Source organism: Macrobrachium rosenbergii, chromosome 15 (genome assembly GCF_040412425.1).
Source record: "Macrobrachium rosenbergii isolate ZJJX-2024 chromosome 15, ASM4041242v1, whole genome shotgun sequence".
Classification (NCBI taxonomy): Eukaryota; Metazoa; Arthropoda; class Malacostraca; order Decapoda; family Palaemonidae; genus Macrobrachium; species Macrobrachium rosenbergii.
In genome coordinates this window covers 967,471-1,032,854 of record NC_089755.1, presented here as the reverse complement: position 1 = coordinate 1,032,854, position 65,384 = coordinate 967,471, and the positions used below count along the sequence as shown (strand labels likewise).

General features: G+C 40.2%; 1 protein-coding gene across 1 annotated transcript; it reads left to right on the top strand.

The window, feature by feature from the left end:
• The first annotated feature begins 4,825 nt into the window (after window positions 1-4,825).
• On the top strand, window positions 4,826-28,820 carry LOC136846833 (uncharacterized). The gene is made up of 3 exons (XM_067118101.1): window positions 4,826-4,837; window positions 4,996-5,450; window positions 28,520-28,820. The coding sequence occupies exons 1-3, from the start codon at window positions 4,826-4,828 to the stop codon at window positions 28,818-28,820; spliced, it is 768 nt and encodes a 255-aa protein (XP_066974202.1).
• The last annotated feature ends 36,564 nt before the right edge of the window (window positions 28,821-65,384 follow it).

Here is a 65,384-nt window from a genome sequence, read left to right as displayed (position 1 = left end):
TCTCTCTCTCTCTCTCTCTCTCAAAGGGATATGAAAATGAAATGTTGCCTTCCTCTAACAATTTTTGATGTAATTAGAATATTTTCGCTGCGCTTTCAGAATCTCTCTCTCTCTCTCTCTCTCTCTCTCTCTCTCTCTCTCTCTCTCTCTCTCTCTCTCTTTTAAAATGAGGAAATGAAATGTGTAACCTTGGGAAATTGCAGGTATACCATTCTTCATCTTTGGATAATTAAAAGTAATTAGAATATTTATGCACTTTAGAATCTCTCTCTCTCTCTCTCTCTCTCTCTCTCTCTCTCTCTCTCTCTCTCTCTCTCTCTCAGCTTCAGAAATGCTTCTCAGGAAATGAAATTCGTAGCCTTTGGAAATGAGCCTCGTCACATTCGCCTGGGAAAAGTGCTAACAGTACCTCTCTCTCTCTCTCTCTCTCTCTCTCTCAGTGAGATGAAGCTCCTGGTTCCAGGCATGGCCATACTCTTTGGGTAATTAGAATATTTATATACCCTCTAGTACCTTAAACCTCTCTCTCTCTCTCTCTCTCTCTCTCTCTTCATATCCATGCATCTTCTCCCCTTCAGTATTATTTTCCACCTTTTCCATAAAAACAAGAGCTCTTTTTTTGACGCTTTCGTTCCACAATGGGGAACCCTTTAAACTCCTTCAGAATTCCCAAGAAATTAATCCACGACCACAAAAAATAATCCCTTCTCTTCTGCTGCTGCTTCTTCTTCTTCTTCTTCTTCTTCTTCTTCTTCTTCTTTCTTCTTTCTTCATTCGCAGATCCCCACACTGAATCCTTTGTAGTTGGCATTTAAAAGAAGCAAAACGATCGCCTTTTTGCAGAGAAGGAGAAGGGGGAGAGAGAGAGAGAGAGAGAGAGAGAGAGAGAGAGAGAGAGAGAGAGAGAGAGCTGAGAGAGAGCTATGACGAATGATTAGTTGCAAAGGATTCAGGATGAACGATTGTCTTTTCATTTGTATCAGATATTCCTTTTATGTTTTAATGGCGTCTACCTCTTTCTTTCTTTTTCTTTTTCTTTCTTCTTTCTTGCATTTGATGTCATTTAGCTTTGTCTCTGATTCTCACGTTAAAGACGGAGTGAATTTTGGCATTTTATCTTTTTCCACTTTGCTTTACATTTGTTAACTTACCACCTCAAGTGCACTGTAGGCATTACTGAAGGTGGCTTGCAGCGTCTTTAGGCCCTGTTACACCTACTCTATTTAGCCTTCTTTCCTTTATCTCCATTTTCTGTTCCTTTCTTGCTGTTCAACCTTCTAACTATTACTAGTTATTGCAACTGTGTGGTTTTCCCCAGGTCCAACTTACGTCCAGTTTGTCTCCTTATTTCTGATCCCTTTATCTTGCTGTCCAAACTGCTCGAACTACTCTCTTTTCATCAGTGTGCTTGGCACTGCATGGCTGGAAGTGCCAGTGCTGGGCTTCATGTCCTCATTTTCAAAACTATAAATATTTTATCTGTGGTCATTAATTGAAATTGTTAATTCTTCAAATGAACATCTTAATATTCTTGGAAGCTTGAATTTCTAAGTCAGTGTCTCTGTAGGGCTTGTTCGAGGTAAATATGGTTCTTCATCTTCTGATATAATACACACACATAATAATAATAATAATAATAATAATAATAATAATAATAATAATAATAATAATAATAATAATCCACTTTTTCCTGAAGTCCCAGTTTAAACAGAAGTAAGTAATTTAAATTTCCAGGTAAGAACTGATTTGTTAGTGATTAAGATATTAATGAAAATTATTTGAAGAATAGTTAAAATATTAAATAATAAAAAGTAATAATGTATTATAAATGCTAATTAATAAAAATGTCAATGGTAAAATATTAAATATAAAATATCAACTAACGAACCACATCTAATTACTTTTCATTCATCGTCATCCGTTGTTTCATTTGTTTGTTTGTCTGTCTGCTCTTGAGTCAACAACATCAAAGGGCGTCTTTAATCACGCAGCCAAAGAATCTCGCGAGCAGCCCCAAAGGGAAACGGGAGGCTTCTTTCGCTTTCCCCTAAGGGAATAAAGTTCGTCTCTCCAGCCTCCTTTCCATGTAAATGAAACCTCTCCTCCCATCACCTCCCCTCTCCTCACCTGAAGGAGATTCACCTCAGTGGGCTCTTCATGCAATACTTGCGGGCTGAGAGAAAACACCTTACCTGATCCACCAGGTGACTGAAGTGTTTAATCACAGAGCTGGTCTAGATTCGCCTCCTGTTACTTTTGGTTTATCAGTCTTCTTCTTCTTCTTCTTCTTCTTTTTCTTCTTGTGAACGGTAGTTAAAAGATGACAAAATTAACCTTGATTTAACTATTTCATTTAACAGTACATTATTATTATTATTATTATTATTATTATTATTATTATTATTATTCATAAAAATCTAAATCTCAATGAGTCAATAATTTGGTTTAACAGTCCACATTGTTTAGATGTCAATAGATTATTAGAAATATTATATATTATTATTATTATATATTATTATATATATATATATATATTATTATTATTATTACTACCTGAGAGTTTTCGAGGACCTGTTGATTCTATTTCTCAGAAGGAGAATCGAGGAGGTTCTTGTCGAAAATGTTCTTCTCTTTGTATGGACATATTTCTAAAATATTTAGCCCTGGTGGATTATTGTACTTCTGCTGGGTGACATTAAACTTTGGTTACAATTCAAACTTTTCTTTTCTCTGTCTTTTGGGAAGAAGCCCTGAAAACATTGAGCTAATGTTCATTGCAGTCTTCTGTAAGAAGTGCACAATGAACCACCTTCCTCATAGTTGAGCATGATGACACTATTTTACATAGCCAAGATTGCTTTGGTTTCTGTGTTTTACATGTATATACACATATATATATATATATACATATATATATATATATATATATATATATAATATATATATATATATATATATATATATATATATATACTGTATATTATATATATATATATATATATATATATATATATATATATATATATATATATATATATATATAAATCATTTTGATATTCTAGTAGGTGGTTCTCCAGTACAGAATATGCAAAGCAGTGTATATGTATACTGAATTTGCTTGCAGTGAAAAGGAACTGAAGGTATTGTATCATATCAGAGACACCCACCATGGTCCATTTTTCGCTTTTTGGTCGCAAAAACTACAACAATTTCTCATTGCAATTTTTTTTGCGCTTTTGTTGGGTTTTTCTTTAATTGTGAAGAACTGCCTTTTTATAAGGCAGTTTCTTCGCAGTGAAAAAAAAACGCAACTCTGAAAAGCAGCAAAATAACAGATGATATTTTTTTTCAGCTTTGAATATCGTTGTTAGGAAAGATAGATTGATTTAGGTTTTTAGAGTTTGAGAGAGAGAGAGAGAGAGAGAGAGAGAGAGAGAGAGAGAGAGAGAGAGAGAGAGAGAGAGAGAGAGAGAGTTGCAATACGATCCCTGAAGTGTTTTCAACTTTGAATCTAAAATATGACATCACGCATATTAGTGCATATTACCAGCAAATGCTACACTCTTTTGGAAACACCATGGCTTAGGATTCATCATACTTGTCACTATCAGTGACCAAGACCTGTTTAAAACAGTGAAAATGCGTTGAGGTTTCTCCGGCGCAATCGAGTTTATTGTGCAGAGTAGAAAGCTGTATGAAACTTTTAGCTGTGGCTTATGAAACTTTCAGCCGCTGACTGGTTGTGGCCCTTTGTGTTGCTGGTACCTACAACGCTGCCAGACGTACGATTATGGGTGAATTTAACCTTAAACAAAATAAAAACTACTGTATGTGTGATGACTGGAGGGTGGATGATCAACATACCAATTTGCAGCCCTCTAGCCTCCTCAGTAGTTTTTTAGGTCTGAGGGCGGGCAGAAAAAATGCCGACGGACAGACAAACTATCTCAATAGTTTTCTTTTACAGAAAACTAAAAAGACATATAAAATCACTCATAAACCACCATGCAGATATACGCTGTATACACACATACAAAATATACGTGCTCGTATACAGTACAAGCGTCCCTCTATGATATATCAAAATCCCACAAGGTCATAACTAGTTGATGACGCAATATATCAGGTGAAACGTCCCTTTATTTCTAAAATAATGGCCTCTCCGACCATCGATGTCTTACTCGTCGATTCTCATAAAATTCACCATAAATCTTCCTCTTGGGGAAGAAATTCTCTTCCAGCTAAGTCATTTGTTCAAATCCTCCATCACTGGAAACCATTTACTCAACACTCAAACAAGCACGGGGAGTGATAGCATCAATACCTTTCCAGTTTCCAGACTCAAGCGGATGAAATTTCCAGCGAAAAGAATAACAATACAAGAGTAACAATGTCAGCTGATAGAATTACACGAGTAACGCCAACGGTTTCCAGTCCAGTAAATGTGCTGAAAGCGACTCTGGATGAAAAAGCGTTTATTCTAACACAGTTCTACAAAGGTGGGTTCCATACGGAATGGGAATGCACATGAAGGCAAAGGGCCTTCAGGAATGAACTGGGGCAGTTCAGAGCTTTAGACGGATTGCTAGGAAGAGAGAGAGAGAGAGAATTATATGATATATAAACAATGACAGCAATATTCAAAGAAGTAACCAAATATTATTCCTTGTTATTGGTAATTAAATGACTTTTCATCACATGAACAATGTTGAAAATGAGGTGGCAAATATTTTAGCCTTAACTAACTTGCTTCAAAGATAATCTTACACAGAACAACGTTTATTATCATACTTGCAATCACCCTCCAGTAATCCTTTATATCAGTATGAGGTCTAAGGTTAGGATGCAGTTTAATCTAATTTAGTAATATTTTTACATATATATACTCAGCAATGCCATTCTTTCCAGGGAGTGAAACTAAACACTCATTATTTTTTCCCCTCTGAGAACAGAGATGTCATTCTCAGTTCATTATCAATTCATTACATTCAAAAGGGGTGGAAGTGTCAGTTCATAGCCATTCCTACAATGCCCTTTCCAGCCCTTTACCCTTCAACCCACCCCACCTCCCACCCACTCCCCACTCCCACACACCACCCAACCCACACCCCACACACCCCAACACATGACTCTACCCCACACCCAACCTATACTCCCAAACCCCCACACCCCACACCTCCACACACAACTCTACCCCACACACCATCCCACCCCACACTCCCACACCCCCACACAACACTCCACCCTGCACTCCCACACCCTGACACCCCCACACAAACCCCACCCCACACTACCACACCCATACCCCTACGCAACACCCCACCCCACACTCCCACATCCCACACCCCACCCCACCTCACCCCACACCACCCCACCCCACACCCACCCCACTCCACATCCCATCCCCACCCTAACCCACACCTTACTGCACACCCACCACAGACTGCACAGTGAGTTAGCATCAAGTTTCTATGAAGTTTTTTCCCAAATTATTTATAGCTTATGGCTTCCCGTCCATAGACACTGAAGAAACACGAAAGAATTTCTGACATTCCTTCCTCGTTCATGAAGAAGAAGAAGAAGAAGAAGAAGAAGAAGAAGAAGAAGAAGAAGAAGAAGAAGAAGAAGAAGAAGAAAAGGATAAATGATTGGAAATAAAAAATGACTGAAATGACAGAGAAAATGATTGGAAATAAATCACGACTGAAATGACAGAGGAATTACGTTTCTCTCTCTCACTCTCGATCTCTCTCTCTCTCTCTCTCTCTCTCTCTCTCTCTCTCTGATATAATCGAGATGATGTGTCCCTACAAGCTATAAAAAACGTAAAACTAGGTACTCTGGATATGAAAAGAACCCACAAAATGTGGACTGGCCAATATAACATTTCTCCTCTCTCTCTCTCTCTCTCTCTCTCTCTCTCTCTCTCTCTCTCTCTCTCTCTCTCTCTCTCTCTCTCTCTTTATGCTTACATTAAATACCACAAACAATTAGAATTATTGACATTTTGTCAGCATTTCAAAAAGTGGCAGATGTCACAAAACATGCAAGAAACACTTCATCTTTTCATCAATAGACAGAAAGAACTATTTAATGACACTTGCGAATCATTTCATTTGATGACATTTTCTAATGTTCTGTGTTGTAGTAAGACCTTTTATTGCAACATCAGTTAGATGAGCTGAAGGCTCTATTAATAGTTCGTGAAGAAGAAAACAAAGATTGCAATAAGCAGGCAACAGAAGCGACCATCTAAAAATACTGAGTTTATTCAACATGAGACTTTTTCTAGTTTTCGCGTATTCTGCAAAAATATTCCTCTTAATATTTCAATAAATGCATAATTTACTGTTGTGGAAGACAGAGCTGTATTTCATTCCATTATAAGTATTGGAAAAAATTAGAATTCTAAGCCCATGTCGAATGACATTATTATTATTATTATTATTATTATTATTATTATTATTATTATTATTATTATTATTATTATTATTATTATTATTATTATTATTATTATTATTATTAGTTTTGATCAAACTGATAAATACATGTCAATTGACAGGACAAGTGCTCATTTGGCTAAATTCTATATTCAGTTCAATTCAATCCATTTCTCTGACCCACCATGATTTTATTTCAGGAACTCACTAGACGTGTTTTTTCACCTCTCTAGAAACGTACACCATCAAAAACGAGGGCCTCGATGAGGTAATCCTCATCCTGCCTCACTGAAAGAACCTCCACCTCTAACAAGTAACTGTCAGTGTAGATGTCTGAACAGACTTGAACAAAAGAGGATTTCTCGAGGCGGGAGATGACACTTAGGTGACTCCATCAAACTCGATGCAACTTTGAGATGCTTTTTCTTCTCTGCTACACATTTTTTTTATGCATTTTTGTTTTTATTAGTTTTCTGAAAAGAAAACTATTGTGCCGGCTTTGTGCGTCCGTCCGCACTTTTTCTGTCCGCACTTTCTGTCCGCCCTCAGATCTTAAAAACTACTGAGACTAGAGGGCTGAAAATTGATATGTTGATCATCCACCCTCCAATCATCAAACATACTACATTGCAGCCCTCTAGCCTCAGTAGTTTTTATTTGATTTAAGGTTAAAGCTAGCCATAATCGTGCTTCTGGCAACGATATAGGACAGGCCGTCATCGTGCCGTGGTTAAAGTTTCATGGGCAGCAGTTCATACAGCATTATACCGAGACCACCGAAAGATAGATGTTATTTTCAGAGAATAACTGACCTCGATTGGCCGAAGAAAATTTCCTGGCGCATTTATTACTTGTACATTTTGATTTAAAGCGCTGAGATTTCCATAATGCTCAATAAATAAACCCCTTGCATTCTTTTTCCTTGTCCAGCCATTCACCGTATACTCAAGAGTAAATCGCCTTCCATCCTCAAAGAATAACCGTCTTTTCCTCGTAAAACCACGAAAAATCGTTCCTGGTTAAAACTGATACTGAACTCGAATCTCTGCTCTATATCAGCCGACGATCGAGCGTAAAATGGGCGTATTTACGGCACTTGGGCGTAGAAGGAAGGAAGGAAGGAAGGAATAAAAGCGTGAAAGTGGAGAGATGATGGAACGAGAAATATGTTTAGCCAAGGGGCAGATATTTTATATGCAGAGGGTTTTGAGATGGTTGATAAGACTGCCTCTTTTTCTCTATTCTTCTTCTCTCTCTCTCTCTCTCTCTCTCTCTCTCTCTCTCTCTCTCTCTCTCTCTCTTTTTAATCATACTGATAAAGTATGTATGCCTGATTATTAAATATATGAAATCAAACATTTTCTTCTTAAACAAAGAAGAACCGCTTATCTTTAAAACAACACAAAGGGTCGACTCCATCTACAAGGAAATATATGAAAAACCTTTTAAGAGGATAAATATTTTTCCCTCTCTGCAGAGGAGGAGGAGAAGAACCTAATAAGGTTTGAAGATCCCTCGGGGCAACAGCTTCTGTCTGTCTGAGTGCTGATATTGCATTACAAATCCTCTCGAGGGAGGAAACGGGAGAGGAATTGCAGGGTGCAACAGGAGATGAGAAGTTCTTTATTGCTGTTCAGAAATTTTTTTTTTTGTCGTTGATTAAATTTGGGGAAGACTAGACAAGACAGCAGTGAGTCTCTCTCTCTCTCTCTCTCTCTCTCTCTCTCTCTCTCTCTCTCTCTCTCTCTCTCTCTCTCTCTCTGACACACCCCTTTGCTCACTCACATTCGCTGATAAAATTCATCTCTTAGTTCCGGTGGAAATTCAGTGGGAAATGCAGAGCCAATTTTCATATATATATATATATATATATATATATATATATATATATATATATATATATATATATATATATGGTGATATATATGATATATATCAAGACATACATTCATACATATGTAGGAGATGAATTTTCCTCGTCAGTGAATGTGAGGTTTGAGCAAAGGAGTTGTAAAGTCCAAGAGAAAACAATGTGTAAAAGAGAGAGAGAAATGTTCCTTCCTCTGATTTCAGAACCCAATTCCTTCCATGGCTTTGAATATCCAGTCCCTGTGAGAGGTTCTAAAAAATATGATAAATGGTCTTAACATCTTTTGAAGATTGTTTGACCATAATATATTTCCACGAAAAAATTGTAATTGAAAACATAACATTGTTGACAAAGTAGGAAGATGGATAAAGTCTGAGAATCACTGAAGCTACGGTAATATCAGAATCTCCTCAGTAGTAAGAAGTTTCGATGACACAAGAATAAGTAGAGAAATTGCAGGAGAACTAAATAAAATATATAAATGGGCAGAGATAAATAGGATGGTATTTAACCTTTCTGACTATGGTGATAAAGTAGGAATGCCTAGGTTTGAGTCTTATCTATTAGACAGCAAAAATGGAATGTTGTTCCGGCACTTCAAAACAAGAAAAAGCTGAACCATGATTATGCTTTATAAAACGTTCTGTAAAGGCAGATTGTTTTGGTCATTTACATTTTAAGGACCTGACTACTGGGAAAGGTCCTGATAATACAAACAATGTTTTGAGATTCCTTCATGACTAAAGGTATCAGATGATTAATAGTGCAGAATTTTAAGGAAAGCTTAATCACATTGAATCGAAATGCAGCGTCTATTCAATGACAGTATCTGAGAACATAGACTAATGATTTAAGAATAAGCAGGTTTTGCATCCCAGTTCATCCAAGACTTCTGATTGCTTTTAATATCCGATTAACCTGTACTGCTAAGCCACTATTATTAATTATTATTTACTAATATCTTCCAAGATTCTGTCTTTATATATATATATATATATATATATATATATATATATATATATATATATATATATATATATATATATATATATATATATATATATATATAATATATATATATATATATATATATTTGTGTGTGTGTTTGTGTGTGTATGTGTGTGTGTGTGTGTATTTCCCTTTACCTTCTCTTACTTCTTCCTAATGAGCACCATATTCTTTGGGAGCTTGAATTTCGAGTCAGTGGCCCCTTTGATGGGCTTGTTCCATAGGAATAGGGTTTGTTCTCTGAATAATAATAATAATAATAATAATAATAATAATAATAATAATAATAATAATAATAATAATAATAATAATAATAATAATAATAACAACACTTTCAAACACTTAGTGGCTTCGACAACATTGCACCAATTTTTTACCATCGTTTTCCAAATCCTGAAATAATGTTTTTATTAATAAGTATCAGATATCCACCAGGGAATGTTCAGTGGTTTAACTTATTACATATTACATCTTTATCATGAAAACAAATCCACTTCGTTTGAATTTCACTAAAAGCAAAACCCTTATCAGTGACTTATAAGTGGTTAAGAACATGTTAAAAGTATTTCGAAAATATTAACATTTAACTAAGAATTTATCCAATGTTTGTGCATATATTTTAGGTCATTTATGAACAAAATCTAATAGTTCAGTTTGAGCATGCTCATTTAGGTTGTGGGGATATACTGACATTTAACTAAAAATTTAGACAATGTTTATATCTGCACATATATTTATCTCATTTATACGCAAGTTCCAATGGCCAGTGATCTTTTTTTTTATATTAAAATGAAAATACTTCATGTTAAAAATGCTTACCTGAAAATTTGTACGATGTTTATTTGTGAATATATTTCTAGGGCATTTATACAACAAGTCTAAAGGTCAATGAGTTTTCAGTTTTCTTTTTTTTAGTATTCAAATGAAAAGTAGAGGAAAAGATACATTTATACCAATACAGAACATTTAAGCTGATTCTTCACTGCTGACGTCTGCACAAACTTTCTTTTTGAACGTGCAAGAATCATCAAAGATTCCGTTGCCGATTTAGACAGGCAAGAAAACAGTTCCTTTTAGTGCCCACCTACTAGAGATAACACCCTCCCCCGCCCCAAAAAAAAAAATGAGGGTTAACCTTCCATTCCTGCCCAAAAATACGACGGTCCTCATAGCCGTATATATTTTCCGGTAACGAAGAGACCTGTCGTAACAGCCAATCATTCTCTAATGCCTGAGGTTTACGGAGAATTGACGGCCTTGCAAAAACACGCGATCGATCCTTCGTGGCGATAAGTGGTAGAGGTGACGCCAGGTAGCACAGGTGACGGAAGGCGAGAGAGAGAGAGAGAGAGAGAGAGAGAGAGAGAGAGAGTGTAATTTGCATTAGCGTGGAAATTTTCTGTTCTTGTTTGCGTGAGCTGTTCTCATTTCGTTCCTGGGCTGTAAAGAAGAAGAATAAGAAGAAGAAGAAGAAGTGGGAGTCTTTGTTTTGTTTGTTTTCTGTAGAAAGTCTCTTGTTTTCTCCCTATTTTCTCTTTATTTATTTATTTATTTATTCATTTATTTTTGTATTTATTTATTCATTTATTTTGTGTTTATTTATTTTTCTAAATCTTGAGTTAAAAAAACAAAAATAGATCTTTTCTGACATGAAGGTCTTCAAACAAGAGACAAAATATATTTATTTTTTCATAAACAGAGTTGAAAAATCCCACAAAAGCGAAAACCTTGATTTTGGAAAACTCAACAAAGGGATGACAAAATATTTTACTCTAACATAAACATGGCTATTCCAAGCCTCATCCCCACGAAACTAGACTCTCTCTCTCTCTCTCTCTCTCTCTCTCTCTCTCTCTCTCTCTCATAATAACTGATGACAAAAAGTTAATAAAAACCATATGTATTTTCCGATAAGTGCCAATTTTCACGCGTATTTTGAGACCGGGCAATGAATAATTCTCTCTCTCTCTCTCTCTCTCTCTCTCTCTCTCTCTCTCTCTCTCTCTCTCTCTCTCTCTCTCTCTCTCTCTATAAGCTAATTTTGAAAGGTCAACGCTGGAAAATGGCTGCTGTTGAATGGATTCAGTGAACATTGTAGTGATATGCTGGGCTATTTCTAGATTCGAAATTGCAATGACCGGAGTTCAAGGTGCTGCAATTTAAAGAAAACAGCTTATAATAAATTTTCTGTTATTATTATTTTAAGTTTAGCTGCTGTAACGGGACTCGATTGCAAAATGTCAGCTGCAATGTCGCGTCTATGTTTCCGAAGACTTAGGTTAGTCAGTTGCAATGCATTGCTAGCAATTCACCTTGTATCTTCTTCATAATATTAATTTATCTACAGGTATATTTTCACCTAAACCCGAATTAATCTGTAATCATTAAATAACTTCAAAATATTTCGTTGAAATTCAAGAGCAGAATGACTTTTTTGAATGTTCGAGAATATTGAATTAATTACCCTCCCCTCTGGTGAAGGTCGAACAGCAATGAAGATGGTCAATTATATCAGATTTTCATTAATGGAAAACTAACGATTTCTTGATGAGATTTGAGCATTGGGGCTGGTCTCTGTTTCAGAAGACTTATTGCCAGTAAACTCTGCTTAAGTTTTAATTCTCAGTTCTCGTTTAGTGAAAGACAAAGATGTCAAGTCGATGTATACATAAGCATATACATGTTTAAACATATTTCTTTTCGACAGTAAAACTCTCTCTCTCTCTCTCTCTCTCTCTCTCTCTCTCTCTCTCTCTCTCTCTCTCTCTCTCTCTCTCTCAGTGCGTATAAAGTGTGGTCCTACAACGATCTCCCAAAAACTAAAGGTGGTGTACCTTTTCGCGGTGGGAAAACAGGAGTAATAATTTATGCTGGTGTATACATAACATCATATACCCGTTGTTATTTTGTTTTCAGGTTTAGGCTCAAAAGAAAATATAACCATTCACTTAAAGAAGGAAGTTCAGTGGGATTTATATTTCCAAATAACTCTTTTAGTATATGTATATATATATATATATATATATATATATATATATTATATATATATATATATATATATATATGATGATTATTATCACTTTTTGTACGGCCATTGTATAAACATAGGAGTTGAACCTTAGTTACATCAACTGGTTATAAAATGAATATTATTTTTTGTCAGTACCTTCAATGATTTGACAGGCTGGATGTCAGACTCATTTACATGGTAGATGTGTCCTAATTTATCATGAAAAAATACTGAACTCAGACATAATTAGGCTGGATTCGTCTGTCTAGAGAAGCGTTGAAAATAAAACTGTTGCCTAAAGTCTCCCTCATGCATTCATGGCGCCCGCGAGAGACGGACGCATTTCCAAGACAAATAAAACCACTTCGGGAGATGAGACGTTTGACGCGACGCAGATGCTCATGAGAGAATTACAAAGCAGATTCTCCAAGTTCTGGAACTCTGCCATCTTGCTATTTTACCGCAGTCATATCCTGTTTGATCGCTGTTATGTCCTTTCTCCCACTGTTTTATACCGTTTTACTGCTGTCATTTCCTGTTTCCCATTGTCTTATCCTGCCTTACCGCTGTCACATCCTGTTTTATTGCTATCATATCCTGTTTTACCGTTGTCAAATCCTGTTTTCCACTGTCTTATCCTGTCTTACCGTTGTCACATCCTGTTTATCGCCACCATATCCTGTTTTAACGCTGTCATATCCTGCTTTACTGTTGTCATATCCTGTTTACGCAGAGCTCGTGTATGAATCGAAACGCATAATCTAATAAGCGTCCCCCTTCCACTGGTAAACAGGGGCGACAGAACAAACAAAATTATGGGTTGGATTAAGGAATATTTAAGGTACAGAGGAGATCCCATAACAATATATTATTCATTTCGCGTTTGAAACTCAAAATGTTATTTGATTCCTGTCACCACGACTTCATTTTCGAATGACTCGGGACCTTTAGACTTTTGTTTTTATATATTTCTATCTTGTCCCTTTTGCGAATCGGTAAAAGTAACATACAATAGTTTTTTATAAATGAAAATATACCCTTAGAAAAGTTTTAGTCTGTTTTTTAAATATGAGAAAATTTTGTGTATTTTTTAGTCATCTTTCTTCAGATTGGTATAATAGTTATTCATGTTAAATTTATTTTCTATAATAACTTTTTATGTCGTATCATATTTGCTTTCCATAGTAACCTTTCTAACTTTTAGCGTCATCGCCACCGTAAAGAGAGAGAGAGAGAGAGAGAGAGAGAGAGAGAGAGAGAGAGAGAGAGAGAGAGAGAGAGAGGCATATTTCCTTGTGCAGTCAATATTCAAATGGCTTTTTCTCTCCCTTCCCCCATAAATTTAGCTTTTTACATCTCTTGGAGAACTGTTCCTCGTTCATTACTTGCAAAAGATAAAAGAGAGAGAGAGAGAGAGAGAGAGAGAGAGAGAGAGAGAGAGAGAGAGAGAGAGAGAGAGAGAGAGAGATCGCTTATATGCTTCAGCCTTTGATGATCTTTCAAGGGTCTTTTTCTTCTTCTTGTGAAAATAACGAAGGAAAAATTATGTCACCTCACACCAGATGGCTTCACTGTAGTTGCTCGTAGGCCTAAGACTCCATATACCATATTTGGAAAATAGTAAACATACCATATTTGGAAAATAGTAAACATACATACATACATACATGCATACATACATACATATGCAACCCTAGTCACTTCTCATGTCTTAGCTTATTATATTTTCGTATCCTTTACAGATTTCGTTTTCTGCTGGACTATGTATTAATCATTTATAGATTCTTTTTTGTTTATTTTTGCATTATCCAAGATTCGTCTGCTTTACAATGCCCAAGCACAGGTACACAGGAATAAAACACCTCACCTGTGTATTTAAAACTGAAAACGTCAGGCAAACCCACTGGGGTTTAATTGTGGCGTTATATCTAGCCTATAATAAACCAGGTTATTTTTTATTTTAGATATCTTTACTATACGATACCTGATAAGTAATCACAAGAGTCTGTAGATTCCTAATTTGTTTATTTCTTTCTTTTTCAACAAAGCAGGTGAGACTAACAATTTCCCTTTTAAAATATTGCAGCAATACTTTTCGAAATGCGAAGACAAAATTGACAGTATTCTTTTTAAAAGAATATTGCAACAATACTTTTCGAAATGGAAAGACAAAGTTGGCAATAGTCTTCTGAAGAAGTAGTAATATTTCCCGAAAGGCAAGGACAAAGTTGACAGTTTTATTTTTAGAATATAGCAACAATACTTTCCGAAATGCAGAGCTGCAGGAAGCTGATTTTTTCTCTCATATATAAAAAGCACCGTTTAAAAAGAACGAGATTGAACGCAACTTCTGAGCAGTTGCCTCCGAGTTTCCGCGAAAGTGAGAAAAAGAAGATTGGAGCGACAGGGAAAATCTGCAAGCTCAGCAACTTACAAAACTCTATGCTTTTATGCAGAGAGAGAGAGAGAGAGAGAGAGAGAGAGAGAGAGAGAGAGAGAGAGAGAGAGAGAGAGAGATATAACTTTGTTACATCATCAGCAACTTTAGCGCGAATTCGCAAGAAAAACTTCGGTAACTTGACCAAAGTTGATGAATAATTAGGAAACAAAAACTCCCAGGCTCTCAGTCAGAACAAAGGGCGATCGATCCTGAAACATTCTTGACTGAAATTCGCACTGACTGACTCATTCACTCACTGACTCATTCACTCACTGACTCAGTCACTCACTGATTCACTCACTCATTCACTTGTCTGGCTCACTCACAGACTCACTCGCTTCCTCACTCACTCATTCGTTCATTCACTCACTGACTCATTCACTCGATGACTCACTCACTGACTCATTCACTCACTCGCTTGACTGACTGACTGACTCACCCACTCACTTGACTGACTGACTGACTGACTCATTCACTCACTGACAGACTCACTTCCTCACTCACTCAGAGACTTACTGACTCACTCATATGCTCACTCACTCAAAAAAATTGCTGAGACACCTTCGTTAATTGGCAGCTATGTGATTTATAGTAAACATTGTTAGTGCTATTTCTTCTAAGGCTGCTTAATGCTGATGTTAGGTGAGGTTAAAGTGATAACGAAAAGGCTAAAATCGTAACTGTGAAAGGAAGAAGAAGAAGAAGAAGAAGAATGTACGAATGCAAGAACCATCCAATAAAGATAAACACAACTACTTCGAATTCTTTTGTCGAGAGCCTGCGATAATGTGTTTTCCTCCCTGACTTAAAATAAATACAAAACAAAAACTAACATTGGATAAAACTGTTCGTACTGTTGACAAATCCATTACACGACATGTCATGTCAACAACATATCATCATCAACGATTTGTGCTAACGACCTGTCTCATCTCAAACATTTGTTTAACTGAAAGTATTGACATTCACTAAATCGGCTGAATGAATCGCAAGTCATTCACGCGCATGCGTCTTATCTCATGACGTGACGTCAGCATTGATTTGTTTTGTTTTGCTGCTGTTCAATATTGAATTTGACAGCAACGAAAGGCGACGTCAGATTTCCAACAACAGAGAAATTATTTTTAAAAAGTGAGGCCCACGGAATAATATCAGCACTGAAATCACGAGTACCAACTTCGCACTGGGCAGAGAGAGAGAGAGAGAGAGAGAGAGAGAGAGAGAGAGAGAGAGAGAGAGAGAGAGAGAGGACGAAATGAGCTAAAATTAAAGGGAAAACCGATCTTTTATTAGGAGTGAAAATGAGTGAAAGTCTGTGGCACAAATTGACATGACACGACCCTTGCATTTGACTTTGGGTCATAATGGACTGAGGAGGGTCAGAGGCCTCGTACAGAGAGAACCTTTTCGTTCTGGTTTTTATTCGTGGAGGAATGTTGCTGACCTCCTCCTCCTCCTCCTCCTCCTCCCTCCTCCTCCTCCTCCTCCTCCTCCTCCTCCTCCTCCTGGAAGGGACTTCTACAGTATAAGGCTCTTGTTGCTGCTCTTTTCTCATTGCATTCTGACGTCGATAGCTTCTCTTCACCCCACCTCACTTCACCCCACCTTACCTCACCTCACTTCACCTCACCTCACCTCACCTCATCCCACCTCACTTCACCTCACACCCACCCCACCTCAGGTCCCCCCATCCCAACTCTCCCCACCCCACTTCAAGTCACCCCAACCCCACCTTACCCCACTTCTCCCCACCTCACCTCAAGTCACCCCACCCCACCTCTCCCCACCCAACCCAAGTCACCCCACCCACCTCAAGTCACCCCACCTCACCTCATCTCACCTCATCCCATCTCACTTCACCCCACCCCACCTAATCTCACATCACCCCATCCAACCCCATCTCAACTCACATTACCACACCCCAACTCACCCCACCGCACCTCACCTCTCCCCTTTTCACCACACCTCTCCCCACTCCATCTCACTTCACCTCCATCCCATCTCACCTACAACGTCTCACCTCACCCCGTCCATCCTCACCTAACCCCACCCACCTCTCCTCATCTCCATCCCACCCCCTCTCTCTCTCTCTCATCTCCCTCTCTCTCTCTCTCTCTCTCTCTCTCTCTCTCTCTCAAACACATCTCGCGCCTTCCCTTCCCAAATTGCATCTCGTAAATCCCTATCTGTCGAAGGCTAATGTTCCTTCGTGCCCTTTAGTGTTTGGTATAAAAACATTGCATAATGTATAATAAACTATTAAGGTTCATGAAAGGTCCGTGTAACTGAAGGACAGGGCAGTTATTCCCTCGTGAAAGACTGTGTATACAAACACCTTTATAATCAGAATATAAAATTTTGTTGGCAATACAAAACTGTATTTACAGTTATGTTTGAAGTCTAAACAAGCCTGTTTGTACATTTCAGATTGAACGTTGAATAATACCTTACATACTCTTTATTAACGTATGGGAAAATAAACACACACACACACACATACATAAATATTTAATTTTAGTGAAAGTCACAGACAGTTGCTTGATATCAGCTGGAAAAAGGTATATACATATATATATATATATATATATATATATATATATATATATATATATATATATATATATATATATATATATATATATATATATATATATATATACGACGAAATTAGTGTGCTAGAGCTAAGCCTTTCGACTTACTTCTATGTAAAGGACAGTAAATCGAAGGCCTAGCACCACTACCTTCTTCTCACTTTCCTTCGTGTCATGGCCTTTATTTATATTTATATATATATATATATATATATATATATATATATATATATATATATATATATATATATATATATATATATTCATCAAGTTCCATATTTTTTCTGATTCAGTTCACATATTTTTCACACACACACGCACACACACACACACACATATGTATAAACTTTTTCCAGCTGATATCAAGCAATTGTCTGTGACTTTCACTAGAATTAAATATTTATGTATGTGTGTGTGTGTGTGTTTATTTTGGTAACGGAGAATCTTTGAGGAATAAGTTGATATGACAATGTTCTTAAAACAGATGTGGAAGGAGGTCATGACCCTATCTGACCTTCTATAATAGGGCATAATAGTTATAAAGGAAGACTCATGGACAGAAACACTTTATATTTTAGTGATCGAAGTATTGTGACCTTGAGTGTCAATAGCTCCCTAAATAAATACTATTAACTATAGTCTTAAGTAATGAAATGAGATAAAGTTGCTATAATCTCAGATTGTTGGAGAAGTAGACACGCAAGTCATATTTAGAAAGTGTATTGATTATTTAACCACAAAGTTGACTTAGGCACGTGAATGGGTAACATCTGATTCACAGAACATTGGCACAGCGTGAACAACACTCGAAAGAGACATTTTTCTTTGTGGAATGGACTAGAGAGACAGACAGACAGGCAGCAGACATAATACTGTCCCAGGTGAAAAATTACTACTGTAGTTCTTTTTCAACCAACTACCTTCATTCTGACTACGTTTCTAGTTGGTGTAGTTAATGTGAGACGAAGATTTGGACCCTGAAAATTTCAATTGCTCTCATCATAAATCATCTTCTGTACCTTAATATGTAAAACTTGTCTGCTAACATATGTACACACACACACACATACACACACACACACACACACACACACACACACAATATATATATATATGTATATATATATATATATATATATATATATATATATATATATATATATATATATATATATATCCGTATATATATATATATAATAGAGATAGAGAGAGAGAGAAATAGATACATTTTCTGTTACTTTGTAATTAATAAGTGTCAAAGACAAGGTGAAAAATAATCAGTGGATATTTGATATAAACCTATGCCTTTATTAGGTACATTGCTGAAGAGAATTGATGGAGAGAGAGAGAGAGAGAGAGAGAGAGAGAGAGAGAGAGAGAGAGAGAGAGAGAGAGAGAGACGCAGCAACCTTTCTACATCATATCGGTAGTTAACAGAGCGACAGTTACTCAAAGACAGCAAAATTCTCATATTCATTATACGATAATGAAACCGCTCCCCCCTCCTTCCTCTGCTACCCACCCTCCTCCCCTCTAGCCCTCCCCCCCACTCCCTCCCCTCCCCTCCCGCTTCCCCTTCCCCTTCCCCCTCCCCTTCCTCCTCCCCTCCCTCCCCTCTCCCTGAAACAAAACCCACTTTCATCTGTTGCAGAGGTCAAAAAGTCAGAATCTCTGAATGAGAGAAAGAACAAAACTCCAAAAGAAGGTCTGGAGGAATGCTTTGGCAATCGGGAAAGAGAGAAAAAAAATATATCAATAACTGACGAACGAAAACCTTCAATTGGAATTTCCGAGAAATAAAAAGCCAAAAATGAAAAAACTATCAATTAATTCTGAAGCATGTCAGGAAGTCTTCCCTCCAACCGGTGATAATTAATTAATTAGTACTTTAGTTCAATTTCATCACTTGACCGAAAATTATAGAATCTGAAAAAGTTGACTAATTTTTATGATGGATTGAAAAGGTCGAATGATAAGTGGATTGAAAACTTCGAGAAGTTGTAAATTTAAAAATCCCTCATTTACCTATCTACCTGGAGGATATAAGGCTGAAATAAGTCTGAATAATCTCTTCCCCAACGTTCTTAAAGTTTCTAAAAATCTAAAGAGCTGATAAAATGGTCTTTGAAGACTAATTGTCTGCAAGTTCCCAAAGTTCTTCATATTTTCCTCTTTTTAAGAGAGAGATTTCTAATTATTTCTCTAGTACACAGGTAATCCCCTGCTGGAAATGGACTTCATAACTGATTAATGATAGGTTCTATAAATTAGCATTAAATTACCCAATAATATATATATATATATATATATATATATATATATATATATATATATATATATATATATATATATATATATATATATATATATATATATATATATATATATATATATATATATATATATATATATATATATATATATATATATATAAATATTTATATAAATATATACGTATGTATGTATTTACAGTATCTACTGGCCAATGTTACCAGATGTACACATGTAATCTAAAGAGCTGCAATGACCTTTTAACTAACAGATCTCTACACAATTTTCGGACCCACTTATCCCACTACAAGCCTTGAATCCAGACGGGTAATAAACGAGGGATTAATTATTTTCCTCCTTGGCGCGATTCGAACCCACCCACCTTACTGAGGTTTCTGGCGAATAGAAAATCTTGAAATTTAAGTGTCTAATTTTATATCTCGCCTCTCGAACCAACTGGAAAATTGTTGGGGAAATTGAGTAGAAAGATTAATAAAGAAAATTAGCACAGTAAGTTGGCAATATGAAATAAATACATGGAAAGAAAAAAAACTTTTTCCTCTATTAACAAACAACAACAACAACAAAAAAATTCAGGTGTTGGTCCCAGGTAAAGAGAGCGAGGAACAGATCAGATCGAGCAGATGGAGAAGGGAAGTCGTGTTCTTTAAAGGAACCACACAAGAACCCCTTCGTCCTTTAGTGAAAGGTCCTGAGGGTTCAATTGAGCTGGTGAACCGTGATTTGGTTCCCGGCTCGTAAACCGGGTTAGGAATGTCAGGACTGATTTAGATAAAATACTACAGACTGATAGCGTCGTGCTTTCTGTCTGCTGTGTAGTGTTCTGTGTGTGTGTGACTTTATATATATTAAATAAGCATACATATATATATATATATATATAGTCTATAGTATTTATATATATTCTATATCAGATATATACATATATATATATAACCCAGTTTATATAGCCGGGAACCAAACCACCATTCACCAGCTCACCAACTGGAACCCTTTTGCACGTCATAACCAAAGGAAGAAGAAAGGTTTTTTGTGGGAATGAAAAACCAGGAAAATCACTGAGGAGACATTTGAGGGAAGAGACGAGAGCAAATTCCCATGATGCCTCACAAGATCATCAACTGATGGTTAAATGGACGTTTGTTTACGTAATTATAAAACAATTCAAAGGTCAAAGTATCTTTGTGGTGATAAATCTCTTTTTATCAAGAAAGTAGTGATGATTTCACCAAACAACGCTTGAGATAAAATGTCGAACCAGTTAGACCTGACGTCATAAGCTACAACTCAGACCCAACTAAATCTAGGATAAAAAAAAAATCTTTATTCAGCTAAAGGACTCCATTTTTAAAGGAAAACTTCAATTCCCATTCGCTAATGGACCCAGCGGAAGGAGGAAAGATAAATCAGATCCATTAATTACTGACATTGCAACGCGCTTTCATATACAGTGTAAATGTCATTTGCCTTGCACCAGAACCGGGGTTTCGGAACAGTTAGCCAAGTTAATAAAATCATATTTAAGCGGCAGGTGGTTTTAAGCGACGCTCTTCTGCAGTCATGATGGCTCTCCAAGGGCTGCAGCGTGATTTTCGACATTAAGGGAAATGAACCAGAAGGAATTTGGGTCGTAAAAAGGAGAGTGAGCCCTTGCAATATCAGGGAGGGTAACTATGCGTTTTTCCGAGTGTCCTTTTGGGGCGTTTTATGGTCATTAATACTCTCTCTCTCTCTCTCTCTCTCTCTCTCTCTCTCTCTCTCTCTCTCTCTTCAGTTGATTTCGTATGCAAAGCCGAACGGTTTCGGACAAAAGCGTCGCAAATAAAAAAACAAAAATAATAAACTGTCAAATACCAACACGGCTCACAAATGCCATTTTCGTAAATCTCATTCACGGTTTGTTTTTGTTTTTTTTTTTTTACAGTGAGTTTTTTCAACGGCAAGAGCAATCTCATCCGAAAATACAGAATTTTGTTTTTAAGATAACAAGCAATAAACTATTTCCCATCAGTTTCCGGACAACGAAGGGGCAAAAACAAATTGTCTTTGAGTAAAGCTTTGTTTGTTTGCCTTTTTTTTTTTTTTTAAACCTACCGTTGGCCAGATCATAAGTTATAAAGTTCTGATTTCATTAAATTGCACATCAGTTTTGAATCATTTCTATAATACTACTAGCTGGCCAATCTGGTGCTGCCCAGGAAAACTCTGAATGACAACTGACAACTGATAAACTCTCTCCCCTTCTCTCTCTCTCTCTCTCTCTCTCTCTCTCTCTCTCTCTCTCTTATTAAGATAGTTGCTTCAATTACATTGCCCAGCATTTTTTTTTTTTACATTTCACCCCTGGTTCCTCATTGGATGGGTTTCATCGTTCTTGGCTAGCACTCTGCTGGGCCCGCATTCGATTCTCTGACCGACCAATGAAGAATTAGAGAAATTTATTTCTGGTGATAGAAATTCATTTCTCGTTATAATGTGGTTCGGATTCCACAATAAGCTGTAGGTCCCGTTGCTAGGTAACCAACTGGTTCTTAGCCATGTAAAATAAATCTAATCCTGCGGGCCAGTCCTCTCTAGGAGAGCTGTTAATCAGCTCAGTGGTCTGGTTAAACTAAGATATACTTAACATTTCACCCCTTCTCACCCCCCATTCCTATCAGGGCTGAACTTGGACTTAAAGAGTATTGGGAGTGTCACCATTCATCCCAATGACCTCGAAAACTATGGATTAGACACTAATATCTGTTGTTTCGGGTATTTTTATGTCACCCCCTTCCCACCCCCACCCCCTTGGTACCAGTGATGTCTTACCCCCACAGTATTCTTTCCCAGATAGTAAGTCATATGTATACCAAGTTTGGCTGAAATTGCTCAATGCGTTTCAGAGTTATGCTGGAACATACACACAAACACGTACACGTACATACATACATACGTACATACATACATCTGTTTATGTGTATATATATATATATATATATATATATATATATATATATATATATATATATATATATATATATGTATATATATGTATAATGATTTTTATATATATATTTTTTTATATTTGTATGAAATTTTATATTGTTCTGATTTATTGATTATATATTGCTTCCAATCGATTTTTATTGATTCTATCAAATATTTTATATATTATAATAGTAGACTATTGTGTAGTTTATTAGAAATTTCAGACCACCTTTATTATCTAGTTCCCATATCTGCCAGCAGGTGCCCTCAACGTCGCTTTCTTTTCAGAAGTACTTGCATTGGCTCTCAGGTGTGACATTTAAAATTAACGCTAAAATAAGGAATTTTTAGCTAAACTGGTAAGGGAACACTAAAATACTTCAATATTTATATTCATAAGCACATTTTACGCTGTTGGAGCTATAATATATCAAATTTTAATTAAAACCCCCTGCTGCTAAACAATCGTATATTTAATTGCAGCCAGATTAATACCAGCTACATCATTTTGGAAAATTCATATTCTAATATGAATTAATATTATAATCAAGCTAAAATTAGTTAAAATAAGTAAAAAGGAACGTAATATAAAACGAATATAATGTTTTCAAATCTTGCAGGACATTATTGGAACCACCTTGAACCTCAACAGTCCACTTCACTTCACTTCGTCTCCTGTTAAAGAAAAGACGTCGGAGTTCTTGTTGTGATTCTTGAGTTGTTTTTCAGTTGCTCGAGAAAGCGAGGTGAGGAAGTTCGTGTTATCTACAAAAAGAAGAAGGACTTTCGTGGATTTTATTTAGTGGCTGAGGTGAGAGTTTTCCCTTTCCTTGAGAGTGAAAAAGACTTTTGTTAAATTTTATTTACTAATTTGTGACCAGTTGTCATTGCCTCCTCCACGGTGAGAAATAGACGTCTCACGTTCTTCGTGATTTATGGATCCTGAAGTTTATTATTAAGTAATTAATGAGTTAAATTAAAGCGTCTTTTATAAACTTGGCCACTGGTGGTAGATATATATAGTTTAGTTTAAGCTAGGCTCGGGAAATAGGTTAATTAGGCAGATAAGGGTAGTCTGCCCAAGACGTCCAAGTGTCGTTAAGTGTTGAGTGTAATAACGTAAATATTTGTAATTTTCCGTCGGACTTTGACGAACTTAAATTTAATTCTACGTAATTTTTGCCTCTGTGCTCCCATTGTGATTGTGGGCATCATGACCTATCCTACCCTATAGGCTATACCTATATAAGCTTATGGCTATGTGACCTTGACCTTGGTGGAGGGAGATAGGAGCCACCTGACCCTAAAGGTCAATGTCTAGTTGAGTGGGGAAGAATGTTACTTTCAGCCATTATCACATTTTGGACTTGCAGATATTTTTCTAAGAGTTAGTGTGCGTTGATCGCCTGTATTCTGGGGTTTGGGCCTGGTACCCTGGGTGAGGTTGGTTAGGCCTCTCCAAAGGAAACAAGGTCAGAAACTTTTAAAACACACATTAAAACATAGGATTCCATAGGGGGATAGCATTGGCAGTGTACCTCATGCGGTGCACTGTAGGCATTGCTTAAGGGTCTTTGCAGCGTCCCTTCAGCCCCTATCTGCGACCCCTTTCATTCCTTTTACTGTACCTCCGATCATATTCTCTTTCTTCCATGTGACTTTCTTCAACCCTCTCCTGACAATTGATTCATAGTGCAACTGCAAAAGGTTTTCCTCCTTTTACACCTTGCAATAAACCTTTTTACAGTTTCCCTTTCAGTGCAGAATGACCTCATAGGTCCCAGTGCTTGGCCTTTGGCCTAAATTCTGTATTCTATTCCATTCTACTATGTTTCTGCTCTTGATCTGAAGATATTCTCTGTACCCAGTTTAACTCCAATGGTGAAGAAATCCATAACGGTGTAAATGTAAATATATATATTAGAAATCTATGTATACTAAATAAGAGCTTTCGAGAACCTGCTCAGTTCTCCCCAATCTTCTGGTGTTGGAGATTGGACAGTAGGCCTAATCAGTATAGACTAAGCATTATTACCCCACAACTGTTTGTGGTTTAAAGCCATATTTAATGAGCACTCAAATCTAAAGACAGCTTCTTGTCATCTTAGCTTGCTTTTTCAGTGGGAATTCCAATTTAAGGAAGGAGTATCCTCTAGAATTTGTCGTGGCAGAGGTACCTGTGTGCTCTGGGTGTCATTAAGCTTTGCATTCTATACAGAAATTTGGTCAAATTTTACTTCTAAGCATTGTCTCACTTTGGCTGTGAAATTATCTTTCTTCTATACATATTTAAATGTGCACTTTGAACGTTTCTGATGTTCATTTTGTTCACAAATGACCTAACCTAACCAATTTAATTTAGAGTACCAGGTCCTTACCCTAGTACATGATTTTGAGTGATTGATTAGGTCATTTCTGAACAAAACGAACGTCAGAAACATTCAAAGCACATGTTAAAATATATGAAAATATTTTCAAGTTTAAAATGTAAAAATAATTTAAAGTAAAATACCATAAAAACTTGATTTTAGCACAGTAAGCAATATTTTTGTGCTTGTCTTCAGTTAGTCTTGTTCAGTTTCCTTTGTAAGTTGAACTTGAAGCAGTGCAGTTTGGCTTGAGCATGAGGTCTTTAGTGACACCCAGCTTATTGCTTTAAAACTGAAGAGCAGGTAAGCCTTTCCTAATTGAAGCTTGTATGTCTCTGTGGTTAGGCCTGTATGTGTAGTCTGTCAGTTGTCAATTTTCCACATTTTCTTCAGAATTACAGGGTCACTGTCAACTAAACTTGGCATAACTTCTTGGGTGAAGGATCAGAGTTTTCCCAGAAGCAGTGCCACATCTAAGGGAGATCATTAAAAATACAGGAAACAAGGTTAGGTCAGTTTGAAAATCTCAGACTAAAATCATTCCTGGTTGAACACAGTAACATCAGTGATTCCTCACATCAGTGCAACTGTAATCATTGTTTTAGGTTCTTTCAGTGTTACTTGGCCCCTGGCTTAAAGCCCCTTTCTTTTTTACTTTACCTCCATTCAAGTTATTCTCTTCCATCATACTTTTCCACCCTCTTCTAACAATTGTTTCATAGTGCAACTGTTTTATTCCTGTTACACCTCTCAAACCACCTTTACTCTCAATTTTGCTTTCATCACTGAATGATCAATCCATAGGTCCCAGAGCTTGGCCTTTGGCCTAACTCTTATATTCAAAACTTCCAGAAATAAAAAAGTTAGTCAGTTTCCATAAGTAGTATAAAATAGATTCAAATGTATTTGCATATTCACTCAAATCATGCAAATCCTGGTCCATGGCAAGAGGTCATTTCAGTATGAATACAGGAGATGAGTCCTATCAAAATATATGGATCAGGAAACTGGTATGGCCTGTGGGCTTCTTGTTCTATTTTACAATTCCATTTATTGTAACACAAACTACTTGGTCATATCAAGGGTTGAGGCATTTGTTCTTGAACTAAAAATGACATGGAAGAAAAAGTCATTCTGAAAAAATTGGGACCTTTCTGGTCAACACAGGAAGAGTTGAACAGCATGGCAGTAAGATGGATGAAGTGGTAGACAACTTTGAGACTAAAAGAACTGTTAAGGGGGTAGTTAAGAAGTGGAAACAGAATACAAATACTGTCTACCATTTTGCCAACTTGTTTTAAAATTTGTTCCTACTCCTTTACAGAGTTTTCCACCACAGTATATATATAGGCCTATATTCAAATAGCTTTATTGTAACTCAGTTTCAGTTGATACATTTTTGTTGTATCATTTTATTGATGCAGTTGTATGTAGGATGAGTAACCTTGAATGCAATGAATCAGGTGCAAGCTTTAGTATGAGTACAACTATCAACCCCTTTTTACATTCAGAACTATGCTAAATACAGTGAGCATTGTTTCAACCTAAGTTTTTACACAGATCAGGGAACAAGTCATCTGGTTTGGAAAATATTTTTTTCCTTCAGCATTACCTTGTCATTTGCCATACTCCCATTTGTCCCCTTTAACTTGAGAATGCACTGGAAATTGTCCTGACTTAATTCTGTATTCACCTTTGATCTATTGCCCAAGGATGTATTGCTGCATTTTAGTCTGAAATGTCTTGCTAAGCTATTGTACTGGTGATAATGTCTGTTCTTGCATACCATATATCTACAGTGTGATGTTGATTCAGATGTTAACTACTTAGCTTCTATATTATGAAGGTAAATTATGGTTTTGTTCATGAGACTTACCTGCCAGATATATATATAGCTGTATTCTCCGAAGGTCCGACAGAATTTCAAATTTCGCGGCACACGCAGTGGCCGGTCAGGTGGTTAGTACACATTCCCGCCGCTGGGGCGCGGGCATCAGGAACCATTCCCATTTTCTATTCAGATTTTCTCTGTCGCCGGACTGTCAACACCTGTTGTCAGTTCCTCCGCTTTTTGGATTTCAATATTTTGTCATTTGAGTATTTTGGTTGTTTTTGGTATCGACTTGGATCTGTGACTTGGCATACGCTTTTCTGGACCGTTTTTGAATTTTGCCTTTGACTTTTCTTTATATAATGTCTTCCTCTAGCTATCGTGTTTGTAGCTTGGGTGAGTTGTAAGGTGAGGCTATCGGAAGGCTTCGGTAGACCCTCACACTTTATGTATGAAATGTAGAGGTATGGAATGTTCTGTGGACAATCGTTGTAATGAATGTGAGGGATTATCTGAGGGAGAATGGAAGAAGTACGAATCCTATATGCGTAAATTGGAGCGTGATAGGTGAGGAGGTCTTCCTCCAGGAGTGTTTCTGTGGACGGTCGGTCAGGGATTTCTCCGTTAGTAACCCTGTAGATTCTTTGTAGTCCTAACCCTTTAGTGTTGCCTTCTGGCCCTGAGGTTGTTGCAGAAAGTAATGCTCTGACTCTAGTTCTTGAGTCTATTCGCTGCTCTTGAAAATAAAGTGAATGCCCTGCAAGCGCAAAGTGTTGTGTTAATGCCCCTAGTGTTGTGGAGGGGGCGTCAGATCGACCCCTATAATGCTTCTAGGCCTGGACCTCTGCCGAACTCCCAGGACCCAGGGAGAGGGCATGTCGAAAGCCGCATGAAGGGGATGGTGGGACTCCCACCGATCTGGCGTCCCTTCGGCAGGTCCTGTTGACTCCACCCAGGCTGCCAGGGATCGTGCTCAGGCACGCATCCATGAAGGAATGCTTCTCGTCCTCCGACATGTCCTCCCGTCGTTGGAGCTCCGGTTGGACTCTCGCCCCCTTATGAGAAGCCTGAGAGGAGAGGAGGCTTCACGTCCTCTTCCTCTAGACGTTTTACGCTCGTCCCTGAAAGTTTCGTGGAAGTCCTCTCAGGAAGAAGTTTGTGTTTCTCGGAGGCTGACTCGCCCCCTGTTTCGCTAAGAAGGGCTAGAGCTTTTCCATTGGGAAAGAAGAAGACTTCTCACCGCTCGCCTTCCAAATTCAGTCCGTCTTCTAAGAGAGCTGTGTCCCCTACTTGCCAGATTTTGTTGGCATGCAACAGCAACTGGATTCTCTTATGGATCGCCTGTTAAAAGGCCAGGCACCTCGTCGTAAAGATTTGCATCTGCCTGTGAAGAAGTCTAAGCCTTCCCACTCTCCCGCTTCAAGTCGTCTTCGTCTGCTGCTTCTCCTGAAGCTTCTCGTCTTGCGCCTAAGGAAGGTTTTAAAGAAATTCCTTCTCTCTTTGAAGATTTTGACGTCTCTCCCGATGCGCGCCATGTTCGAAGTTTCTAGCTCTTCGGTGCTCCTCACGCTCACGCTCCTCACGCCATGGCGCTCACCTGTGTCTCGGCGCTTCGCGCCCACCCAGGACACTTCTCGCGCTCTCCATCGTGAAGCCCCTTCCGTGCCAGTTCACGGAGCTGCGCCTGCTTCCCGCCAGGACGCCCTCGCTCTCCCTCGTGTTATCTCTTCTCATCCCAACGGATGTTGCTTCCACGCCTGCAATTTTTCTTGATGATCAACTTCCCGTTTCTTCTGTTCAGGCTCATCAAGATTTAGCCACTACTTCCAAGCATGTTAAGTCCCCTTCTGGCGTATCAAGCGATTCCGGACTCCTTCCTCCTTGCTCTCCTGACCCTCCAGTTGAGGAAGAAGAACCTCTTCCGTCAGAACCCTTTGGACGAAGAGAAACTTGTTCCTTCTGCTTCTTCCGATTATCAGACTCTGACTTGTCTGTTTAAGGATTTATTTCCTGAAACCTTTCAAGCTTCAGCTCCTCGCTCCCCCTGGTTCAATTGGCTTCGTCTCAAGGCGAGGAAATCTCCTGGCTTTCTTAAAATGAAGAAATCCTTCTCTACTAAGAGAGCTTTTTAAGAAAGTTCAAGACTGGATGTCTTCTAGAAAGAATCAAGGGAAGACTTCTTTTTGCTTTGCCTCCTTCTCGGTTGTCGGGAAAATCCGGAATTTGGTAACCACAGGGAAGATATGGGTTTGACAGTTTTCCTCTACTTCTAAAGGGGACTTTACTAGTCTTGTGGACGCCTCTAGGAGATCCCACTTGTCCTCTTCCAAGGTTTCCTGGACTCTTACTGAAATGGACCACCACCTCAAAGGACTTTTCAAGACAGTGGAAGTTTTTAACTTTTTGGACTGGTGTCTGGGCGTTCTGCACACTAAGGCTAATAGCCCTAGTTCTATTAGTCTGGGGGAGCTGTCCAGCGTTTTGCGGTGTATGGACAAGGCCGTCAGAGATGGCTCTGAAGATCTGACTTCTCAGTTTTCGTCAGCTCTTTTAAGAAGAGAGCATTGTTCTGCTCCTTTTTGGCTTCTGTTTCTCCATCTCAGAAGGGAGAACTTCAGTTCAACACCTTTCTCTAGCCATCTTTTCCCCAGACCTTGGTTAAGGATATCGCTTCCAGCCTTCAGGAGAAGGCCACTCAAGACCTCCTTTCCAGGTCCTCTAAGCGTCCCTCAGCACCTTCTTCGTCGTCTTCTTTGCCTCAGCAAGCTAAGAAGAAGCAGCCCTTTCAAATGGAGGATCTTCCACAGGAAGTTTTTCTAAACCCGCACCTCGAGGCAGAGGTTTTTCCTAGAGGCAAGGTCGTCCCCAAGAGGGGCGCAAGTGACTCAAGTCTCCTCCAGATGCCAGTAGGAGCCAGGCTTCTTCATTTTGCTCAAGCCTGGAGAGAGAGAGGGGCAGACTCTTGGTCCCTCCAAGTTTTAGTAGAGAGAGGCTACCTAATTCCTTTCCTGACTCTTCCGCCCTTGTCTTTTGTTATCTCCCAAGTACCACCCTGCCAAGCAGAAGATACTGTTCGACCTTCTCGATCAAATGCTCGAGAAGAGAGCAGTGGAGCCACAGTCTTAGACACAAAATCCCGGGATTTTACAACAGACTGTTTCTGGTTCCGAAACATCCAGAAGGTTGGAGACCTGTCTTGGACGTCAGCAGGTTGAACGTCTTTGTCCAGAAGGAAAAGTTCAAGATGGAAACGTCTCAGTCAATTTTAGGAGCTCTTCGTCCCGGGGATTGGATGGTGTCTTTAGACCTTCAAGATGCGTACTTCCACGTCCCGATTCATCCGCGCTCGATGAAGTATCTCCGCTTTGTCTTGGGGGGCAAGACTTACCAATTCAGGGCTCTCTGCTTTGGACTCTGCACAGCCCCGAGGGTGTTTACTCTTCTCATGAAGAATATAGCGATGTGGTTGCACCTCTCGGGAGTCAGGATCTCTCTACCTGGACGATTGGCTGATCCGTGCTTCTTCAGCACAGAAGGTGTCTGGAGGACCTTCATTTTACTCTGGATCTCGTGAAGTCCCTGGGACTTCTGATCAACGTAGAAAAATCGCATCTGATCCCCTCCCAGTCCATCGTTTATCTGGGGATTCAGATGAATTCAGCGGCTTTTCTAGCGTCTCCGTCGCCAGAAAAGGCAAGTTCATTGTTGCGAAAAAGTCGCGGTCTTCTTGGAGAAGGAAACATGCTCGGTGAGGGAATGGATGAGTCTGCTGGGGACCATTTCCTCGCTGGAGAAGTTTGTTTCTCTAGGAAGGCTACATCTCAGACCTCTTCAGTTCTTTCTGCTGGAGAACTGGAAGAACAAGGAAGACTTGGAAGAAGAATTAAGGATCCTTCCTTCCATAAAAGACTCCCTCAAGTGGTGGCTCGATCCTGTGAAGTTGGGAAAAGGGATCTCTCTCAAGCTTCTGAGCCCCGACCTAGTGTTGTTTTCCGACGCATCATTGGCGGGTTGGGGAGCAACACTGGGGGGAAAGGAAGTGTCAGGAACCTGGAAAGGGCAACAGATTTCCTGGCACATCAACATCAAAGAGTTGGCAGCAATCTTCCTAGCCCTCCAAGTCTTCGAGTCTCTGGTTGCCAATCATGTTGTTCAAGTGAACTCGACAACACTACGGCATTGGCGTACCTCAAAAACAGGGAGGAGGACACACTCTCGTTCCCTGTTCGGCCTTGCGAGAGAAATTCTCCTCTGGGCTCAAGCTCGCAACATTACAATCCTCACAAGATTTGTTGCAGGGGTAGAGAATGTTCGAGCGGACCTGCTCAGTCGGCGCCACCAACTTCTTCCGAACGGAATGGACTCTTCATCAGGAGGTTTGCCAAGACCTCTGGTCCCTTTGGGGTCGTCCTCTCGTGGATCTCTTCACGACCTCAAGAACGGCGAGGCTTCCCATCTACTGCTCCCTGTTCTAGACCCAGGGGCAGTGGCGATAGATGCTCTTCTCTGGGATTGGACGGGTCTGGACGTTTATGCCTTTCCTCCGTTCAAAATTCTGGGAGAAGTGCTTCGCAAGTTCTCGGCCTCTCAAGGAACAAGGATGACGCTCATCGCCCCGTTTTGGCCTTCGAACCAATGGTTCTCGGAGATTCTCTTCTGGTTAGTGGACGTTCCCAGGTCACTACCTTTGAGAGCAGATCTGCTCAAACAACCCCACTTCGCGAGATACCATCAAAACCTCCCCGCTCTGAACCTGACTGCATTCAGACTATCGAGAAATTGGTCAGAGCGAGGGGGTTTTCTGGCCGAGTGGCACGGGCCATCGCTAGAGCCAGAAGAGCTTCTTCTATCAAAGTGTATCAAGTGTATCTAGCGAAGTGGGCAACCTTCAGAGGTTGGTGCAGAAAGAAGGGAGTTTCCTCTTCCTCGACCTCTTTGAGCCAAATAGCTGATTTCCTTCTCTTTTTGAGAGAAAAACTCAAGTTGGCAGTCCCAACTATCAAAGGGTATCGGAGCATGCTTTCCTCTGTTTTCCGCCACAGAGGACTGGATTTGTCTAATAATAAGGACCTCCACGATCTCTTGAGATCTTTTGAAACGTCCAAAGTTCCCCGGCCTATTCCCCCTACTTGGAATTTGGATGTTGTCCTCAAGTTTTTAATGTCCAGTCCTTTTGAGCCAATTCATTCAGCATCTCTAAGGGATGTTACTAGAAAGACAGTCTTCCTCATTGCTCTGGCGACGGCGAAGAGAGTGAGCGAAGTTCAGGCTTTCAGCCGTCATGTGGGCTTCAAGGGACACAATGCTGTCTGCTCGTTGTCCCCTATATTCTTGGCTAAGAATGAAAGGCCTTCTAATCCTTGGCCTAGATCTTTTGAAATTAAAGGTTTGACTGACTTTGCTGGACAGAATCCTGAGAGAGTTCTTTGTCCTGTTAGAGCTCTAAAGTTTTACCTTAGAAGGACTCAGGACCTCAGAGGTCCCTCGGACAATTTATGGTGTTCTGTGAAACATCCTGTTAATCCCATGTCGAAGAACACGTTAGCATTCTTCATTAGGAATGTCATTAAGGAGGCACATTCTGTTGTGACGACTCCAACTTTAAGTTGTTGAGAGTTAACGCCATGAAGTTAGGGCAGTCGCTACCTCCATGGCTTTCCAGAGAAATATGGCGCTCAGTGATATTATCAGTGCCACTTTTTGGAGAAGTGAATCGGTGTTTGCCTCACACTACTTAAGAGATGTCAAGGTAGCATACGAAAATTGCTATTCTCTGGGACCATACGTTGCTGCTGCTACAACCTTGGGGTCAGGGGGTAGCTCTGCTCCTATCCTTTAATCCTGTTTAGGGGGGTTTTTTTAATTGTGTTTTGTTGTGTTTTTATGGTTGGTGGGTCGATTGATGGAGTCAGTCTTCCCAATCTTTTTCATAACTATCTTAAAGTGCTGGTTAGGTGGTTGGTATACTCTGTTTGTCCTGGTATTATGATCTATGGTCTAGTCACATTGTGGTCACGCCCCCATTGACAGATCATCTAGCAGTCGCCAGCTTTATAGGTCACTACCTTGTTGGGGTCTCTAGTAAAGCAGAAGCAGGCTAGGGTGACAGTAACCACTCAGTCAGCTATGCTATCAGGTAAGGAACCAAAATATTTTATCTCTAAAATTGTTTTTTCCATTATTCTTAGCTGTCTCTACCCCCAAAGGTGGTATTCAGCTATATATATATCTGGCAGGTAAGTCTCATGAACAAAATGATATTTTTATAATAAAATAAAGTTTGTTCATACTTACCTGGCAGATATATATATTCATATTGCCCTCCCTCCTCCCCTCAGGAGACAGTGGCGTTAGAAAATCTGAATAGAAAATGGGAATGGTTCCTGATGCCCCGCCTTGACGGCGGGAATGTGTACTAACCACCTGACCCAGCCACTGCGTGCCGCGAAATTTGAAATTCTGTCGGACCTTCGGAGAATACAGCTATATATATATCTGCCAGGTAAGTATGAACAAACTTTATTTTATTATAAAAATATCATATCTCCTCTTCTTCGACGTCTTATAACTCAACTTGCCGATTTTTTCATTTACTTGAGGGATTCAAGAAAATTGATGCCATCAACCATCAGAGGTTACAGAGCTATGCTGTCCTCCGTCTTCTACCATAGGGGGTTAGACCTATCAAATAACCGAGACTTAACAGACCTCCTCAAGTCCTTAGACACAGCTAAGACCCCAAAACCTGCCCTTGCCTGGAATTTAGATATAGTTTTGAGGTGGTTGATGTCTCCAAGGTACGAACCTTTAGAAGGTCTTTCTCTTAGAGACCTCACTTAGAAATCCCTTTTTCTGGTTACTTTAGCAACGGCAAAGAGGGTTAGTGAAATACAGGCCATTGACAAGGAAGTGGGTTTTTCACAAGGTAATGCTGTTTGCTCGTTCACCTTGAATTTTCTGGCCAAGAACGAGTCTCCTTCCAACCCGTGGCCTCAGTCCTTTACCATTCAGAACCTCTCCGAAGTGGCTGGCCCTCAAGAATTGGAGGCTTCTTTGTGCCCTGTTAGAGCTATCAACACTTACTTAGCCAGAACGGCCAGCATCAGAGGACGTTCCTCTAACCTGTGGTGTTCAGTGAAAGATCCAACCAAACCTTTATCCAAGAATGCCCTGGCTTTCTTGCAACTCAAGGAACTCATTTTAGAGGCGCACAGACACATCAACGGAAGAGGACGCACGCCTAGTCAAGTCTCACATTCACTGAGAAGTGCGCTCAATAGCAACTTCAGTGGCTTTCCGTCATAATAAGTCACTCGCAGATCACACAGAGCACCTTCTGGAGGTCGAAATCAGTGTTTGCGTACTACCTTAGGGAGGTCGGGCCCGTCATCAGGACCTGTTTGTGTTAGGTCCCGTATCGGTAGCTGGCTTGGTTTTAGGGGAACACACTAGGGGGTAGGTTCTTTATCCTTCCTTCCCTGTGGTTTTTGGTGAGTTAATGGGAAGCTGGGGTGCTTCTCAGTTCACCTGGAGTTTTACCCTCCATTCTAGTTGAGTTGCTGAGGGTATAGAGAAGGGGGATGTATTTAACGAGTTTTAGGTTAGGTGGTGAGGCCCGTTTTTCAGTCTGGTTGCTTTCCAATTGCTCAGGGCAAGAGCAAAGGAAAGTCACCCCTTGTCTTAGTCAGAACATGGTGTACTTCCTGACTACTTGGGTTGTTATGGAGCAGAGAGAGCTAGCAGTGCTTTACGCCCAATGCCTCTGCAGGTAATGGAGCTTCAACCAGCAGCAGTACCTCCTGCAAAAGCCCATCTACCAGGTAAGGTGACTCCTACCTTTTTGTGGGTAGGGATCCTTAAGATGCCCATGGTTAGAGTTTGTCCCTTTCTTTTTTTTTTTTTTAATGTGTAACCTTTCAATAACTGATACCTCATCCCCTGCCCTTCCACCTTAAATGTGGAATCAGCTTTTACAGTGTTTTGGTAAGTCATTATAATGAAAATGACATTTTATGATAAAATGATGTTTCATTATACTTACCAAAACACTGTAACGTAAAGGCCTCCTCCTCCCGCAGATGGGAAGACGTTATCTCAGGTTTTCACTAATTGTGTATGCCGAGAATGAAACTGACCTGGGTTCATGGGTATGCACTTTTCCACACCACCCCTCACCGACATCCGGTGGGGTTGGGTCTCCCGCCAATTATATCAGCGTTCCAAACAAAGTTTGAAAATTTATATCTCGGACGTGTCGATTTTTAAGAGATAAAAGCTTTTACATTGTTTTGGTAAGTATAATGAAACATCATTTTATCATAAAAATGTCATTTTTCTTATGTGGTCTGCACTGTAGACACAAATAGCGCTCCTTCAGCCTCTCAAAGGTATTGCTTTGAACTTTGTATTAACCTTTTTCATCTCGACAGCCTTTCAAGTTCTTTGCCTTTCACTGTTCTGTACCTTTCATTGAAGAATGTGATTCCTAGGCTTGTTGGAACTACTGTGACAGTTTGAGCCAAAATTTTGCTAAAATATATTAGTAAATTTTTTATGAATAGTGAGGTATTGTGAATGATAGTGAGGAATTGCAAATACTTTGGTTATATAGAAGTGAGTTGGAATTCATATTAGAAATTGAAAGTTTATACATTATTCTCGGAAAGTTCATGCATGTAGTTTCATGACTTTGAACTGTTTTGAAACCAAAACTAGCCTTTGTGAATGTCACTTGGCTGTGTGTCAGGGATGTGATGTAGTTCGTAATTCCCTACAGCTGTTGCACAGTACCTCATATTTGTTGAACATTTGTACACGGTTCAGATGTGATTAGCCAGAAGGGGAACTGATAATCAGTCAGTCAATTAATGCAGCATCCCAAGGATGGATAGAGTCTGGTGAATGCTTGCCACAGCTTTCCATTCTGTGCTATTTCCATACCCAGTAGCAACTCTGAGTTTTCTCTGGCATATGAGTATTTATCCCAGGATGCATTTTCATTTGTTGATAATATTTGCCTTGTTAGATTTTAGTATCGTCTGCTTTTTTTCAATATTAATTTGAGGGCTGGTAAACGATCTGTCTCTCAGCACACTAACATCCTAGGAGCCATTTTCCTCTGCGTTCCCAAGTTATTGGTTGTGCCTCGTCTTTACTGTCATATGTGTACCAATTAACATGCAGACTTTTCCATGGAGTATAGCTTTTATGGTGTAGTCTTCAGTCTTCCACCAGTTTGGACAGTCCCCGGTTTACTTTGCTGGTTCCGGAGATTCATTGTTGTCAAACCGAAAATCGTCTTGAGCTTTTGAACGACGCATACGACGCCAGAAAATTGTATAAAAATTTGAAACAAAAGTTATGAAAGCCTTACTTTTAATCCTTTGGGTATACTGCATGTTGTTTTGGGATGTTTTACCTACATTTTGATGTGGTGGGTATCCAAAACTGGTGGTTCTGGAATGTAAAAATTTGGACAATTTACTACAAAGTACAGTAAATCCTGTTGTGCAGTAAAGTATAGAGTACTGTACATATACTGCACAAAAGTAAAATACAACATGTTATACAGTAATTCAGGTGTAACAGTACACTGTACTGTACTGTAATTTATACCAAAGAGTTTATAAAAGGTAAAAAAAAGTGAATTTATTACTTTTATTTTGGAAACCCATGCTTTTAACCCTGGAAAAATGGTGTGGCCTCATGATTCAGGGGATTCTGGAATGTAAAAATTTAGTATTAGTGTACATATAATACTGTACAGTAGTCCTGCATGCAACAAAGTTTTGTAGTACTGTACTGTATAAATACAGAACAGTCAGTATTTTGTACAGTAGAATAATAAATATATAAAAATTATAAAGAGTTAGGAATTTTCATTTAAATCATTTCAGTGATTGTCAAATGTTACAACCGCAGGCTAGGTTGGGGGAGATGGAGATTGTTTCATGGCTAGCCTAGGGAGCCTGCAATGATAAGGATAAAATTGCTGCAGAGTTTGTACTGTAACTTGTTACACTGTTCTGTATCAGTTCAGGTATTTCACAAACCTATGTTCAACAGTACAAAATAAAAATATGATTTGTTCATGAAACTTACCTGTCAGATATATATATAGCTGTATTCTCCGAAGGTCCGACAGAATTTCAAATTTCGCGGCACACGCAGTGGCCGGTCAGGTGGTTAGTACCCATTCCCGCCGCTGGGAGGCGGGTATCAGGAACCATTCCCATTTTCTATTCAGATTTTCTCTGTCGCCGGTGTTGTCAACAACTGTTGTCTGCACCTCCGTCATAGGATTTGCTTTTTCTAAATTGAGTATCTGATTGTCTTTTGGTATTTTGACTTTGGATCGGTAGATCGGCATACGCTTTTTTGACTTTTCTTTGGTTTTGAATTAGACTATCATTATGTCTGGGTCTAGCTCTGCTAGTTACCGTGCGTGTGTGATGTCTGAATGTAAGGTGAGGTTGCCGAAAGCTGCGGTTGACCCTCACACTGTATGTTCTAACTGTAGGAAGCATATATGCATGTTGAATGATAGGTGTGATGAATGTGCTTCTTTGTCTGAAAATGAATGGAGAGCGTATGATAAATATGTGAGGAAGTTGGAGCGTGATCGACTGAGGAGGTCTTCCTCCAGGAGTGCTTCTCTTTGAAGTGTTGATGTCGGCCCTAACTCCCTGTACCTTTAGAACCTAACCCTGTGGTTTTGTCTCCAGCCCCTGAGATCGTGCCAGTGGAGACTAATATGCTTTCCGCTATGATGGAATCGATTCGTGCATTAGAATCTAAGGTGTCAGCTCTCCAAGAAAAGTGTTGTGAAGTGACTAGTGCCCCCAGTGCAGTGGAGGGGGCGTCAGACCGGCCCCATCATGCCTCTAGGCCTGGACCTCTGCTGGACTCCCAGGACTCAGGGAAGAGAGCATGTCGAAAGCCGAAGGAGGGTGACGGGGAACCCCCACCAGTCTGGCGTCCCTTCGGCAGGTCCTGAAGACGTTTCCCAGGCTGCCCAGGCGCGAACTCGTGTTCGGGTCCTGAAGGACTGCTTCTCGTCTTCTGACACGTCCTCCCCACGCAGGGGTTGGAACCGTCAGATAGACTCTCGCCCTCTTAAGAGAAGCTTTAGGGAGGAGGACGCTTCACGTCCTCTCTCTCCTACTCTGTGCTCCTCGCCAGAGTTTGTGGATGCGTTCCCCCTGCAAAAGAAGTACAGGACGTCATCCGAAGAAGACGTGTTTGAGCGCCCAAGAGCTCCCCTCCTCAAGAGAAGAGGATTAGGACGTCCCCTCGTCCTTCTGCCTCTAGGTTCCGTAATTCTCCAGAGAGAGGCGTCACCAACGAGGACCCTTATTGCCTCCATGCAGCAGCAACTCTCCTCATTCATTGCAGAGAGAGAGTCCAGGTCCCGTACTCGTCGGAAGGATGTTAGACTTCCAGTGAAGAGATCTAGGCGTTCTCCTTCTCCTGCTCCTCGTTCGTCACCTTCGTCTGCTTCGCCTGCTCGTCGTGGAAGGAACCCTAGACTCTCGTCCCCGGAGGGTGTTGGGGAGGATCGTCGTGACGTCACCCCAGGACGTCCTCCTCCCTTCTCGTTCTAGACGTCACGCTTCACCTTTTTGTTGATGACGCTTTGTCAGGCTCCCATGACGCTTTGATCATGCTCCAGCCAGACGCGCTCTAAGGGACGATCCAGACGTTCGTCATGCTGCCAGACGTGACGCTCGATTGGACGCTCAAGAAGCTCGTCATGCTGCCAGACGTGACGCCCCGATGGACGTTTTTGACTCCCTTCAAGACGCTCCACCTGCCGTTGCTGTCGTCTCTCGTGTGGTTCCTGGTTCTCCTGCTGCTTTGCACGCCAGTTCCTCTTCCAAGCAGAGGTCCCTGCGGCGTGTTTCCTCTCCAACTTCTCTCTGCTCTTCCCCGCCCGATGTTGGAGATAGACTCAAGGTCTCGGAGTCTGAAGATGAGATTAAGGATCAGTCCTCGTCGTCGGACTACCAGATTCTCGTCAAGCTGTTGAAGGAATTGTTTCCCGACAAGTTTCTGCCGGCAGTACCTCTCTCTCCTCCTTCTCAACTGACTTCGACTAAGTCTAGGAAAGCCCCGGGATTTCTGAAGATGACTAAATCGCTTTCCACTAAGCGGGCCTTCAAGAAAGTCCATTTGTGGATGGACTCCCGCAAAGCTCAAGGAAAGTCTTCTTTCGCCCTTCCCCTCAAGACTCTCGGGAAAATCGGCGATGTGGTATGAGACCGGAGAAGACTTAGGCTTACGTCTTCCTTCCTCATCTAAGGGAGACTTCGCCTCTCTCGTTGATTCGAGTAGGAGGTCTCATCTGTCGACGGCCAAGGTTCCCTGGACTCTTACGGAGATGGACCATCTTTTGAAGGGCCTTTTCAAGACGATAGAAGTTTTCAACTTCCTTGACTGGTGCCTTGGAGCTTTGGACCTTAAGTCTCGGAGTCAGGACTCGATCTCCTTGTCGGACCTTTTGAGCATCTTGTCTTGCATGGACAAGGCGGTCCGAGATGGTTCTGACGAATTGGCCTCGCACTTTGCGACTGGAGTGCTCAAGAAGAGGTCACTCTTCTGCGGTTTCGCTACGAAGTCCGTCTCCTTGGCACAGAAAGGAGAACTGTTGTTTGCTCCCCTTTCCAGTCATCTTTTCCCGGCTTCGATGGTAAAGGACATCGCTGCAAGCTTGCAAGAGAAGACCACACAGGACCTGTTGGCTCAGTCATCGAAGCGCCCTGCGGTTCCCGTGACCTCGACGACGTCAACCCGTCAGCATTCACCCAAGATGAAGAAGCCCTTTCGTGCCGGATCATCTTCAAAGCCTTCTTCTTCGAGGAAAGAACCTCTCGAGAGGAAAAGCCCTTGCTAGAGGTAGGGGCAAGAAGTGATGTGATTCTCCTCCAGATACCGGTGGGTGCCAGGCTTCTTGCGTTTTCCGAGGCCTGGAAAGTGAGAGGGGCAGACAGTTGGTCCCTTTCGGTTTTAGAGAAAGGATACAAGATCCCTTTCCTTTCTCCCCCTCCCTTAAGCCTTTCGCCCTTGGACCTCTCTCCGTCAAATGCGGTCCAGAAAAACAAGAGATCCTGTACGACCTGCTGCGGCAAATGCTCGTCAAGAGAGCAGTAGAACAGGTCTTAGACCTGAATTCCCCGGGCTTCTACAACAGGCTGTTCCTGGTCCCGAAACAGTCGGGAAGTTGGAGACCTGTGCTGGATGTCAGCAGCCTGAACCGCTTCATCGTGAAAGAAACTTTCAAGATGGAGACGGCTCAGTCTGTTCTAGGAGCCTTAAGACCAGGGGATTGGATGGTATCCCTCGACCTTCAGGACGCTGCGTACTTCCACGTGCCGATACATCCTCAGTCAAGGAAGTTCCTGAGGTTCGTCTTGAGGGGAAAGGTGTATCAATTCAGAGCTCTTTGCTTTGGCCTGTCCACAGCTCCCATGATTTTCACCGTCATCATGAGGAATGTAGCAAGGTGGCTGCATCTGGCAGGCGTACGTGTGTCGCTCTACTTGGACGACTGGCTGATTCGAGCGTCATCGAGGGAGAGTCTGGAGGATCTACAAGCAACTTTGAACCTGACGAAAGAACTCGGCCTGCTGGTCAACTTCGAAAAGTCACACCTGACTGTTCAACTCAGTCCATCGTGTATCTGGGGATTCAGATGGACTCAGTGGCTTTTCGGGCTTTTCCGTCCCCGAACGTCAACAGCTGTGCTACGGAAAAGTCCTAGCCTTCCTAGGGAAAGAAACATGTTCGGTGAGGGAGGATGAGTCTGCTGGGGACCATTTCCTCACTGGAAAAGTTTGTTTCCCTAGGAGACTACATCTCAGGCCTCTTCAGTTCTTCCTGCAAGACAACTGGGAAGACAAGGAAAATCTCGAGTTGTCTCTCAAACTTTCCCTCGAAGTGAAGGAGCATCTCAGGTGGTGGTTAGATCCTCGAAGCTTTCAGAAGGCGTGTCTCTCAGCCTTCCGAACCCCGACCTAGTGTTGTTCTCCAGACGCGTCAATGTCGGGGTGGGGAGCAACACTGGGGAAGAGAGAAGTGTCAGGCACCTGGAGAGGGGAACAGGTGACCTGGCATATCAATATGAAAGAATTAGGGGCGATTCTTCTAGCCCTTCGATTCTTCCAAGATCAAGTGTCCGGTCGCACAGTCCAGGTAAACGCGGACAATACCACAGCTCTAGCTTACCTGAAAAAACAGGGAGGCACTCATTCTCGTTCCCTGTTCGTTCTTGCAAAAGAGATCCTGTTGTGGGCGAGTTCCAGGAACGTTACGATCCTGACGAGGTTTGTAGCAGGCGTTCAGAACGTGAGAGCGGACCTGCTAAGTCGTCGTCATCAACTGCTCCCGACAGAGTGGACTCTGAACCAGGAGGTGTGCCAAAAAAACTGTGGGGTTTATGGGGTCGACCCTTAGTAGACCTGTTTGCAACATCAAAGAACAACAGGCTTCCGCTCTACTGCTCTCCTGTCCTGGATCCAGGAGCAGTATCAATAGACGCCCTTCTTTGGGACTGGTCTCGTCTGGACCTTTACGCTTTTCCTCCCTTCAAGATCCTGGGAGAAGTGGTCAGGAAGTTAGCGTCGTCGCAAGACACAAGGATGACTCTGATCGCTCCGTATTGGCCTTACAAGGAGTGGTTCCCGGAGGTAATGTCGCTACTGGTAGACTTTCCAAGGGTGTTGCCTCTTCGTCCAGATCTACTCAGACAGCCCCACTTCGAACGATACCATCAAAACCTCTCCGCTCTCGGGTCTGACTGCGTTCAGACTATCGAAATGCTGGCGAGAGCGAGAGGTTTTTCGAAGCAGGTGGCAAGAGCGATCGCGAGCCAGGAGAACATCTTCGATCGCAGTTTACCAGTCGAAGTGGGCCGTATTTCGACAGTGGTGTAAACGCAGAGGGATTTCCTCTTCCTCGACCACTGTGAGCCAGATTGCAGACTTCCTTCTTTCCTTAGGGAAGTTCCGAAGCTGGCAGTCTCTACTATTAAGGGATATAAGAGTATGTTGTCGGCGGTCTTTCGGCACAGAGGAATAGATATCGCCAACAATACGGACCTGCATGACCTCATTAGGTCGTTCGAGACGACTAAGGTGCATCAGTATTTGGTTCCATCTTGGAATTTGGACGTAGTTCTTAAGTTCCTGATGCAAAGCCCCTTTGAACCCCTTCATGCTGCTTCTTTGAGGGACGTAACAAAGAAGACGTTATTTTTAGTTGCTCTCGCTACTGCAAAGAGAATCAGTGAGATTCATGCAATATCTAAGTCAATTGGTTTTAAAGGAGACGATGCGGTGTGCTCTCTTCAACCGTCGTTTCTTGCCAAGAATGAGAACCCGTCTCACCCCTGGCCCAAGTCCTTTGAATTGAAAGGTTTGGCGGGTATTCTGGGTCAGGAACCAGAAAGATTGCTATGCCCTGTTCGGGCTCTAAAGTTCTACTTGGACAAGACGAAAGAGTCAAGAGGTCTTGCGGATAGGTTATGGTGCTCGGTGAGAAGACCTGACGTCCCCATGTCAAAGAATGCGCTGGCTTTCTTCTTGAGGTCCACCATTCAAGAAGCGCATAAAAGTTGTCAGGAGAGTGACTTCGAACTTTTGAAAGTTAAGGCGCATGAGGTTCGGGCTGTTGCAACGTCAGTAGCCTTTCAAAAGAACATGGCTCTGAACGATATTATGAATGCCACCTATTGGAGAAGTCATTCTGTGTTCGCCTCTCATTACCTAAAGGACGTAAGAACAGTGTATGAGTCTTGCTGTTCATTGGGACCTTACGTTTCGGCTGGTACGATCTTGGGAGAAGGAGGCAGTACCCATCCTATCCTTTAATGTATGGTTAGGAATAGTTTTTAAAATTTTTTTGGTTGTGTTTTTATGGTTGTGGGTAGACTGTGGGGGCAGTCTTCCCTTTCCTTAGTTTTTAACTAGTCACGATGTTTGGTAGGTCAGGTGGTTATTTTTGTCTCTTTGCTTCCTTCTTGAGGGCTATGATCTGGTCACATAGTGGTCACGTCCCCGTTGACAGATCATCTGGAACTCTCCAACCATATAGGTCTCTACCTCGTTGGAAACTCCAGTAAAGCAGACGCAGACTTGGGTGACAGTAATCACGAAGTCAGCTATGCTAAAAGGTAAGGAACCAAGATGTGTAATCATCTACATTGTTTTGTTTCTCAATCCTATGCTGTCTCTGCCCACCTCCAATGGTGCGATTCAGCTATATATATATATCTGACAGGTAAGTTTCATGAACAAAATGATATTTTAATGATAAAATAAGGTTTGTTCATACTTACCTGGCAGATATATATCTGTAGTGCCCACCCTCCTCCCCTCAGGAGACAATGGCACTATGAAAATCTGAATAGAAAATGGGAATGGTTCTGATACCCGCCTCCCAGCGGCGGGAATGGGTACTAACCACCTGGACTCCCCACTGCGTGTGTCGTAAAATTTGAAATTCTGTCGGACCTTCGGAGAATACAGCTATATATATATCTGCCAGGTAAGTATGAACAAACCTTATTTTATCATTAAAATATCATATTAAAAGGAGGGCTTATGTTAAGGGTTTAATAACTCTTGATATTAAGAAGGTTGACACTTTAAAGGACGATCAAATTAATAGTCTTTTGTTACAAGAATTTATTCGTAAAATTGATGCTAATTTAGCAATAGTTGAGAATTTTGACAAAGCATTTGTAAAATTGCTGCTGAAGATGAACTAGATAGTATTATGCAAGCAGCAAGATATTATCATTATGAAATACAGAAAACTCTGTCAAATTTAGAGTAAAATTTGATAATTTGTTTGGAGATAAGAATACTCCTCAAAATAGTTCTAGTAAAATTGTAAAATTACCTCTCCTCCTATTCAAATTCAGAAGTTTGAAAACAATGCAGTTAATCCATTTGCCTATTTTAACTTTAAGAAGGCTTTTAATAATGCTTTGGCTGGTATGCCTAACTTAACTAATGCTCAAAAGTTTATTTATTTAAAGGGTTATTTGTTAGGTGAAGCGTTAAGTATAGTAGAAAACATTACAGTAAATGATGAGGGTTTTGATTTGGCTTTTAAGCAATTAGATCTTAATTTTCTGGATGAAGACAACATAATTGATCAAGTAATAGGTGAAGTTTTGAACACTTCTGAAGTAAAATCTCTTAGTGAAGTAGAATCTTTGGTTAGGTCTTTGAATAATAAATTCATTGACTTGAAGGGACTTAGTATAGATCTGATTGAAGTCGATTCGGCTGCTCTATTGCTAATTAGCAAAATTGTAAATAGGAAACTTCCTAGAAATTTTTTGATAGAACTCTCTAGAACTACAGGATCTTCTTATCCTAATTTTTAACCAGTTGTTAGATAATTATCAGAGTATTATTGCACGCCTTAGTTTAGGTCATAATGAAAATTCTGGTGCAAAACCTAAAGTTAAATATGAAGGTAAAGACCAAACAATTTCCAACAATCAAAGTATAGTAATAAATCTACTGCTAGTAATGATTCTAATAAAGTTCAATTTACCAGTAAACCTTTATCTTCTGGTAGATGTAAATTTTGTAAAGAAACAGGTCATAACTCTTCTAAATGTACAGTACTAGGTTTGATACTTTGGAAGCTAGGAAGAATAGAGCTGAAGAACTAACTTTATGCATTAAATGTTTGAGTGATAGGCATAGGGCCTCGGAATGTCCGGGAAATAAATCATTGTTACCTTATAAATGTTTTCTTGCAATAAATCTGAACATCATGGAGCAATGTGTCCTCATGCTATTAAGGATTTTGGTAAAAAGTATTAAGTTGTCAATCAGGGTCTGAAATATTTGTTCCCTTTATTACACTCAAAGTTGGTAGGGGTAGGAAATCTTTTAAATGTTGTTTTCTATTAGACACTGGAGCCAAGTTTAGTGTTATTTATAAACAAATTGTTGATTGTAAATTAGAGATTATTGTGGTGCTCCTTTATCTAGGTTAGTTTCTTCTTTTGGGTTGCCAGCTAGAGTTAGTGAGGATTTCATGTGGTAGCTGATTTAACAATGCCTTGTGGGAGAAAGTCTAGTTGTCTTTTTTTGTATTGGAAAATTTTAGTCTTTCCTCCAAATTCCTATGTTGCCTTCTGTAGTTAAAAATTTGGAATCTGCAGGTTATTCTGTATGTAATAATTACCTAGGAAGGAATTCTGAAATTGTAAATATATTAGGTATCCTAGGGAATGATATCCTTCAGAATTTAGTCAGTTAGATTTAGACTCCGTAGAGTTGTTTAATATTAAGGTTAGAGTAATTAAGTTGGCCAATGGGGTTATTCCATTTGGTACAGTAGTCAATTTTGTTCATCCTTCACAAAGGAAGCTTTTTTATGAGAGAATTGATTCTTATGAACCTTATGTTAGAGATAAACCAGTAAGGGAGGTAGAGTCTTGTCCTATAGTTGATAGTAATAAAATCTTGGAAAATAGACCAAGAGGTAATGGTAAAACTGAATCTGTTAGGTTTATTCCTAATAAGGAGATTAAATATGTACCTGAATGTAACAGAGAATCTAGAGTTTTGTATAATTCTTCCCTTAATTTGGAGATTAAACAGACTTCTAAGCCTGATAAGATTAGACTTCTGGGAATTTGTTCCTCTAAGCAACTTGGAAAACAGAAGTTATTAGTAAATTTTGCAGTTAATCCAGTAGGCTATAAGTTCGATCCATTGAATGATATCTTTCTGATTCTTGTGTCGAGTATGGACTCGACAATTTCTACAACTTGGAATCGATTGGGATTAAAGATGAAAATTCCCTTCCTTATGAAGATCAACAAGTTGCTGAATTTGCTAAATCAATTTCTTTTCATGAAGGACATTATCACGTTCAGTTACCATGGAAAAGGATTTAATTGAAAAAGTCCTAACAATTTAAAGATTTCATTGGCAGTTGCTGAGCGGATTTGCTCTAAATTAGAAGATCAGAATATATCCTCTAAATATGAGGAAGTTTTGATAGACAGGAGGAGCTTGGCATTATTGAGCCTGTTAAAAATAGAGCCGCAGGCCAAGTATTCATTCCTCATTGTCCTGTCATAAGAAAGGATGAAAATGCCACCACTAAAATCCGTCCTGTATTCAATTGTAGTTTAAAAAGTGGGAAAAGCTCCTTCATTAAATGAAGCCGCTTTTCCTGGTATTGATTTGATGAACAACTTGTTGTCATTAGTTTTGTATTTCAGGAATAATGATTATGTAGTAGTAGCTGATATAGTGAAGGCTTTTCTCAAGTTAGGTTATCTTTAGAGTCTGATCGAAATAGATTTTGTTTCTTTAGAAAGATAAATGGGAAGTTTGTTGCTTATAGGTATAATACCATATTATTCAACATCATTTGTCTAATTATAGAGGGAATGAAGTAGCTTCTCTGATTAAAGACAAATTTTATATGGATAACTTGGTGCTCTCTTCTAATCAGGGAGCCCAGATGCCATTTATTATCAATTCTATTAAGGAAATTATGAATTCAGGGGTTGCCTTTACGGGAGTAGGGTTCTAATTGTCCTGCTTTGTTATCTACTCTTGATGAAGGTGAAAAGGTAGCTTCTTCTGAAATGAAGATTTTAGGATATATTTATGACTCTAACCAGGATACCTTACAATTAAAGGTTAAGCAATTGAACAAGGGTGCTTCCTCAAAGCGTCAGATTTTGTCAGCTTTATCTTCTGTCTTTGACCCTATTGGCATATTTGCACCTATAATGCTGCAGGGCAAGCTTATTATTCGCAAGTTGTGCCAACAAGTTTCGGACTGGGATGAAACAGCTAGTGCTGAAATTTCTAAGTTATGGAGTAAATTTTGTAGTTCTTACAGTGAGGTTAGTCAAGCTTCTTTTTCCAGACAAACTTATAAAACTGATGCTCCTGTCAAGCTGTTTTGTTTGCAGATGCTTCTAAGGAAGCTTATGGTTGTGCTATGTATGCTGTTCAAGGTGGTCATAGTTCCCTGATATTTGCTAAGACTAAGGTTAGCCCTATTAAGGAGAAAACTCTCCCGACTTTAGAACTTTTGGCTGCTCAATTAGCTTTGAGTTTGAAGTGTTTTGATACTATTTTTGAAAATAATCTATTAAATTGTACTAAAATTGAAAGCATAACTCTTTTTATAGATAGCCAAGTAGTTCTTAGTTGGATTCTTTCTAATAGGGCTCCTAAGAGAAACACATTTGTGAATAATAGGTTGAAGGAAATTTCTAATCTGTTAGATAGGTTTCTGATAGATATTGTAGAGTTTCATTAGCTTATATTCCTTCATCTAGCAATCAGGCTGATTTACTTACTAAACCTTGTACTTGTAAGCATTTTCTTGAAAATTTCAGTCTTTGGATCAAAGGGCCTTCTTGGTTGAATTCTCCTGACGAGTGACCTAAGGGTCTTTTGGGTTGTATTCCTGATAATATGAAGGGTGACTTAATTTCTCCTGTAATGTTCCCTAAAAAGGAACCTCTTGTAAATATTAGTAATTTCTCTAGTTTTTCTAGGCTTATAAGTGTAGTTTCTAAGGTATTTGCTGTTGTATATAAGTTTGGGAAAATTCAAGCTGACCCTGTTGAGGCAGCTTCTACGGTAATTACCTTATAAGGTTAATGCAAGAGGAAGCTTTTCCTCTTGAATTATCTTATCTAAAAAGTAGAAAGTCTTTAGTTGAAGTTCCACCTTTAGTTAGGCAGTTTAATTTGTTTCTGGATGACAATGGTATAATGCGATCTAAAGGTCAGATTGATAAAAACATTACTTTCAAATTTGATATTGTCAATCCTATTCTTGCGGATAAGAAGCATCATTTGACCCGGTTGTTGATTTATTATGCCCATTGTAAGTCTATGCATATGGGTTTGCAATCCACTCTTAGTTTTTTGCGCATGCATGGTTTGTGGATTGTGAAGGCTAGCAAGCAGTTTTGTCTGTCCTTAAGGATTGTATTGTATGCAAGCGTTACAATGCTAGCACAGTGAAGTATCCTTCTCCTTCTTCGCTTCCTTCTTCCAGGGTCAATTTGAGTGTGCCTTTTGCTCATACTGGTGTGGACTATACAGGCCACTTATGGTTGAGGGAGAAAAATGGAGAAAAATTTAAGGTGTACATTCTTATTTTCACTTGTTTCAATACTAGAGCCATACATTTGGAAGTTGTCAGTCTATGTTAACCTCGGAATTTATATTAGCTTTCATTAGATTTTCTAATAGGTTTGGTGTTCCTGTTGCTGTTTATTCAGATAATGCCAAGTCCTTTGTTCAGGCTGGTAATATAATTCAACAGTCAGTTACTACTTCTGAGTTTGAGGAGAAGTTTAGGGTCGCTTCAATTTCTCATAAGACTATCCCTGTGTACGCAGCGTGGTATGGTGCTGTTTGGGAAAGATTAATTAAAACAGTTAAGCATTGCCTTTTTAAAACTCTTGGTAGATTTACTCCTTCATTTTCTGAATTTGTCACTTTCCTCTCTGACATTCAGAAAATTTTGAATAATAGGGCTTTAACTTATAGATCTTGTCAAAATGAGTTAGATATAATTTCTCCTAATCATTTCTTGGTTGGCAGATTTATTCCTTCATTAATGTTTGGTGATTCTGAACAAGTTCCTGAGTGGGAGTATGGTGAGGAGGATGAGTATTCTTCTCTCCTTGCTCGTACTTTGGAAACTAGGGATGGACTTTATGAAAGCTTTAAGGAAAGGTGGCTTTCTGAATATCTAGTAAGTTTGAAAAGAAAAGGATAGATCTTCTTTTCATCCTCCAAGAAAGTGAGAAATAGGGGAAATTGCTCTCTTTAAATTACCTTCCAAATCTAGAACTTATTGGCCATTGGTTAGAATTGTTGAAACATTGTGATAACGAAGGTGTTGTACGTACTGTTCGTATTGTTAAGCCTGATAAAAGTGAAAGTGAAGTTAATGTTAGTTTTTTAACTCCTTTAGAATTATATTCTGAACTTAATGATCCGAATTTATATGTTCAAATTGAAGAACAAGAAGAAAATGTTAGTGAGTTGGAGACAGATGAAATACCTGACACTGAAACAGCTTTGCCCAATGAAACATCTACTAGGCCTACCCGTAGTACTGCTCTTGCCTCCAGAAACCTAATAAGAAGTTTAGCTCGGGAAGGTAGATTGTAAACAATGGTTTGTTTTTGTTTTATAAAAGTTGTCTTTTGTTGTCGAGGTAATCTGTCAAAATGGTTCTTTGTGTAACCACTTTTCTGTTTGTTGTTGGGGAAGATATTGAAATAGTTGATTGGAGAATGGTAATTTCATTCGTGGGAGAATAGTCTCATTGACTAGTTCGTTTGGTTCTTACTTTTTGTCCCCATTTTTGGTGTTCGTTTATGGACGGAAAGTAAACTGAATGATTGCCGTTTGTTAATATTAAATGTAAATTCTTAACTTTCCCCTTTTGTATTCTAATTGAATTAATTAATTTAATGTTAAATGTATTCCTTATAAGGAAACAGTTTTGTTTTCCCGTCTTTATTTTTCAACGTTGTTCGAGAGTTTCGGGCAAAGTGAAAGAAAACGGAGTTGTTGGCGGTTTTGGTCCGACAAGGAGTCTTCAGTCTTGCGGTACCAGTCGGACAAAAGAATGGGTGTTCTTTCGCTTAAAGAGCGAATTCAAGGATTTTAAAATTCGAAGAATATGAAGAAATTGATCTTGAAGACGGTGCAGGTAAGTTGAAAGATAAAGACTTGCCTAAAATTGATTTGAGTTAGATAATTGTAGCAGTATGGATCTCTCTGCTAATCAGGACCTGTCTGGTCTCATAAAATCCTTCGATACTTCCAAATCCAAGGGGAAAGAGGCCATCTCTTACAATCTGGACGTAGTTTTGAAGTGGCTCTCCAGGCCCTGCTTCAAGCCACTTCATTCTGCTTTGTTACAAGATCTTACCAGGAAGATCCTCTTTTTTGTGACGTTAGCGACTACCTAAAAGGTAAGTGAGTGGGATTTTCCCAAGGTGATGCTGCATGTTCCTTCACCCTGGCCTTTTTAGCAAAGAATGAAGACCCTGGCCTCGTTCCTTCACTATTAAAAGCCTGATGGGAATACTAGGCCCAGATGAGGAGGAGAGTGTTCTGTGCCCAGTGAGAGCACTGAAGCACTACTTGCACAGAACGGAAAAGATTCGAGGTCTTACAAGTAATTTGTGGTGCTCAGTTAGGAATCTGTCTCATGCCCTATCAAAGAACGGCTTGTCTTTCTTCTCGAAGGATCTGATCTCTGAGGCCCATTCTCATGTTGGAGAAGAGGTTTTAACATCTGTCAAAGCTAAAGCTCACGAGATCAGAGCTGTCCTCACATCTTTAGCCTTCAAGCACAACCTGTCTCTGTCATCAATTCTTTAAGTGACTTACTGGAGGTGCAAGTCTATCTTCGCGATGTGGAAACTTTTGAAAATTGCAGTACTTTAGAGCCGTTATCTGTGGCTTGCATAGTGTTATGGGGAGGAAGCATAGGAAGCCTTTCTTCCTACCTTTTCTCTCTGCCATGAACTTGGGTGTTGAGTCGTGAGGGGAACCTGGGGATGCTGTGTTACCTGGAGACTCGGTGGTGGTCTTAGTTTTAATGGATGGGTGGTGGTTGGTAAGAAACGACAAGCATTGTTACCAGTTCTAATATTACCCACTGATGTAGAGGTGCCTCTAACTCATTATCATCCATAATTGTTTTGGGTCCTCAACTCATAATGTTTTGGGGTAGTTAATCCATATATCCCACCTCCGTGTCAATTTGGGATTCAGCATTGTAATTACTTGGTAAGTTACATATATAAAAATGACATTTTTATGATAAAATAGTTTTATATATACTTACCAAGTAATTAAGGCTCAAGCCCTCCCTCCTCCCCTCAAATGGAAAGAGGGACAAAAACCAACTGAATCACGCTGTTGTAGTCACTCCTCTTCATACCCCAAAAGTGAGCAGGGACTAGTCACCTACACGGACACTAGCGCTACCTCGAATTTCAAAATTTTTAAGCAGCTGGCGAGTGAAACTATAAGGAATGTAATCACTTGGTAAGCATTTATATAAAACTATTTTATCATAATGTCATTTTTTTTTAAGATTTCACTTCTTCGCTACTTTGGTAGTTACTGTTTGAAAGTACTTTTGCTGGTTTGCAAGATCTGCCTTTAGACTAAGTCATCTTCTAAACCTACAATTGGGTCATTGGGTTATATGCTATACAAACCCAAGGCTTCAATTTAGGTTGGGTAGCTTACACCTGTTTACCTCCTTCATGCTGTGAGCTCCTTGGGCCTCGTGTAACTTGGAGACATAAAACTCCTAAGGTCTGTTGCAAGTTTCATAATCATTCACAAGAGTTTAGACTAACCATCTGTTGTATTGTTGGTCTCTGTTCAAATTTTGACAAGACCAAATGTTGCCTAACTTAGGTGATTTAAACTGACAGTTTAGCAAGCATGATACTGCCCATTATTGATGGATAGCCAGACAGTGACTGTCTAAGGCAATTTAAATGTAATTAGCTTGTTTCAGATGTCTTACCCATTATGACTAATGATTTGCTCTTCCCCCAAACTCAAAATCACATAGAAGTTGTATTCATTTTGTGTTGCTTCCCCACAACCATTGTTTCAGCTTTGGATTAGCATAGGTGTATGATTTCATGCTAGTATCATTTCCATTGCAAACCCTCTGTTGTATTAAAGTAAATCCATTTTGTAGTATTTGCTAATTTTGGGATGGCATTGTTACATGGGTGGGCCATGAGGCCAGGGCTAGTTCCAGTGGTAAACTTGTGTAGAGTGGGAGAGTAAAACAGACAATGTGCAATTTTGAGGCATATTTTCATTTTGAATTCTGTACTAAACCAAGTCAAAGCTGTATGCTCATAGGCCTACCTTGAAAGATATTTCTTACAATGCAACAAAACGGTAATAAAATTGAACAAATTTAATAGCTAAGTGTGGAATGACCAAGGAGAACCTTTATTATATACTGACCGTAGTGTGTCACACAAGGCATGCTGTAGCAGATGTTTGTAGGATGATAGAACTGTCAAGCTGCTTATGACATCTTCCTTGTCCTATATGAGAAAGCATTGAGCTCTTTTTGAAACAGCATAAGCCCCAATTGTAGCTGTACCACTTTAGTTGTGAAATATTGAATTTTTTTTTATACATATTGGTACAGTGATGCAGAACTTTTAATTTGACATGCTGTGTGGAAATGTGAAAGCAATTCTATTGGTCAATATTGCACTGGTACCTGTAATTAGCACAATAATTCAGTGTTCATTAATGCTGTATAGATTTATTGCTACCATTGATTAAAAGCCTTTCTCCCCTGTAGGAGGGTGGTGCTGCCAGTGCACCAGATATGGTGCACTGTAAGCATTATCTAAGGTCCTTTGCACCGTCACTTCGGCCCCTAGCTATAACCCCTTTTATTCTTTTAGTTGTACCTCCATTTATATTCTCTTTCTTTGAGCTTACTTTCCACCCTCTCTTAACATTTGTTCCATAGTGCAACTGCGAGATTTTCCTCTTGCTGCACCTTTCAAACCTCCTTTACTCTCATTCTTCCTTTCATCACTGAATGACCTCATAAATCCCAGTGCTTGGCCTTTAGCCTAAGTTTTACATTCCATTCCTGTAAGCCTTTCTGTATACTACATTTAATATTGTAAGTAATGTTGTCTGTATTATAACAGTACTGCTGTTTGATCCTCAGTCAAGGGAATTGGAGAGTGAGAGACTACCGTATGGCTTTCCTCCTCTGTGTCTCAGTTCATCAGTCTGTCACACTTACCTTTTCATCGCACCTCTTCCTGCACAGTTGAAGGAGGTTATTGTCAGACATGGCACAGAAGGCCTTTCTGAAAATGTGTTTAAGGAGGAGATTACCCTTCAGTAAGTTAAATTTACCATGTCAGGTCAATAACTAGGTGGCTGAGGGGATTTCATTCAGTGTGTCTACATGCATAAAGTAGGGCACATCATTTACCTGTGTCTGTATATAACTCTAAGCTTGGCCAGAACGTTCCTTCAGAAATAGGAAAAAATAAGACTAATTTTGGAGTTTGTAACCCAATAGTAAGTTCCTTTCACATTACACAAAGGTTAATGACTGCAATTTGGATCATGACTCATAATCATGCTGTCTTCAGTGATTCAAGCATTAGTCTAAGAATACTTCATTTTTTCTTATCTTTTGTGTGTTACATAATGTAAAAAATAATGGCTGTACTTTTTTTTATATTGTCTGCAAGTCTTTTCAAGGTGTTTGCAGAGCTGTCCCTATAGATATCTGTTTAAATGAGAGGTCAGTATTAGAGAACGGTAAAGTTGAAAGTCAGATATGTAGGTCAAAAGAGACCAAGAGCAACAACTGATAAGTAAAGGAAGAAAGGAATGAAACTGGTACTCAAGAGGGTTCTTGCTTGTTTAGGATTCAAGTAACCTGAACCTTTGTATCAGCAACAGATTTTACTCTCAGAGTCATGAAGAAAAGTTATTTCATCTTCTGTTGACTAAAGGATTTTTTTTTTCATCTTTCAGAATTGAGTAGGATGCTCACATGTGTTGTTGCTATTATGTGCAAAATCTGGAACTTCAGAGCATATTGAAGAGCTAAATACTAAATCAAGATGTACCTGGAAGCATTGTTGATGGATGTTTTAACATGGTAGGTGCTTTTTGTAGAGGCTTCATTGGTTGTGCAAACCTTTAGATTTTGAATTATTTTATGTAAAATATTAGTGAAGCCTATTGAGCTTCATGTTCATGGCAGTATGAAACGTTCTTATGTTCTCTCTGGAAAACAGTCTCTTTGATGCATTCTGTACTTAAGTAGAAATCTCTCTCTCTCTCTCTCTCTCTCTCTCTCTCTCTCTCATGACTGCCATATGGACAATTCCAAGTGTATTTATAGATGTCTTCTTGTTGGCAAAGAGTAAATATCTACATTTGTAGTTAAGATCATGCCTACTCATTAGCATCCTGAATAAATGTTTTGCATTACCTCTGTCCAATCTCTTCTCATTACTTTGGACTCAAGATTCACTTACAGCTAAGATATGCAGTCCTTATCTCCTGAATTCAGTCTCTCCTGTTGTGCCTTTCCAGTTGGATTCATAATTCATGTCTTCCAGTTTTGTATTTTCAATTGATCCTTCATCTTTATAAACATATTTGTAGTACGCTATATGCTAGGGACTAGGGGTCATTTCTAAATTTTGCCTATCCATGAACAGAAAGATTTATTGCCTGACCACAGTACACTGAAGGGTAACCAGTTCCTTCTAGCTTGCAGTTCCTAACTTATTAGGCCCAATTATCCTGCTGTTGCCTATTTGTTTATATCCAAGGTCATCCACCATACATACAAAGTTAAAGCCATGGAAACAAAGCATTCAAGAATCTTAATCTTATTCAGCATCTTGTAGGTAATGATTTATGATATTGTCCCAAGCAAAGCCAAAGTTTTTTGCTATCGTGGATCAAGCTTTCACTTAAAGAGGTGTCTGCTTACAAAGCAGCTCATATCCCTAGCTCAGGACCCTAATTCAGGTACTATCAGGTGGAACTGGTGCTCAGTTAGGAGTCCCCATAGAGGGGCAGTGTCATCAGTGCACTGGAGGTTCTTTGCAGCGTCCCTTCAGCCCTTAGCTGCAACCCCTTTCATTCCTTTTGTTGCACCTCCACCCAATTATATTCTGTTTCTTCATCTTACTTTCCATACTCTCCAAACAATTATTTCATAGTGCAACTGCAAGAGTTTCCTCCTGTTGTACCTTTAAAACCTTCTTTACTCTGTTTTCCTTTCAATGCTGAATGACCTGATAGGTCCCAGCGCTTGGCCTTTGGCCTAAATTTTATATTCTGTTTCATTCTTTGAGGAGCAAAGATGCCATTCCCCAATTATATTTACATACCCCAGATATCTAGTTAAGCTGAGGAATGTTAGGAGCAACAGAGCAGCAGATATAAAAATGATTACCAACTTTTCTCTGACAAAGTTGAAATTAAAAACCCCCAACAAAAACTTTACAGAATATTAGACCCTCAAGTTTCTTGATGAGCATCAAGAGAATTTTGGAGTGTAATGATGAAATAGATTAGCAGTTGTAGAAACCATATCTGAGGAGGAGCAAACAATCAGTGAGGACTGGTTTAACTTGAGGAATGTATAGCAATGTTCTGGGGGAAAAAATACAGGGAGATGGGATAACAGTAGAAACATTGGGTATCAAATGAAACCATGAATATAATAAAGAACAGACAAAAGCAAAAAGTCTCGTAGAAAAATTTCAGGGAGGAGATGGAGAATACAAAGTAGAATGCATTAAATACTCAAGTTGAGAAAATGAAATTGAAACAAATTACAAGAAGGCATTGGAGAGAAGATGTCGAAATGTAGGCTGATTCTGTAGGCAAAGCCATGTTCTGTATTCAGGGAGTGACACGGGTTAGGGTAGCCCTAAGAATTATGAAATATCCAAGGGTGAAAAGATAAGAGTGGACAGTTCAAGGCGAAAGGAGGGATGAAGGGTCAGTAATGACATCAGAACGAGAGGAAAGACACTGCAGGGTGGAATGTTTTTGTGAGATCACCAATAAGAGAGATGCAGAGGATAATTTTAATGATATACAAGAAGCAGAAGAAGACTGAATTTTCTCTCAATTAAATCACACTTTAAGTGGATTCAATAATAAAAACACTAGATTACGATGTTTTCACTGTAGAAGATTATGATTATGATGTTTTCACTGTAGAAGATTGCTATGTTTTCACTGTAGAAGATTGATGTTTTCACTGTAGAATTGATATTAGCTCAAGGTCAAGTAACACCACCTGACTGCTGCATAGATAATGTTCATATAATAAGTTGTCCTAACAAATTGTCGCCTATAAACACATGTAGAATCAAATGTCTTGGTCAGGTTCATGAGCTAATACATCTTACATCTCCCTCCCAAAATATTACGAAGAGGGTAATATTTTCCAACTTATCATTGACAACACATTGGCAACACTAAAGACACACACATGACAAGCGAAAATGACCAACACTTTTAAAGAAAAATATTCGAGACAGGTATGGCAAACCACATTCATAACGAGTAATGGCAAACATCAAGATGATGTAAAACAGAGAGAGTGAAAGAGAGAGTTCAACATCAGTGGCACTAACATACAAAGTGAAATAATCATCACATCAGCAAATACGAACTCAAGGTACATTTAAACTCAGCAAAAGAAAAAAAAAACACTTTCATCTTGTAAAATGCAGAATCAAAGCATGGTTAATTATACATATCGTTCATCCAGGTAGGCCTTCTTCCTTGAGGGCCGTACCTTTGGCGTTGATGGGGAAGACTTAGGCTTATGAGCCACTTCGTCTTCGGTAGGAGTGGCTCCTGTTGGCTCACTGGCGGGCAGTTCAATGACCTTGAGGTGTCGTCTGTTTCTTATCGATGAACGCCCACTGCCATCTAATCTTACTGTGTACTGCCTATGAGGTCGCACTGACCATAATTCCCAGCCTGTCCCAGGCCCAGTCATCTGGTTCTGAACGCCAACGCAGTGCCTGGCTGTATGGGCGTGGAGCCTCCCGTTGGTGCCGCTGTCAATTTATCTTCTTTATTTCTTTGCTACTTGACGCTCTCTTTTCTAATGGATTTCCTCCAGTGGCGGTCTACCATAGAAGTTGAGTTTTTGGCGGTCGAACACCATCGCGTAGCTGGGTTCCCAGCTGCCAGTTGTGCCGGAGATTTATTTATACCCCCTAAGGGCGTAAGTTCAGTACTCGTAGTACGGGCCAATGACACCTTGTCGTTATCGAGGCCCCAGTCCCACTGATACTTGTTCTAATTATCCTCTTTGCGGACTTAACCGCGGCCTCGGCTCTCCCATTTGACTGCGGGTAGTGGGCAGATGATAGGCGTATGTCAACTCTCCATCTCCTATAGAAGGCCATCATTTCTTCGCTCACTAGGTTGGTGCCGCCGTCCGTAGACAATTGTTCAGGTGTTCCCCACCGAGTGAAGTAATTCCTAAGTTTTGTCATGACCTTTGCAGACGAGGTGCCATTAGGGAAGTGGGCTATTTCTAGCCAGCCTGTAAGCCTGTCACAGTATGCCATGTACGTGTGTCCTGCAAGCTGAAACAGGTCCATGACGGTCTGTTGGAACGGATACTCTGGGCAGGGGTCATCTCATGACTTCTCGCAGGCAGTGATGGTGAGTGGCTGCACGATGTACACTGTGAACGATGATGCTGAGGTGGCCCTCGATGCCCGGCCAATAGACTGAATGTCTCGCCTTTTCTCAACATTGTATCAAGGCCTTGATGTCCAGCATGAAGGTTGGCGGCTACCTGATGGCGGATCTTCGGACGACACAAGGCGGATGCAGCTGTCGTTGAAACAGTATGTGACCAGGTTGCCAGATGTAGACAAACGTTCCCTGACGCTGTAGAAGGGCCTCAAACATGCAATTTCTTGGGATTTCTTCGGGTTCCAGTCCCCTGCAGTCACTCGAGCGACTAGTAGCTGATATGCTGGGTCGTCCAGGGCGGCCTCTTCAACAATTTTCTCATCTATGGTGCACTGCTCCTGTAGGTTTTCTGTGATTGCTGACACCATGGCAATCATTAATTCTTCGTTGAAGCTCTCATCCTGTCTATCTGGCGCGGTCCTCAGGGCAGGAAATCGAGAGAGGAAGTCAGCAGCATGATTTCTCTTGCCTGGTAGGTATTTAACATGGAAATTATACAATAATGTTTTCTCCTGCAATCTAAACAGTCTGGGGTTGGTAATATCGCCGAGACTTCTATTGCCTAGTAACTTAACTAAAGGGCGGTGATCTGTGACAATTGTCAAGTTCGGGCAGCCCAGTAAGAACAGCCGCGCCTTTTTTAAACACCAGGCCACCGCAAGGGCCTCCTCCACGTATTGCATACCCAGACTCGGGCGGGCGCGAGGAAACGATCGTCACGTGCCGCTATTCTCCAACCATCTTACAGCAGAAGGGGGTGTCGACGGATGTACAGCTGCAATATTGCTGGAGGATGACGAATCCCACGCCCTCTTTACCCAGCCGCGACTGCAAGGTCGGTCGCAGCTTGTCGTGCAGGTGAGGCCATCCTTGGCTAACTTGGGTAGACGGTGTTTTGCATTGACGAAACCTCTCCTGAAGGTGCCATCCCAATAGACCCGTTTGCCCGAGGGCTTCATCAGTAGGCCCCAAAGTGGGTCATGATAGGCGTTGCTGTCAGGAAGGCCAGCTGATTGACGAAACCATACCATGACCTAATGTCAGATATTGTGGGCTTTTAGCATCGGAGAAATTTCTGATGGCGGATAGACAATCTTCGAAGGCTTGTAGAGTCCCAACCGACGTCAAACCCAACGAATTCCAATTTTCTTGCAGAACTTGAATTTTCTGGTTTTAAGGTGATGCCTTTAGATGCACAGACTGCGAGGAAGTCATACACATGCCAAAAGGCCCCTTCCACACTTGAATCATAGAGGAGTGTGTCGTCCACACACTTGAATTTCCTGGGTACTTCTTCAATGGCATCATCGAAACGACGTGTATATGCGTCGGAGGGCAGAACAATGCCCCATTGCGTCCTTCGTACGCTGATACCCGCCCTGCTGGGTGTGATGAATGTAGTTAGGGTATGCTCTCCTTGTCCAGTTCCACCTGGTGAAATCCCCACAGTGTCGGCCACAGTCTTGTATGAGCAGAGGGGAATGCTGATACCATATCGAAGGGCGCCGGGTATGGTGGTCTCTCTACTAAATTTGCATTGAGTTTGATAGTCGATCGTACGTCTTGGTTGCCCTGATTTCTGGCCACGATCACCATACGTGAACACTGATTCTGGCCTCTTAGGAGCTCGTTGTAAGACCCCTCTCTAATGTCCTCCTCCAACTGGGTTTCACCCCTTTTCCCAGTGCTTACTGACGCAGGTGTGTGGCAGGCATAAGGAACTGCATCAGTAACAGGTGGATGATTGGTGGGTTTCTTCCACAATGGGAGGCCTTCTGGTGTTGAAGGTCGTGCTCGAAAATGGGCTAATAACCAGTCTTCCAATCTGCAATATTCTCTCAGTAGGGGAAAACGGATGGTCGATGGTCTGCAGGCTGATCGTTGCTTCGACGGACGGTATGGTCGCACTTGCCGCTGTGGGGCGGAGTCCGAGAAGGGGCATGGTTTGGAAACGTTTCTGGCACAAGACCCCAGTTTCTTGCAAGCGTCCAAGGATAGATAAAAAGTCAATGGAAGACTTTACGAAATACACTTCCTGGGTTGTGTGCCTCCTTGTATTCTATAGTACAAGGTCGACCCTAAACACTTCAGATGTAGGTTGGCAAAGTCTCGCAACCCTCCCTTCAACCTCAACGCAGCCGGTTTCACGTTCAACGTCGCAAGAACAGCGGGTCCCGCAACACAAACCTGGGCACCAGTAAACCGCAATCACAGACACCGACCACTCAGTTGAGTTGGCCAAGCATACATCAACACGAATAGTTGGTTGTGGGGACTGCCCGTTCCGCAACCTTGCCTCTGCCGCTACGACAACTGCAGTCACTGCACTCACTATGTCCGACTCCTCTGCCAGACCACTGACGTTTTTCTTGGCGCTCCGCCCTCTGTAACACTTCTTCAGGTGTCCAGTTTTACTGCACCCGCACATGTCGTGTTTCTTGCGGGACATGAGGAATACCCAGAGGCATGACGAATACCACAATTACTCACAGAGGCGTGGATTGTACTTTCACAGGGGTAATCGGCTCAAGATGACATATGCAGCCACCCCGGTTCTTCCTTCACACATTCCCGCAGCAGCTGCTCTAGGAGAGCTGCTAGGCCATGCCCTATTACGAAGGGCGTCGTCACGGGCGGCCTCAAACGCACTGCACATGACTCTGAGGGAGTCGATATCACGAATATCATTACGACTGGAAATATTTCTGCCTTTTAGCACTTTATCACTTAGGTTTCACTCATGAGCTACTTAATAGCATATATTCAGATAAATCATGATTACAATTAGGGACAAGTGAATGCACACCGGTAGCCTTTGCGTACACTTAATATGCACCAATAAAGGACTCACTAGGCTCTTGGGCCAAATCAAAAAACTCTAGCCACTGCACTGCTTGATTAGAAGCTTTTATCACTAATTGCTTAACTGCATTGAATGCCCCTTCAGTAGAGAGGGCACTCCACTGCGCGTCGGTATATCTAGAATCAAGTGCACGTTGCAATATCGGGACACAATGTAGCCTTATGTGATGAACAGCCTTGTTAGGCTTCACCTTGTATAGCTGCAACCAACACTCCATTGACCGTTTCCAAGACCTGAAGGCTGCATGGGACACCTCAGCCTCGCACTTTTCTGGAGCTGTTGATGAAGGGATCCTTGGTTGGGGGACATTGCTACCCCGGAGTGACAACGCTGTTATCTCAGCCTGAAGGTTCTGGATGGTACCTGTTGCTGGGTTTGTAACACGCGGTTGAGCCTGCAGCATTGAAGGCCGGCGAGCATCCCTGACTTCTGGGTTCCTGAACTTCCTGTCCTTGCAATTCTGCCCCTGGGGGATGCAAACGAGGGTCGTCTCGGCGGTGGTGCCATGCTGTACTATGGATATGGCTGTAGGTCCTACTTCTTCATTCACTGCGCCATGTTGGGTCTAATGCTAGGCAGGATCAGGAAATGATAATTTCACTGCGCTCTGCATCTTCACATGTAACCGACTCACAGCGGAAAACGAAGTACAGATAGCTCGTGACAATGACGTCACTTATATGGGCGGCGCCAGGCGTTGCTAGCAGGTTCATGAGCTAATACATCTTACATAGGGATCAAACTTCCTACTGCTGGAATTTGCAGATAGGAAGACACTTTTTTAAAAATTAATATGGCCTCTGTATTCAGAGCAGAATTATCAGCAGTCTTGTGTACTGTTTAGATGATTAGGAATTGCAGCACTCAACAGTCTGTCATTTGCAGTGTTTCTAGATCTGTAGAATCAGTCTCACATTGTTGTTCGCAGTATATGTCCTTGCAGTACTGTAGATCAGATACAGCAGACCCTATTTTCAACAGATTACAGAACCTTCTTCAGTGCAGAAGATCAGATACAGTAGACCTATTTCAACAGATTACAGAACCTTCTTCAGTGCAGAAGATCGGATACAGCAGATCTATTTTTCAATAGATTACAGAAAAGCTGGTTTAGATATTGAGCTATACAGTGACTGTTATGGGTTCTTACGATAAGCTGAAGGTAGTTAACATTAGTTTATTAAACAGGTTACCAATTTGTGATACAGTGTTGACGAGCCAACATTTTGGTGCAGGGTGAGATGCGAATGCCACTGGTCACGTGACTTGCCAAAAACATAAACAATAGATATGACTCACAACTTAGACAGCGTACCATAATATTCATATGCTGATTACTTATAAAATCTAGATCATAAACATTCACATATTGTTACATCTCTCCCTTCTTTTACATTTTCTCAACAAAATTTGGAAGAATTTTTCTTCTACGTAAATGGTCCCTGCAAAATACATCTAATCCTACATACCTAGTTGGCTCTCTAAAATATCCATTCCAATTTTAGACCAAGGTCTAGAAGGAAAATCATGTGAATTTAAGGATTCCTTGGTTTGTCTACTACCATACTTATTACACACCACACAAGACGAAACATAATTCTTTATATCTGCACCCATGCCAGGCCAGAACAATATATCTCTACCATACCTAATAGTGCATCAATCCCATTGTGAGCATAATGAATTTGTTTCAGCATGTAAGACCTAAAACATGATGGGACAACAATGCAATTACCTCAAAATGATATCATTATCAACAGTCATTTCATCCTCAAATTTAAAAAGATCCTAAGGATTTCAGGAGCCTCTTTTGCAATGAGTACAACCTTAGAGTTGTTTCTTTTAACGTTTGCAATGCAACATCACTTATGGTCTTTTCTAATATCCTCAAGTTCCTCATTTGTCACAGCAACATGTTCTGTCATATTTACATTAATAACCTTTTCAAATAATGCAATTACATCAGATTATCAGTACCCGAAAATACCTGACAAAAATCTCACTCAGTGTATCTGCTATGGCACATACATTTTACTACCTGGTTTATAGTTGACACTCAAATTAAACTTCTGCAACTGCAATAACATGCTTTATAACCTTTAAGGACATTTCAGTAAGGGTCTTTAAAAATACTTTCCAAAGGTTTGTGGTCAGTTTTACACAATGTCTTTGCCATAAAGATATTGGTCAAAATGTAACGCCGCAAACAATGGCTAACATCTCTTTTTCCATTTGTGCATATCGCTGTTCTGTTTCAGTTAACGATTTAGAAGCATAGGCCACTGAGTGACCGTTTTGCATTAGGACAGCACCTAATCCTGACATTGAAGCATCACACTGTAAAGACACATTACAATTACTGTCAAAATATTTCAAACAAGGAGCTTCAACAATTAGTTTCTTAATCTTGAGAATGCTTCATCATGAGAAGAGTTCCAATTTTAGTTTTACACTCGTTTAGCATAATGATTTCTTCTTACATGGCACACACTTTTCTGAGCATATGCTGACACATCCTAATTTTTATGGGTTCTGTCACAATATCTGCAATTCTTATAGACTTATTTTGAGGATTTGTATACTTATTTTTCTTCTTCCCAACGACATTAACTTCCTCTCTTCTTCAGTATTGCTACTGGCCATATGCTGCTTTGCTGAACTCTCGCATTTCATAGTTTTACAAAATTCACAGCCCTTTCTAAGGTAAGGTCAGTGGTTTTGTATCCATCTGCACACATGATCCAGTAATTTCTCCCTAGCCTTATCACCATGTAAATTAAGGACGAATTGATTCTGATCATTTCTTCTTCATTATCATAATTACAAGTTTTGCATAAAATTTTAACTGAGTTAAGTGAATTGGTCACAACTTTCATTAGATTCTTGTTTTCGCTTGAGAAATTTATATCTCTCCGTAATTATATTTGATCTGGGACTGCATTCTGCATCAAATTTCTTCAAAACCTTATCTATCTTACATTTATCTCCATCTTGATCCCAAGACAATATATTATTTCAACCCCTAACTCTCCTATGACATGCAAGAAAGTTGCTACCCTTTGTCTGTCAGCTTCCTTGTCTAAGCCTATGGCAATTTCATAGTTAGCAATTAAATTTCTTCCATTTGAGGGCTACATTAGTACTTGCACTAAAGTCCATAGGACTCGGTGGGGTTAACTGTATATTCATCTTTATGGTACAAAACTACCTTAATTGTGATGAAAAGAAAACTTGAACCCATTAGAAAATTATGCATGTTTACTAACGGCTTAGCTTCAGTACGTCAACAAACTGGTCCGGTAACTTGTAAGTCGTCACTTACCTCACTTCTTCCTTAATCCAGCTTATATGTAGATAAGAACCACTCCTGACACCATGTTACGGGCCTCCCAATGATAAGCTGAGGATAGTTGTCACGGGAGAATTCTTCCACCAAGACATTAAGATACGATGATAATACTACTATACAGATGCTCTGTTGTCAGTCTTCTTGCCTGGAGACAGGGGTCGGAGAATGGTACTGTGTCATAGTTGACACGGTGGGTATGAAGACTACTGACGTTTACACTGCCTGGGAATTAGGGTAGGCCTGTCCTACCTGCTATTAAATGATATTCCTTGTGTGTATGGCTCTTATTACTGATGAGGCCAGATGTCTTCCCACTGTGAGGCAATTGAAGTGCTGATTTCCATTTTAGTAAGGTACAATGGTATTGAAGAAAATCCCTGGTACTCAGTTCGTTTCTTTATTACTCATTACATCATGCCAAATTTCTCCCAGGCTTAGTCTCCCGGACTTGGTTAATTTACATAGTCTTCAGAACTCCTGGACTAGATCCACTTATATACTCTTTCAGGACTCTCTGACTAGGTCCCTGCAAGGGATAGATAATAATCAGGCTAATAATTTGGTAAATTAGCCAAAATGAAGGGTGGACCAGTTGACATCCTTTTCACACCAACAGCGTTCTCGTCCCTTACATCTTATTTTTTAGTAAGCTGTTTCAATATGCAGATGAAAGATTCAGGACAAAGGCCCATACCAGAGTTAAAAAGAAAAACAAAATAAGGATCAGCTACACTGCTAGTATCTGATGTCCACAGCAAAATGAAAAACACTTTGAGGTCAATCACTCACTGTAATGTAAAGATATTAGAGGAGGATGATGAATCAATTCCTAAATAAATCACTAAATAATTAAAGGCATATTTTTCCCATTACAAAGCTTTTCCCTCGGGGAAGAATTGATTCATGTCCACTCTAATATCAAAGACAACTTTTCCTAATGGAACCAAACAGCTCCTTAGATGGGTCTGCGAGTGTGGAAAACAGGTCTTGTACAGTAGAAACAAGCAACGATCTCAACTAGAGACTAAAGGGGCTCTCGCAACAACATGAAACAAGGATATACTTGAGTACTAAATGGGGACACTACCCTATAGGTGTGCATTCAATACAGCTTTCCTAATAGCTTTGTCTAGCCTAATACTGGGGTTGGATTGACTCCACTTACACAGGGTGTCACATCACTCTGCAACAAAAGAGTTCTCCACATATGAGGACAGAATTTACTCCTATTTAGGCGTCCTAATGATTATCAGACTCACCAGAGCTCTTGGCTAGAAACGACTCTAAACTTGAATCTCAAAGGGGTTTGGAAAGTGGTGTACTCGATCCTCTAAGATGTACCAAACCAGTACTACAAGAGCAAAACTCTGACAATTTCCTATATGACAAGACCCATAAGACCACAATTGCATTCCTAACCAGGCACTGGTGTGAAAACTTGTACTAAATGTTTTACATTATTTCTTTGTTCACAACCTCAAACTATAAAGTTTTCACATTACTGGCCATTATGAACAGAAAAAAATATACCATCAACCTTAAACTAAGTAAAAAGAGCAGAACATAAAACGCATACCACAGTACTGTACATCATTACCAATATTAGAAAAACGCGAGTTCACTACACTGGTGAAAACAAAGTCTCTCCCCTCAGCAAAAGTCCATGTACATCACCACACAAAGTCTATATCTCTTCAGTGAGACATGAGGGAGGCACAATATTCCTGGTACCTCTTGTACGAACTCCTTCAGTTACTATATCAGGCACATTTTCAGAGTGCTCTTTCATGTTAACTAACCATTCTTCATCACCGTGGAATGGATGAAGATTAGCAGCCTCGTTCTACGATTGTATCATCAAACAAAATTTCTTCCACATAAGGGATCCATCTCGCACAACTTCTCTATCACTCTCTATAGGGTCCGAGCCACTTAACATTTAATTCGACTAGTACCAGGTATTTGAGTCTCATTTGATTATCTCATGAACTTTGGCGATATCAGAATCACTCACTTCATCATCAATTGATGGCAATAG

Coding starts and splice junctions, on each gene's coding strand:
- LOC136846833 (XM_067118101.1), top strand. Junction 5,451..28,519: donor CACCCACCACAGACTGCACA/GTGAGTTAGCAT, acceptor GCTTCCCGCCAG/GACGCCCTCGCTCTCCCTCG.